Below are 72,089 nucleotides of genomic sequence, written 5' to 3' on the forward strand. Positions count from 1 at the left end.
GGGGCGGCCAAATTTTTTGACCCCAGGGCTTTTATTTGAACAAACTTGGTAGAACACTTATTACAACATGCTTTATGCTAAAAAATCTTAGCTCTAGCTCTTTTGGTTCTTTATAAAAAGAAGATTTTTTTTTAAGTTTTTACTATATTGCATATAGGGAAAAACAATGACCCCCCTGGGGGCGGGGCCAATTTTTACCCCCAGGGCTTTTATTTGAAAACAAACTTGGGTAGACACCTATTAGAACATGTTGATGCTAAATTATCTTAGCCATTGCTCTTTGAGTTCTTTAAAAGAAGATTTTTTAAGTTTTTACTATATGCATATAAGGAAAATCAATGACCCCCCGGGGCGGGGCCAATTTTGACCCCAGGGCTTTTATTTGAACAAACTTGGTAGACAACCATTAGAACATGTTTCATGCTAAATATCTTAGCTGTAGCTTTTTTGGTTCTTTAAAAGAAGATTTTTTAAGTTTTTACTATATGTATATAGGGAAAATCAATGACCCCCCTGGGGCGGGGCCAATTTTCACCCCAGGGCTTTTATTTGAACAAACTTGGTAGACACTCACTAGAAGATTTTTCATGCCAAATATCTAAGCTCTAGCTCTTATGGTTTTTTAAAAGAAGATTTTTTAAGTTTTTTTCTATATGTATATAGGGAAAATCAATGACCCCCCGGGGCGGGGCCAATTTTGACCCAAGGGCTTTTATTTGAACAAACTTGGTAGACACTTATAAGAACATGTTTCATGCTAAATATCTTAGCTTTAACTCTTTTGGTTCTTTAAAAGAAGATTTTTTAAGTTTTTACTATATGCATATAGGGAAAATCAATGACCCCCCTGGAGCGGGGCCAATTTTGACCCCAGGGCTTTTATTTGAACAAACTTGGTAGACACCTATTAGAACATGTTTGATGCTAAATATCTTAGCCATAGCTCTTTGAGTTCTTTAAAAGAAGATTTTTTTAAGTTTTTACTATATGCATATAGGGAAAATCAGTGACCCCCCAGGGCAGGCCAATTTTGACCCCAGGGCTTTTATTTGAACAAACTTGGTAGACACCTATTAGAACATGTTTGATGCTAAATATCTTAGCCATAGTTCTTTGAGTTCTTTAAAAAAGATTTTTTTAAGTTTTTACCTATATGCATATAAGGAAAAATCAATGACCCCCGGGCAGGGCCAATTTTTGACCCCCAGGGCTTTTATTTTGAACAAACTTGGTAGACACCCATTAGAACATGTTTCATGCTAAATATCTTAGCTGTTAGCTCTTTTGGTTTCTTTAAAAGAAGATTTTTTCAGTTTTTACTATATGTATATAGGGAAAATCAATGACCCCCGGGGCGGGGCCAATTTTGACCCCAGGGCTTTTATTTTGAACAAACTTGGTAGAGACACTCACTAGAAGATGTTTCATGCCCAATATCTAAGCTCTAGCTCTTACGGTTTTTTAAAAGAAGATATTTAAAGTTTTTTCTTTCGGTTGCCATGGCAACCAGAGTTCTGCATGGAATTAAATTCTTTGAACAATTTTTAAAGGTGACCACCAAAGGAACATTCCTGTGAAGTTTGGATGAAATTGGCTTAGTGGTTTATGAGGAGATGTCATTTAAAGTAAAAGTTTACGGACGGACGACGGACGGACGGACGCCGGACGGACGCCGGACGAAAAGCGATCACAAAAGCTCACCCTGTCACTTTGTGACAGGTGAGCTAAAAACCAATGTGTTTTCCGAAATAATAGACTACATTTTTACTATAGAATCAACTAAATTTCCAACTATTCTTAATAATGTTTTAACATTTAAACTTATATAATTTAGTGTATAATTGTTAATTAAAATTAAATTGGAAAACAAAATAAAATATAACTTAGACCTAAAATACATTGTCCAGTAATTGATTCTCCACTGGCCTGTCCCCTAATTTTTAAGATTTTCGAGCTTCGTAAATTTGAGTTTGTATTTTACTTTCTGAAAAGAAACGATAACAGTAATTAAAAGTACTAAAAGTCTAAATGTTCTGTTCTTGTATGAAGGTGTCGGATGTGTAAATGACATGGTCACATGATAACATTTACTTAGATGTAAGAATAATATGAGATATAACACCCTAATTTCTTTGACACATATTTAACAATCTAAGCATTTTGGAATGCAGTAAAGAACGTCTTTTTACAACATGTACAAGTTAATTTACATCAACTGGCACTTATAAAAATCATGCATTAGCAATATTTCATTGTCTATGCTAACTGTCATATTACAACAGTTAGTGCAAATCTTTAATTTAAAAGTAGTATTAACTATATAAACACATTTTTACCTTTCTCCAAGCCAGTTCCAACATTTTTAAAACCTGACTGTGTATTTGGCGAAGGCATGTTCTCTTCTTCAACATTCATGACATTTCGACTAGAATGATGGTTGATTCCTCCACATTTTCTTGCAACTAAAATTTTTTCTGTATCATTGTTTTCAACTTCATGTGGATGTTTGGGAAGATCTACTGTCTTATCAGTTTTTAGAACATTTGGAATTTGGTGATCACTATAATTCATATCCTTCTTTGCTGTAGTTTCATCAGTAGGCATGTTCTCGGTTTTATCATTTGTGAGCAAATCTTCAACATTTTGAGGGTTTGTAATGTGTAATCCTTTCTCAGAGACGTTTTTTATTTTATCATTTATAACCTTCTCAGAAACGTCTTTTATCATATGATTGATATGTGCATCTTGCTCCTTGTGACGGCCGATTTCGATAGGCTGTTCAGTAGAACAGTCTCCTTTTTCATTAATTTCTTGAACAACTGGAAGGATTTGACGACTACGTACTTTAAGATTGTTAGAATAACTCTCTTTCCTATCGTTTTCTGACGCAACAGGAAATTTGACAGGGCCGGTTGCAGTATATTCTTTAGCCAGCTTGAATTCTTCATCACCATTTTTAGACAAATCTGGAACTTTATTGTGGTCAATTATTGGAATTTTTTCAGTAAACAGTTCTTCTTCACCATTTACGACGCGAATTTTCTCCTGGCCATGCTCATTTTTAGCCAGTTTTTCTACTTCAGTATCAATTTCATACACATCTGTATCTTTGTGAGGGCACGTTCCTGTAAAGTTTCTTGTACACATATCTTTATTTTCGTCTTTTTTGAACACAATGACATGTGGAACAGGGTGAATATCAGCTTGTGTAGTAAATGAGTATTCTCCATCCTTGCTCTCTGGCATATCTTGGGAATGGTTTTCTGTTGACCTTAGGTCAGACATGTCGTCATCCTCTGGTTCTTGTGATACGTCTCCATTACTGAAATAAATTTGAGCTGAGAAGTACTGTTGTTTTCTTAGTCAGTTGACTATTTTCAAAATTGAAATCAGATAACATATATCCATTTGGACAATCATACTTTTACTTTTTCATTGACATGGTATACATTGCTACGATGGTAAAACATGCGATGGTCATACCATATTTCTGGTATGATTGTGATGCCTCGGTGGCATAATTATCAAGCAATGGTTTGTTTGTTTTGTTTGATTGGGTTTTATGTCGCACCAACACAGTATAGGTTATATGGCGACGTTCCAGCTTTACTGGTGGAGAAAGACCTCTGATGCCCTTCCGTACATTATTTCAGGTACAAACGGGCACATGAGTAGAACTACCAACATTCCATAAGCTAGCTTCCTAACATGAAAGAATCCATTCCATAAGCTAGCTTCCTAATATGAAAGAATCCAAAGTCCCTGTCGGGATTCGAGCCCACAACGGTGAGGGGCAAGTGGTTTGATGTCAATCACACAATGATAGGGCGGTTAAACAACGGCTGCAGTCAAATACAAGCGTATGTCGGAGAAGTTATAGCTATATCTCATCGCGATTCACCTTTCAAACGCAGCGATTCAACCAATGAGTATTCATGCTTTAGCGGTATCATGTCATCGCTTTATCTTATCCTGTGATTATTGTTTACTGTACAAGTCGTAATTAACAAACATGTTTTTAAACATGGACAATTCCACATCAAGAATTTACATGGGCGATTCAAGAGTAAAACGGGTCATAACCAGTATTATTTGCAAATTACTGACAAACGAGATCTCCACATGAATGATATGTGGGAATTATCTAATACAACATGTTTTATTGTTAAAGTGTCACAACAAATCTGCACCTCGTGCAAGATTCAAACACACATGCTGGTTACCTCAAGACCTAATTTACCAGGCTCTTACTTCTTATTAGAAATGCAAAGGTTAATGAAAATGCATTTACAATGAATACAAGAGCGATCAATGATCACATGTGTCGCCTCATGATGGCCAATTTCATGTTGGGACAAGTTTTGTGACAGACGGACAGCAACAGACAGTGCACAACTAGATTTGGTACTGATCATTCCTGTACAGTTTGGATAAAATTGCACCAGTAGTTTATGAGGAGTAGTCCGGACAAGCTTTTGTGTATCTGGCAACATACAGGAAAAAACACCTTTTTATCAAAGGGCCATAACTCGGCCAAAAATCATTCAACCAGAAAACCTGTGCAATATGCGCAAGGACTTGAGCTACAGATCAATCCTGTAAAGTTTCATTGAAATTGCATTAGTGGTATAAGAGAAGTAGTCCGGACAAACTTTAAAAATAAAAATTATTAAAGGGCCATAACTCTGACAAAAATCATTGAACCGAAAAATGCTGACAATATGCACAACTAGCCTTGGTACTGATCATTCCTGTAAAGTTTGGATGAAAGTAATCCAGACAAGCTTTTGTGTATCTGGCAACACACAGAAAAAAACAACTTTTTATCAAAGGGCCATTACTCGGCCAAAAATCATTCAACCGTAAAACCAGTGCAATATGCGCAAGGACTTGAGCTACTGATCAATCCTGTAAAGTTTAAATGAAATTGCATTAGTGGTATAAGAGAAGTAGTCCGGACAAACTTTAAAAATAACAAGATTGCATTTGAGAAAAATGCTATGCCACCACATGGTTCAAATTTCATAGCTGTACATCAAAGGACAAGAAAGTAGGTCACATCATCAAAATCTAGGTCAAAGTTCAATTTTACAACTAAAACTGTGCACATGGTCAAAATGTCATTGCTGTACATCAAAGGACAAGAAAGAAGGTCACTGTCCCCTTGGGCAAGGCATAATTTTCACCCAAGGGTTTAATAACAATCTTGATACAGGTCCACCAAACAACATTTCAAGTCAAATATCTAAGCTTTCTCCCATTCAGAAAACATTTGTTTTATTTTCTGTTTTTACTACGTGTACATAATGAGAATCACTGCCCCCGGGCAGGGCCAATTTTTGACATTTGAACAACTTTGGTAGAGTACCTATAGATGATATTATATATGAAACATCAAAGCTCTATGCCTTGAACCTTCACACAAAAATTTTTTTTCACTATATGTACATAATGAAAATCAATGGCCCCCGGGGGGGAACCAATTTTGACCCCAGGGCTATAATTTGAACAATCTTGCTAGAGGTTCACTACACAATGTTTCATGCAAAATATCTTAACTCTATCTTTTGTAAATTTAGAGAAGATGATTTTCAAGTTTTAACTATATACATATCAGATAAACCTATGGCTCCCTGAGGGGCGGGGCTAATTTTGACACAAGAGGCAAAATTTGAACAACTTTGGTAGAGTACCTATAGATGATATTTTTTAACAAATATTAAAGCTCTAAGCCTTGTACCTTCAGACAATAAGATTTTTTTATTTTTTACTATATGTATATATTGAAATCAATGACCCCCAGGGCGGGGGCAATTTTGACCCCAGGGCTATAATTTGAACAATCTTGCTAGAGGTTTACAACACAATGTTTCATGCAAAATATCTAACCTCTAGCATTTGTCAATTGCGAGAAGAATTTTTTTAAGTTTTTACTATATACATATAAGGAAAACCAATGACCCCTGGGGCGGGGCCGATTTTGACCCCAGGGCTATAATTTGAACAATCTGGGTAGAGGTCTACCAGACAATGCCTTATGCAAAATATCTAAGCTCTAGGCCTTTTGGGTCTTTACAAGAAGGTGTTTTAAGTTTTTACTATATGTACATATAGCGAAAATCAATGACCCCGGGGCGGGGCCGATTTTGACCCAAGGGCTTTAATTTGAACAATCGTGGTAAGGGTCTACCAGATGATGCCTTATGCAAAATATCTAAGCTCTAGGCCTTTTTGGTTTTTACAAGAAGGTATTTTAAGTTTTTACTATATGTACATAGTGAAAATCAATGACCCCCGGGGCGGGGCCAATTTTGACCCCAGGGCTATAATTTGAACAATCTTGTTAGAGGTCTACCAGACAATGCCTTATGCAAAACATCTAAGCTCAAGGCCTTTTTGGTCTTTACAAGAAGATTGTTTTAATTTATTCTTATAATTCCTTTTGGTTGCCATTGCAACCAGATTTCTGCATGGACTGAAAGCCCTTCACCCAAGGAACAATCCTGCCAAGTTTGGTTGAAATTGGACTGGTGGTTTTTCACAAGAAGATTTTTTAAGTTCACTATATAATCTATATAACACACAGACACACACACACAAACACACAGGTGAATCCCTATATGCCACCGCATCGCAGATGCTGCGGTGGCATAAAAATTATAAAAGGGCCATAACTCTGTCAAAAATCATTGAACCGGAAAATGCTGACAATATGCACAACTAGACTTGGTACTGATAATTCCTGTAAAGTTTGGATGAAATTGCACCAATAGTTTATGAGGAGTAGTCCGGACAAGTTTTGTGACGGACGGATAGACGGACGGACAGACAGACGGACAGACGACGGAGAAGTGATCCCTATATGTCGCCACTACTCCGTAGAGGCGACAAAAAAATACCATCAAATTATGTGTTATATTTGAAACAATACAAATTTAAATTAACAAGAGCCACCGCCGGGCGGGGGCAACGCTCGACTTTTGACTTTTTCTAAAAGCAAACAAAGAAATATTTGAACAAATCTTAACCTTTCCTTTTTATAAATTTAATTGCGTTAGTTTCGTCAAAATATGAATCCTTTCCATATATATCCGCATGTATATTACAGCAGAAAAAAAAAGATATATATGTATATTTATATACACATGCATTTATATATCATATATATATTATATATATATAATATATACACATGCATGCATATATATATAAATGCGTGTATTCAAAGTCAAGGTCATAAAACAGCCAAAGTCATTTTCAGTTTGATAAGCATGTCTTGTCCTTAAGAATGTTCTGTTATAATATGAAGTCAATCCATTCAATAATAGCAAAGTTACAGCCAGTTACAGCAAAAAAAAACGAAAATTTCAATAACTTGACCTTCAGTCAAGGTCACATATGAGTGAAGGTCACAGTCTGTCTGGCTATTTTTAAGGGTTATCCTTTAAGATTATTATGTTCAAGTTTGAAGACAATCCATTCAAAAATAACAAAGTTACAGCCAAAAATAGCCAAAAGCAAGCAAAATTTGGACTTTTGACCAGGAAGGTCAAGGTCATTTATGCATGAAGGTCAAGGTTAGTGTAGTCTACTGAATGGTCTTGTCCCAAGGGTTGTTGTGGCCAAGTATGAAGACAATACACCAAGAACTAAAAAAAGTTACAGTCCAGGTACAAGTTTGCGGACGGCAACAGCAACGCCACCAGGACTATAACAATACCTCTACTTTTTTTTTGAAAAAAAAACAGAAAAAAAAGTCGAGCTAAAAAAGGTAATTCCACTAGTGTGTCTCAAACTTACACCTGGCACCCAGAAATATGGACCGATTCAGTAAATAACATCAACGAAGAAAGCACAAAAAAGTGACTGCGATTGACTCTTTAACATTAAATTTCGACTCTGCTCTCACTAAAAGTCGGACTTACCCATTTTATTTACATTAACATTCTTAATGGAATGGCAGTTACTTTATTTACCCGTCATAAATAAACAACATAATTTACCCGTTAACGTAAGTGAACTATATTTCGGTGAAGATTTCAAGTAAAGATATCGTCATATAAACATTGCTTTTCATTTCAAATTATAGTACATTCCGGTACATTATAATGTAGGTCATAATCCGATTGAATCATTGTGTAAGAAAATTAACTTTGAGTAAGGATAACACATTTAAGCTATCATTTTTGAATATCCTATAGAAGAAATAGAAGAAAAATATTAAAAATAAAACATAATTATGTTTAATATACCTTTTTCTTGTCTGGGTTAATAATGGTTCCATTTCCATGTCTTTTGAGTTGGTCCCCCAAATTTGATTCATGCCCCTTTTCCCAAAAAATTATTGTAAATTTTTAAAATTTTTAATCAAATAATAATTAAAAAGAAAATGCTTTTGACATATTTTATGCATTTTTTAAAAAAACATGCTTGTCTAACAATTACCCCCACCACAACTTAACTAAAAATTTTGGGTCAATCCTTTTGAATCAACCTTTTTTCATGGGTTCACCATGTACAAAAATATACTTTTCTTGCCTTTTAAAAAGGTCATATTGAACCTTATCCCCAAATTTTTTTTTCTTAAAAAAGAAAAGAAATTAAATAAAAACAAATTAAATTTATTTAAATTTTCCCTTTTGAATTACCCTTTGGGGTTGCCCTTTGACCTTTCGCTTTAGACGGGATGTTACAAATTTGATCATTAAAAAATTTCTCAATCAAAATGATAAAAAAAAGTGGATAAAAATCAGAGGGGGAAAAAGGAAAGGGGATAGACGACAGAGTAAAAACACTTTAAAAACCCCCCTTTTCAGGGGCTCAAAAAAAATAACCGGGCCTTGTTTAAAAGTCTTGAGATTTTAAGTTAATGTGTTCATAAACCTGTTTTTCTATCCAAAGATTTTTTCCCTGTTAACGAATTCTTTCATAAATAAAAAAAGCTGTAGCCATTTTGTTTAAAAAAAAAAGGAAAAATGAGAAACAAGAGAAAGCAAAACTTTTTTTTTCTAAAAGAAAAAAACAAAAAAAGGGTTTTAAAAAAAAATCAATAAAAAATAATATTTTTTTCTTTTCTTAGTATAAAATCATTCAAAAAAAAAATGAAAAAGTTTAAAAAAATAGAAATTAACTCTCCGTCAAGGGTTCAATTATCAAAATTTTTAAACTAAGGGTTTTTACTTTGTCCATATAAAAAAAATAAAACAATATGAAAAAAATTTAACAATTTGACGATCAAGGTCATCTTAAGCTTGAGGTCAGGTCAACATTTAGAAAGGTTTTTTTTTTTTAAATATTTTGATAATCCATTGATTAATTAACAAGTTCCCGGCAATTATAGCAATAATCAGTGAAAATTTAATTATTTGACCTTCAAGGTCAAAGCCATGCATGAGTGAAGGTCAATTTGTGTTTGAATGCATGAAGGTCCTGACCAAAAAGATATTGTGTCTAAATAAGAAATTAATCAATCTTTACAATAAAATTTATTATATTTTTTAGTCAGTTTGGTATGAAGTCCATACATAAACAAAATTATGAAAATTCAACCAAATCTTTTAATTGGATATTGATGGTCATGGTCATTAAAAGGTTAAGGTCAGTGTAACCCTTTATAAGGTCTTGTCTTTGTCTAAAAGGTTAATTGTCTAAGTAAAGAGATAATCCATTTATCAATTACCAAGTTGCAATCAATTATTGCAAAAATCAGGGGAAAAATTTTATTTTATTTAATTTGGTCAATTCATTATGAGTTTGTATACAAGAAAATCCAAAATAAAGAATGCTGTTCCCCATATGAAACAAACCTTATCAAAAATAAAGTAATAGCCAATTACAAAAATAAATCAATTTTGGAAACCCAAGGGCTTAAGAATGGCAAAATTTGTTATTTTTGAAAAAATTCCCTTTAAATTTTAACAAAAACAGTGACCACAAACCCTGTTTTTTTAATTGATATATAATTGGCTATTTTTTTATAGAAAATTTCCATAAATTGGGGGAATGTTCGTTAAGGAAAAAAAAGGCTGTGGGCCTTTAAGTCGCTCACCTGAATAGGCCCCCTCGGGGCCCGTTTAAAAACCCCGTGCTTTTTTTTGAACCCTGGTAGACAACATAAGAAGAGTTAATGTAAAAATTAGGTCTGTTTGGTAAAGGTTTTTTTTACACAATAGTAAAAAAAAAAGACAACCTGGGGCAGGGCAGGTTTGAACTCCAAGGGCTTTTATTTGAACAATCTTTGTAGACACTTACTAGAAAATGTTTCATGCTTAATATCTGAACTCTAGTTATTCAGATTTTTTTAAGAAGATTTTAAAGTTTTGCTATACACATATAAGGAAAATCAATGACCCCTAGGGTGGGGCCAATTTTGACTTACTAGAAGATGTTTTATGCGTAATATCTAAACTCTAGCTATTTGGGTTTTTTCAAAGAAGATTTTTAAGTTTTTGCTATACACATATAAGGAAAATCAATGTCCCCTAGGGCGGGGCAAATTTTGACCCCAGGGCTTTTATTAGAACAAACTTTGTAGACACTCACTAGAAGATGCTTCGTGCTTAATATCTAAACTCTAGCTATTTGAGTTTTTTCAAAAAAGATTTTTTAAGTTTTTGTTATACACATATAAGGAAAATGAATGCCCCCCGGGCGGGGCAAATTTTGACCCCAAGGCTTTTATTTGAACAAACTTGGTAGACACTCACTAGAAGATGTTTCATGCTTAGTATCTAAACTCTAGCTATTTGGGTTTTTTCAAAGAAGATTTTTTTTAAGTTTTTGCTATACACACATATAAGGAAAATGAATGACCCCCAGGGCGGGGCCAATTTTGACCCCAAGGCTCTTATTTGAACAAACTTGGTAGACATCCATTAGAACATGTTTCATGCTAAATATCTTAGCTCTAGCTCTATGGGTTCTTTAAAAGAAGATTTTTTAAGTTATTACTATATGCATATAGGGAAAATCAATGACCCTCGGGCAGGGCCAATTTTGACCCCAGGGCTTTTATTTGAACAAACTTGATAGACACCCATTAGAAGATGTTTCATGCTAAATTTCTTGGGTTCTTTAAAAGAAGATTTTTTAAGTTTTTACTATATGCATACAAAATGTATAGGGAAAATCAATGACCCCACTGAGGCGGGGCCAATTTTGACCCCAGAGCTTTTATTTGAACAAACTTGGTAGACACTCACTAGAAGATGTTTCATGCCTAATATCTAAGCTCTAGCTAATTGGGTTTTTTAGAAGAAGATATTTAAAAATTTTCTTTTGGTTGCAACCAGAGTTCTGCATGGAATTTAATTCTTTGAACAATTTTTAAAGGTGACCACCAAAGGAACATTACTGTGAAGTTTGGATGAAATTGGCTTAGTGGTTTATGAGGAGATGTCATTTAAAGTAAAAGTTTACGGACTCCGGACGGACGCCGGACGGACTCCGGACGAAAAGCGATCACAAAAGCTCACCCTGTCACTTTGTGACAGGTGAGCTAAAAAGAAAAATAATGACCTACTAGTTATGTGAAATTGAAAGAGCTTGACATTTAAACTAAACAGCAGTGAACCCAAAATAAGGGACATTTACAACTTATGACCAATCAATATGTAAAATATGAAGACTCTGTGATACACATTTTTAAGATAATGAGTAAAATCTATTCTGACTTTTAAGGCACCTGTGACCTTGACCTTTGACCTCGTTACCCAAAAGTCAATAGGGGTCATCTACTAGTTATGACCAATTGACAAGTGAAATATGAAGACTTTGCGATAAACAGTTTTTCAAAATAATAAGCGGAAACCATTCTGACATTTAAGGCCCCTGTGACCTTGAACTTTGAACTATGACACCAAAATCAATAGGGTTCATCTACTATAAATGTCCAATCAGTTAAGAAAAACTGAAGACTTTGTGATAAATTTCTGTCAAGATAATGAGCGGAAACCATTATACCATTTGAGGCCCCTATAACCTTGACCTTTGACCTAGTAACCCAAAAATCAATCGAGTCTATCTACAGTTACATATCAATATATCATACCAATCAATATATGATATATAAAGACACTGTGATAAATATATTTCAAGATAATAAGCAAAAACATTCTGACATTTAAGGCCCCTGTGACCTTTACCTTTGAAGTAGTAATCCCAAAATCAATAGGGGTCATTCACTACTTATGACCAATCACAATGTGAACAAGAGGGCCATGATGGCCCTGAGGTCGCTCACCTGTATATAGGCCCCCCAACCCCCACCCCCCAACGTTGCAGGGCAAATTTTAACCCAAGGGCTTTTATTTGCACAAACTTGGTAGACACCCATAAGAAGATGTTTCATGCTACACATCTAAGCTCTAGCTCATTGGGCTTTTTAAAAGAAGATTTTTTTTTAGTTTTTACTATACACATATAGTTAAAAACAATGCCACCCCTGGGGCCTGGCCAGTTTTGACCCCAGGGCTTTTATTTGAACAAACTTTGTAGACACTAACTTGAAGATGTTTCATGCTTAATATCTAAACTCTAGCTATTTGGGTTTTTTCAAAGAAGATTTCAAGTTTTTGCTATACACATATAAGGAAAAGCAATGATCCCCTGGGCGGGGCCAATTTTGACCCCAGGTCTTTTATTTGAACAAACTTTGTAGACACTCACTAAAAGATGTTTCATGCTTAATATCTAAACTCTAGCTATTTGGGTTTTTTCAAAGAAGATTTTTTTAGGTTTTTGCTATACACATATAAGGAAAAGCAATGATCCCCGGGGCGGGCCAATTTTGATCCCAGGGCTTTCATTTGAACAAACTTTGTAGACACTCACTAAAAGATGTTTCATGCTTGATATCTTAGCTCTAGCTATTTGGGATTTTTCAAAGATGATTTTTTAAGTGTTTGCTATACACATATAAGGAAAATCAATGACCCCCGGGGCGGTGCCAATTTTGACCCCAAGGCTTTTATTTGAACAAACTTGGTAGACACCTATTAGAACATGTTTGATGCTAAATATCTTAGCTCTAGCTCTTTGAGTTCTTTAAAAGAAGATTTTTTAAGTTTTTGCTATACACATATAAGGAAAATCAATGACCCACAGGGCGGTGCCAATTTTGACCCCAGGGCTTTTATTTGAACAAACTTGGTAGACACTTATAAGAGCATGTTTCATGCTAAATATCTTAGCTCTAACTCTTTGGGTTCTTTAAAAAAAGATTTTTTAAGTTTTTACTATATGCATATAGGGAAAATCAATGACCCCCAGGGCGGGGCCAATTTTGACCCCAGGGCTTTTATTTGAACAAACTTGGTAGACATTCACTAGAAGATGTTTCATGCCAAATATCTAAGCTCTAGCTCTTATGGTTCTTTAAAAGAAGATTTTTTAAGTTTTTACTATATGCATATAGGGAAAATCAATGACCCCCTGGGGCGGGGCCAATTTTGATCCCAGGGCTTTTATTTGAACAAACTTGGTAGACACTCACTAGAAGATGTTTCATGCCAAATGTCTATGATCTAGCTCTTATGGTTTTTTAAAAGAAGATATTTAAAGTTTTTTCTTTCGGTTGCCATGGCAACCAGAGTTCTGCATTGAATTAAATTCTTTGAACAATTTTTAAAGGTGACCACCAAAAGAACATTCCTGTGAAGTTTGGATGAAATTGGCTTAGTGGTTTATGAAGAGATGTCAATTAAAGTAAAAGTTTACGGACGGACAGATGGACGGACGCCGGACGAAAAGCGATCACAAAAGCTCACCCTGTCACTTTGTGACAGGTAAGCTAAAAATGAAGACTTTGTGATAAAAGCTTTCAAGATATTGAGCAGAAACCATAACACCATTTAAGGCTCCTGTGAACTTTACCTTTGAACTAGTAATCCAAAAATCAATAGGGATCATTTACTAGTTTTGACCAGTCGCTATGTAAAATATGAAGATTTGTGATAAATAGCTTTTAAGATAATGAGTGAAAACCATATTACCATTAATGGCCCCTGTAAACTTGATCTTTAACCTAGTGATCCCAAGATAGATAGGGGTGATCTTCTACTTATGACCAATCAGTATGTGAAATATGAAGACTTAATGATAAACAGTTTTCAAAATAATAAGCGGAAACCATTCTGGCATTTAAGGCCCCTGTGATCTTGACCTTTGAACTAGTGACCCAAATATCAATAGGGACCATCTTCTAATTATGACCAATCAGTATGTGAAATATGAAAACTTTGTGATAAATAGTTCTGATATAATCAGCGGACACCATGTGGAAGAGGGGGGGGGGTCCTTGTCTCAAGGGTTCTTATGCCGCCAAGTTTGAAAAAAGTACACCACAAACCATTTTTCATTTTAAGTTCAAGGCCATCAAATTATTCAAAATTAACACAAACTATTTCTATACACAGTTCAATGCCCTAAAACTATTCAGCGTCAAACCTTTGCAAAGTGCATATTTGTAGCCGGGATAATGATTAGAAATTGTGAATTTTCAAATCTTTTGCAAGTTCAAAGAGTGTAACTGTAAACAAAAGAACATCTGACCATGACAAAATTAGATCTTGACTTGTCATTTCTGGTAAAATTCCAGCACATGCAATGTTCACTTCAAATATACATTCATAAAAAAGTTAGAGAGGAAACTGAAATTTTTTTATTAAGTTCAAGAAGAATTATCTGTCAAAAATCAACAGACCAAAACCAAGTTTTAACTTGACTTGTATACCTGCACATGCAATTTCAAAAGTCATCGGACCAAAACCAAGTTTGAACTTGACTTGTATACCTGCACATGCAATTTCAACCTTAAACATACATTTCTACAAAAGTAAGGAAACTTTTTTTCCAAATTTGTCCAAAATCTTTTAACCATGACTATATTAAAACTTAGCCTGCGTATTCCTATGATGTATCCATATATTAAATTTGAGTTGAATGTGTACAATTGTTGGGGAGATAATAAACGAAAACTGAATATTTCTTATATTTTGAAGTTAAAAGAGACATAACTCTGCCAAATATCATCAAACCAGGACTAAATTCATACTTGAACTGCGCTTTCATTTGACCTTATCATATGTCAAATTTGTGTTGAATGTGTACAATTGTTGGAAAGGTAATGACCTGAAACTTAAAATTTCATCAAAGGGCATAACTCTGTCAAAAATCATCTGACAATGACCAAATTTGAACTTGACCTTCATTTTTTATTATAATTATATCCGTCAAACTTGAGTTGAATGTGAAATATAATGAAAGGTACAAATTATAAACAACTTTTGCAAAATATGAATAATAGCATTTCTGTGGCATTTTAAGCATTTACCTTGCACATCAGAAGATATTGAAGAGCTAGTATCCGTTTTCTTATATTGTTTTCCTCGCAGTTTCCTAATGCATTCCGGCAGTTTCCTAATGCATTCCGGCAGTTTCCTAATGCATTCCGGCAGTTTCCTAATGCATTTTAAGAAGAATAAAGTTATTAAAAATCCATTTTAAAATACATGTTAAAATTGTTATACTTGCATGAAAGCTGTCAAAAATTATCTCCATTTGAATTTTTGATTCAAACTAATTTGAAATACATAACAAAGTTACATTTCTCCTGGTAAGTTAAAAGATTAAATTATCGTTCAATTATAGGCATTTCAAACCCGCAAAAATCTTTTTCATTTTTCCATAAAATGCCGAATTTTTTTGGCCGAATTCGTACAAAATGTCACGGGGAGCATTTAAACCTCTATTTTTCAATCAGTTATTGGATACATCAAGGAATAGTTTGACTCCAGAAGCCAATAGCGTCCATCAGGTTTGACTCTACATTTTGTCCCTCGTTTGTTTATAAAAAGGCGTAATCACCCCTGACTATTTGACATCAATCTATGTTACATTTAGAATATCAAAAGGAAAGGCATTATGTCCTTATGCGGCCGTTGTTATGTAACATATAAAGCTATGCAAACTGGCATTTAATGGGCATCTGACCTTATCCGTCTCATCGGCAGCTTACATACACGTTTAACAAAATATATATAAAACACTACTTTAATTTAAAGAACAATGAAGACACTATGTCCAACATACAATTAGTAAGTAAGTAAGTAAGTAAGTAAGTAAGTAAAGTCTTTATTTACTGAGGCTACACATTTGGTTTCCCAATCTTCCATGTGGGCCTCAAAACATAAATATACATAAAATATACATAATTTACATAATGGTTATACAGCAAAATTTTCAAATAACATACATGAAGACAAAAATGCATAATATATACATGAAAACACAACAAAAACAATGTACATTCAAACAAAATACATATTCAAAACACAATGCATGTACATATATTACTTAATACTTAATCTATGCAAGACCAAGGTACTTATGTGAAATTCCAACTGATATAGGAAGCTTGGAATTTTCTAATAGTTTCAGATTTACGAATAGAATGAGGGATATTGTTCCATAGTTTAGGGCCTGAATATGTCAGAGATTTTTCTAAAAATTTCTTTTTTAGGTTGTGGCACAAATAAATCTGAGTTTTTTTGCTGACCTAAGGTTATGCTCATGTCTTTGATGAATAAATTGAAATTTGTTTTTCATGTACTGTGGAAATGAGGCATTGTTTTAAAGATTTATACATAATGACAGCTTTTTTGTATCTAATTCTTTCATCAAATTTTATCCAATTTAATTCATTAAATAACTCAGCAGATGGAGCATCGTAGCTTTTGTCAAGAATGATTCTTGCAGCTCTTTTTCTGAAATTTTATGATATCCAAAATCTGTTCATTGTTACAATTCCCCCAGACTGTACAACAATAATCTAAATGTGGTAAGATATAAGCATTAAAGAACAGTTTTCTTGCATTTACATCAAGGTATTGTTTAATTCGGAGAAGAAGGTACAACTGTGTATTGCATTTCTTTAATGTCTTGTCTACTTGGGTTTTCCACTTAAGATTATTGTCAACATGAATACCTAGTAACTTTTCTGTCTCAGAAAATTCAATTTCATGTTCTTGCAGATGTAATGGTTGTAATTGTTGTTTATTTCTATTGGATGACAGGTTCATTGCTTTTGTTTTCTGGGCATTTAGCATCATTGCCATTTTGTTTGCACCATAGATTAATATTGTCAAGGTCAGTTTGAAGTTTATTATGTAAATCTTGTGTAGAGAGACCTGATGCTGTGAGAGTAGTGTCATCAGCAAAAAGATCTGCCTCTGAGGTTTTCAAATGGAGTGGTAGATCATTTATGTATATGATGAAAAGCAGAGGTCCAAGGACAGATCCTTGAGGTACCCCTGATATGACTGTTGCTGATTTTGATAGGTTGCCAGATACAGTGACCTTCTGTGTTCTATTTTTCAAGATATGATGTAAACCAGGTAATTGCACCAGAAGAAATATGATAGTAATAAAGTTTTTGGATGAGTAACTTATGATTTACAAGGTCAAATGCCTTTGACAAGTCAAGAAAGATTGTGCCAATTAGCTTTCCATCATTTATTGCCTTAATCCAGTTGTCAACAATATTTGTCAATGCAGTTTCACATGAATGTTTTGTTCTAAATCCTGATTGGGTGTTGAAAATGAAATTAAACAATTCTAGGAATTGTTTTAAATGATCAGACACATGTTTTTCAAATATTTTAGAAAGTATTGGAAGAACAGATATAGGTCTATAATTATTCTTATCTGATTTGTGTCCTTTTTTGAAGAATGGTGTGACCTTAGACTGTAGTGCAACGATAATTACCAAAAAGCGTACACTGGACTTGAAACATTGGTTTGTTCAGTCCCAATAGTAACATTCTTTTCATAAAAATTTTGTGTTAAATAACCTTAAAGCATCAGGAAACATAACCTCTGTTAGAATAGACTAGCCTTAGCCTGAGATTCAGGCGTTGATATTGTTTGCTTAGTCATAACATACTTGACCCTGTATTGATAAATGTGGATTTGCAGAGCAGAAGCACATAAACAATCGACAGACTGGAACCCAGGCTAAGAGTAGACGGGACGACATTAAATTTATATTAAATGAGTACATAATTTCTATAAATAATCTCATTATATATTTTCATCTTTACAATGCGTTTTAGAGTTTACTATCCTAAGTGTACCTGTTTCCAGGAAATGTTTCAGTAATTTATCCTCTTAAGACTCATAATATTCACAACTCAATAAATAATTAATATGTTATATGCAATAAATGACTGACTTTGCAAAAATTATACAATGTAACCATATGTCTACAATTTTTAACATCCAGGAAATGTACACATCTATAACTTTGTATTAGTGTATTGAAATTATTTTTTAGAAAGTTTTTTGTTAAATAAATAGTTCTTTCTAATTTTTTATTTCTTTTTATCGTAACACTTACTTTTGCCAACGCTTGTATCTACAAAACACAATTGCAACGATAATTACCAAACACACAATAGTTACAGAGACTGCAATCACGATAACAGGAACATTGGTAGGTCCAGTCCGAACATTAACATTGTTTTCATCTTTGTAGTCTGTAAAAAAAAAACAATATTTCTTCAATGTGTCTCATAAATGTTTAATTTTAAGGTATTCACTGTAAAATTGTTGATATTTTGCTTATTCTGCGGCAAAAGTCCAAGTGTGTTAGAGTGAGCGATCGTTTAAATACGATGGGACATCAGGTTAATAAACAGGATAACTTTTGAGATTTCTAGTTTTAGCTTTAAATACTTGTGCAAATGAGATTCATCTAAATAGAGGTATATGGATCAGCTTAATATTTTATATAATGACAGACTCGTGTAATTACATGATAACATAAATAAAGTATGCTATCTTAAACCCAAATTAAATCACAAATTCATAACTGCAGAAATAACTACCTCAGTTGTAACATCAACAGTTACTCTTTTTCAGTTCCTAATTGTTGCATGTAAATTATTCTAGATATATATTCGTACTATCCCTAAGAATATATAATCAATTTAACAAGATCTGCTGCTTTAAAACATGGCAAAACAAGAATGACAAGTAGTGTCATCCGCCTTTGCCAAGCGTTCTACATTAGTGTTTACTGTTCGGCTATGCTTGATAATTTCAGAATTTGATGTTCCCGTATTCAAGTTATATCAGTCAATGCGCCGATACAACTGTCAATGTATATTGTTTGCACAATGTATAGGCGGCATTATAAACGGGGATATTTGTGTTTTGATGAAAAAACAGACATTATCCAAATGATTTTATCTAGATGAAAATAAAGATATGCAAACATGGACTGTCACAGATATATGAGATACACAGGCTACTCACCTGATATTCACTGCTAGGAAATGTCAAAGTTTTTCCGTGAGTGACATAAAGGCTTATACATTTTTACTCAAAGGCTATGATTCAAACGTTGCGGTAAATGGCGGTTTTCACTCCTTTTCTTTATTCCATATACCTTGAATTTGATCCATTTTTTAAACCAGTAGATTATATTAAAAAATATATATTTTTTAAAAAGAGCCCACTCTGATAATAAGATCAAGAAGGCCAATATGGCCCTAGATCAATCACCTGACCCATCGAACTCATCAGAACAATTACCTCGACAAGCATTCTGACAAAGTTTCATGACATGTGACTAATTGAGTGTTAACACGGATTATCCATATTTGAGCAGTGTGACCTAGTTTTTGACCCCAGGTGACCCATATTCAAAATTGACCTAAAAATCATCAAAAACTTTCAGACCAATTTCCAGGATACTTGGATCAAAACAGTAGCCACTAGAGTTCTAACAAGATTATTCTATTTTTAGCTCCTGTGACCTAGTTTTTCATCCGAGATGACCCATTTTCATACTCATTGAGCTATTACCTAGATAAGCATCCTGACAAAATTTGATGATGATTGAGGCAAAAATGTGACTGCTAGAGTGTTAATGAATAAGTGTGGATGGACGATGGCCATTCAACGATCCTAAAAGCTCACCCCGAGCTAGCTCAGGTGAGCTAAAACAAACAATATGAAAAGCCAGTACAGATTCGGATTTATGCGCTGCAATATGCGGTCCTGATCCCTAGTTCCTATGATTTTAATATTCCCTCTTAGTTTTTGTCCGCGTGCGAGGACAATTATCATCATCATGCATATTACCTGGTTCTTCAATGATCGTGCAATTTGTCAGAGAAACTCTTGACTCTATTCCTTCATTGTCGTACATCACTAATACTGTTAGAGAGCAATTCCCCTCATTAGTAAGTTTAGTAGGAACTGTCTCTGTGTACAGTAGTTCGTGGTCATTTCCAAACGTAGACAGATTGGAACAAGTTGTTGTATTTTTGTTTAGGAATTTAGGGTTGATTTCTTTCTCAATTCCATTGTTAGCCTGTAAAAGAACTATCAAACATTACATTCTGCAATACCATGTTTCATGAATGAAATTTATGTTAAACAAAGTACAAAATTATATAAATTTTACACTTTGGGGTTCATTTCTTGATTTTGACCCAAAAGATCAGACCCCATAGTACGGTATGACTGTGCCTTCCCTAAACTGATGTAAATCTGCACCATCATAAAATATTTATTATCATAATGATTAGATATTTAGATGTATAGAGAATTTATCTAAACTATGAGAAGCTTTGAATTAAAAAAAGCGGTCAATTTAGACAGAAAAGTCCGGGTTGCATTTGTATACCAAATACAGTAAACTCCGCTTATAACGAACTCAGTGGGACATTCAAAACATGTTCCTTATATCCGGAGTTCCTTGTAAGCATATAGCGAATTAGTTCGTTGTATCAGGAGTTTTTATAGCGAACAGATTTACATATAACGAACTGATTGTTTACCATTGTCCGCCAGTTTTGAAGAGAATTTGATTAAGAAATAAAAATATTAGTCATTTATTTATATTTTAGACACACTACCCGAGAGCGTACTTTTTGGAATTTGAAAATCATTGCTATTTCAGTTTTAGTTTTACTCCTTATCTCAATTTCACATTAAATATAATATTTTGTTTCTAAACTATTTTCGTTTTCTTTCCATGATTGAGAATAAACAAGATTTTTGATTTTTCCTTCCTTTTATACTGAGTATCTTCTATTATAATTTAAGGGTGACTTTTACATTTAAATCAAGCGTACTTTGCAGTTTGCAATGGATCATGTTTGCAAGCATGCATGATTATGTTGAAAACCGATTATAAATTATTATAATTATTTTACTCGAGCAAAACTATTGAAGAAAATAAATAAATAACCGTTTTATCTTGGTGAAAAGAGCTCATGCTAAAAATATCCAAAATAAAAAACTATGCAAATTCATTTGAATAGATGTATTGAAGTACATACAACGATAAACGGTACATTCGCCCGAGGAATGAAAACGAAAGTTGAAAATGCGGGATCTATTAACGGATAGCCAATATTTTTTTTTTGAGTTCGTTATAAAAGTGTAATTTTCAGTACTATTTACTAAATTGGGACTAAGAAATGAGTTCCTTATAAGCGATAATTCCTTATAACCGTGTTCGCTATAACCATATATTTTTATATTAAATAAAGAAGGCCAAAATTCGGGCCAAAATAAATTGTTCCCTATAACCGGAAGTTCGCTATAACCGTGTTCGCTATAAGTGAAGTTTACTGTATCATGATGCTGTGATGTTATGAACAAAAATTGCAACTGATCATCCATGTCGAAAATTTTGCTAAGTCGGTAAATAGGATGTGGATCAGCAATAAACCTGAAATCGTATCCTACGATATGGGACTATGCTGTATGCCAAATATCAAGAGCCTGTGATAAGTAGTTACTGAGAAAACTGTTAAGAAAATTTCCTACCATTGACCATTAATGTCAAAATTTTAACTAAGTCGGTAAACAGAATGTGGATGAGCAACAGACCTAAAATCGAATCCCACAGTATGGGATCACATGTCAATGCTGTATGCCAAATATCAAGAGGCTGTGATACAGTAGTTGCTGAGTAAACTGTTACGAAAATTTCTTACCATTGGCCATTAATGTCGAAAATTTAAATTACGTCAGTGAACAGGAAGTGGATAAGCAACAGACCTGAAATCAAATCCCACGGTATGGGACCACGTAACAATGCTGTATGCCAAATATCAAGAGGCTGTGATAAGCAATTGCTGAGAAAACTGTTACGAAAAGTTTTTCCCAGCCCACTTGAGATCTTATTGATGTTTACATTTGTTAGATATCAGACATGCTATTTTGTGAAAGTAACTTCCGCTATTAGCAAATCTGAAGTATTGTATTCTTAAATATGTACTCATATTGTCCTCAAGAACTTATTTTCTATTTGTGGCCATTTAGACCCAATTTTCAGGCTCAAAATCAAATGTCACAAGTTAAATTTGAAAGAAACGTTGATCTACAGCTTAAGCATTTCATTGATGTTACAGATTATTTAAGGTAACAAAATGTATTTATTTTATGTATTACAAAAATCCAGCCCTTTTGATTTTACATGTAGTTTTTTCTCTGTTGAAAGTTGTTGAAATGACTTGCATTGAAACTAATAAATGAATGAGTGGCAAGCGTTGTTCAACCACTCGATCACGGACGCTTCTTAAAATGCACTGTGTTCAATTATAAATCTTATTTGTAAATTAATAACAAAGTAATGAAAATATATGCTTAATTAAATAATTTTGATCTTTGTGACCAATGTTATGTAAAGTAAAGGTCAATGTCATATTTGAATAATTCTTTCTTGAAGGTCAATGCCATTTATCAGTTAATGCAAGTACTGACACATTTAATATCTAAATATATTCTAAAATAAACTTACACATATCTTTATCCATTTGAAAGACACGTTCATTTCCTTAGAAACACAGGCAGATGTGGCTGTTAAGGTATTTGGACCTGTATAAAATCTTGGCCTGTAGTCTGTAAAAAAAAAACATTTTAATCATTGAACAAAATAAGAAATTGTGCCTTTACAAAAATGAAATTTGTAGGTAAAAATAAGTTAGATCAATAACCAAAATTGTTTAAATTATAAACATGCTGCCAACATTTACCCAGCCCAATGGTGTCATGGTTTTTCCCTGCATAGTATACTTCAAAGATCTTCTCCTAGAAAACTGCAGAGGCTATATCTTAGATATAAAGCATGAAATATTGTTAGTGGACCTCTACAGAAGAAGCTCATATTATAGCTCTTGTGTCAAAATTGGCCCTCACCTAGGGTCATGCGTTTCCTTATATGATATAGTGTTTTGTCCCTTGCAATGTTCAATTTGAAAAAAAATAAGCTGGAAAAAAGCAATAACTCTGAAATAAGTCAAGAAGGAGTCACGGTTTTCATAAAGACTAAACTTCAATATTCATAAACTGCAAATCTACTCAATGAGATCTATCTACCTACAATGTCACTATTTGTTATGTTCCGGACATCGTTCACAGCTTAAAAGTGAAAAACAACAGCACCGCTAGGCGGAGCATTATATGCCCGAAAGTGATTTTTTTTTTTTAAGTCAAGATGAAGCATTTGTAAGAGATGGGAATTAAATAAAGTATTACCTCCTTCTCAAAACAATCCTCCTTTAAAGTTTCAGTATTGAGGTCCAAATGGAACTTAAGTTATGCCTCGGAAACTGTTTTCAGTTCTAAGGTAATACTGACCTTGACCTTTGACCTAGTGACCCAAAATCAATAGGGGTCTTCTACCAAATATGGACAATCATACTATGAAGTTTAAACACAGTGGGCCCAATGAAACTTAAGTTATGTTCCGACAACTGTTTTCAGTTTTAAGGTAATAGTGACCTTGACCTTTGACTTTGTGACACCAAAATCAATAGAAGTCTTCTACCTAATATGGACAATCATCCTATGAAGTTTGAATATTGTGGGCCAAATGGAACTTAAGTTATGCTCAATAAACTGTTTTCAATTTCTAAGTAATAGTGACATTGACCTTTGACCTTTTGACCCCAAAATCAATAGAGGTCTTCAACCCAATATGGACAATCATCCTATGAAGTTTGAATAGTGTGCGCCAAATAGAACTTAAGTTATGCTCCAGAAACTGTTTTTAGTTTTAAGGTAATAGTGGCCTTGACCTTTGACCTTGTGACCCCAAAATCAATAGGGGTCTTCTACCCAATATGGACAATCATCCTATGAAGTTTGAACACTGTGGGCCAAATGGAACTTAAGTTATGCTCCGGAAAATGTTTTCAGTATTAAGGTAATAGTGACCTTAACCTTTGACCTTGTGACCCCAAAATCAATAGGTGTCTTCTACCCAATATTGACAATCATCCAATCAAATTTGAACACTCTGGGCCAAATGGAACTCAAGTTAAGCTCCGGAAACTGTTATCAGTTTTAAGGTAACAGTGACCTTGACCTTTGACCTTGTGACACCAAAATCAATAGGAGACTTCTACCTAATATGGACAATCATCCTATGAAGTTTGAATATTGTGGGCGAAAAGGAACTTTAGTTATGCTCAAGAAACTGTTTTCAATTTCTAAGCAATAGTGAACTTGACCTTTGACCTTGTGACCCCAAAATCAATAGGGGTCTTCAACCCAATATGGACAATCATCCTATGAAGTTTGAACACTGTGGGCCAGATGGAACTTAAGTTATGCTCCAGAAACTGTTTTCAATTTTAAGTACATAGTGACCTTGACCTTTGACCTTGTGACCTCAAAATCATTAGGGGTCTTCTACCCAATATGGACAATTATCCTATTAAGTTTGAATAATGTGGGCCAAATGGAAATTAAGTTATGCTCTGGAAACCAAATTGCTAACCGATGGACTCCAGGGGGAATAACATAATATCAGTCTTCGAAATTAACGCCAGTCCGAGGCCCGAGGCCACTAAATTTAGCATCGGTCTGGTGATTATTGCAAGGTTGGTGGTCCGATGGTCCAGTAGATTTTTTGTCATGAAAAAATATTATAAGAAAAATTCATCAAAAAAATGAAGCAGGGTTCTCTAAAAGATTGATCTTTTTGCCTTTTTAACAAATAAAACCCATCAATTCTGTCCTAAATGTTCAAAACACTGCGAGAGATGTCTAAATTGTAGGGCCGGGAATTATGTTCGAATATTCGAATATTCGAAACACTACCGAATATTCGAACATTGAAAAACGAATACGAATATTCGAAAAAAAAAGTGTTTTTTTTGTAATTACTTTCAAATTTCAATTAAGATAGCAAATTAAACCATTGACCTTTACTTGACCAGTTGTTCACACATTTGTATGCCACGTGTCAACGATTATCGCCAATTAACTGTGAAAACTTTGGGGTCTATAGTTGATCAAAAGGGCACCCGTTTCACAGTTTGCAATTTACCTGTTGAACAGAATATAATGTAATTTTCCGATTTTAATTATCTTATTTATTGTTTTCTGTGCAATAATCTGTCCGATTAATCAGTCATTGTCTTAAATTTTGTGAAGACAAAAAATCGACACGTATTAATCGGTGCTTTATGTAAGCATGGTCAGTGTCTATATTCCGTCAAAATATATTTATTCCGTAGCAACTAAGACTCCGTGTGATATTTACTGCGTTATAGTTAAATGTATCTGAAGAATATTTTAAACCTTATCTAAAATTATAAATAAATAATATATTTAATTCAAGTTAAGTTTCAATGTAAATTATGTGTATTGGGGGCTAAGAAGCTACGGTGATTCATATTACTGTCAATCAAGTCACGTGAGTTACCTACCGTTAATAAGACCATGAAGACAAATGACCAGCAGTTGGATTAACTGAACAAAAGGCAATCAAATTATGAATTTATTTCAAAAGTAAACATTTATGTCGATTTACAATATATAAAATAAAAAACTTTTATGTAGTTATATAGGTAGTTTTAATCGTCAATTATTCCAAACATATTAAAATTGTACAGTATTCGACACAATCAATTTCGGATACGTATACGTCAAAGAGAAATATTGGTACAAATTTTGTAAAAACGAATATTCGAATATATTCGAATATGGAAAACGAATATTCGAACATCAAATTCCTTATTCGTTCCCAGCCCTACTAAATTGTATTGAGTAATGGAGGCCGCCACTTATTTTTCTTGGATATTTTCCGTACCGCACCGTACAGTTACGGAAATTAAACCATTGTTTATTAAGGTCATTATTTAGCTATGATTTTGTGATTATTGAGTTAACGTAAATATTTTGTGTGAAAGTGATTTGTTTGAAGAAAATTGCGTTGTTCATGTTCAATTCTAGTCAATTTTTGCCTAAACATTTGGTCCTTAATGATTTTTCAAAGCCCAGAATACAAGATATATTATGCTTCTTTCAAAATTCAAGAAAAACAATAAAAAGTGGAACAAACAATCAACACAGGATAAGTTTTAAGGTTTATTTAATGATGATAACCGACGTTTCGACTCTCATGAGTCTTCATCAGGGTTATAAAATCAGTCTTTCAAAATTATCAAGGGAAGCATGATAAGAGTTTTCCTGTACCCATCAATTTATTACCTATCTATGTATTTGGTCCGGCTAAAAATCACCAGGTCCAGTAAGATTTGATATTTTACTGGCTCGAATGTCCTGTGCTTTTTTGAGTTTTTCGTGAAGACTGTAATATGCCCGAAATTCTTTCGGGCATATAAAAAGGACTCCAAAATTAGGCAAGGCAGAGTTACTGTTCTTATAGACTGCATTTCTACTGAATGAACTCAATTTACCTACAAAGTTTCTTGAAACTACCTTTTGTTGTTTCAGTGTTATGTTCTGGAAAAGAAGATGAGGACACACAGACATACGGAAGGACAGACAAAGCGGTCGGCAACCATATTCCCTACCTTATGGGGAACATAAAAAGATTTTCTAGTGTACGAAAAAGCATAAAAAGCTAATGCCACTTGACAAGCAACAAATAATTAATACAATTACAGTAATGAACTAACCCAATTTTTGTCGTGCGCCAGTATTACGTTACTAAGGTAACTTAAATGACCATTCTTTTACACGACACGCCAGTTAGCCGGCTTTTTCTTTTGTTTTCTTATTTGAGACAGATTTCCCCTTCAAATGATATATAATTCATATGGTTTTATTAAAAACTCTCGCAACAATAACTGCATTGCATGAATTTTTTGGACAACCCTCGTATCTCTAACAACTTTGTTCAACTTATAACCATGGAGCTTAAATTGACACCACATAAGTGGATCAAGGATTTCCCTTATTTGTATTTAGTTTCAACCTAAACACTGTGATCCTTTTTTTCTAGATGCAAAATTAAACATTGACATTTTGTTGACCTAGATTTTGACCCAGTGATCTAATCAGGGCTAGATCTATGCACTTTCAACTTTAAACAGAAATTAGATACAGAACGCTGACCTTGGATTTTAATTTCGTCCCTGCTACCTACCTTTATGAAACAGAGCTAAAATATGTAATTTAACTATAGTTTCAGTTGCGAATTAAAATTTGAACTAGAGTTTCTCACAGTGACCTACTCGTTGTATTTAGAGCAACATAATTGAAAATCGAACTTTTAACTGCCACAGATATAATGTTCATATTTGAACTTTCATATAAGCCGATCTAGATTTCGCAAGAATGCCAGTATTTCAGTCATAGTTATCAATATCAACAGTTGTTTCTTTTTTGTGTCTTTATTCAGATATGCGAAGAAGGGCCATTTTGTCCTTCATGGTTATTCTTGTTTTGTTATTGTGTATTTTAGGGTAGTTTGTTTTTTGTTGTTTTTATTACTTTCTTTTTCAAACTCTACAAACGAACAAAGATACGACTTATGAATTATTTAATACCTTATGCCTTACCTCTGACTGTTACGATGTAGGAATCTCTATGAGGTCCATCTGAGCACACTAATTTTCGTCCGTTGTCTTTCTCAGTCACATTTAGTATTGTCAGATTGAAAATGCACCGTTCCAAATCAGCAGAAATGTTGTACTTTTCAGCATAAGGAGTATCTAAGCTGCATTCTTGGCGTTCACATATCGCAATTTTCTCAATATTGTTAGCATTCTTCCATACCACAAATGAGTATGAGCTCCTCTTCATAAACAGACAAGTTAATGTTAGGCTTTTGCCATACGCATCTAGATTTTGATTATTTGTTCTACTAGCTTGCTGTATAGAAATATCTGCGCCTAAAATGAAATAAAAAGAACTGATAACTTGTACATTCAAAGTCTCAATGCCTAAAGAAACATTATATATAATGAATGTCATACATTAATCAGCTGTATCAATTCAAATAGAAAGATATGCAAAAGATAATTAAAAAATAAAGTGAACGCAGAAAATAATTAACATTTGTGTTGTGTGATCTGCTGTGCCAATGCATACTTTTAGAATAACCCAAAAATTGCTACGTAGACAAATGTCCGTTTTATTACCCTGTCGAGATTTAATTCATGAACTGATGAATTTTGATGAACATTCATAAACTGTTCGTTAACTTCATGAATTGTTCTTCAAAAGTTCATTAATGGAGTTCATCAATAAGTTCATGAACCTAACAATTCATCAACATAGTGTAAAACCAGAGAGTTCATGAACTCACTGATCATCAACAAGAGTTGGCTGACCTTGGTTAAACACCCATAATGCAAAAGTCAACATGGCCGCCAGAAACAAAGCTCTACATGTGTTTTAACAAACTTTCGGTGCAAACTTACTTAAAAATGGAATAAATAACAATGACTTAGCAAAATGAAGAAAAAGTGATGTATTTACATAATGGACTATATAAAATCTTATGGAAAATTGTGTCAAAGAAATAAATTGAAGAGGAAACTGGCAAGTCGTGAATTCTAATGACAATTCAATTTGTACATATAGGGAATCAATGAACACAGTGTTTAACAAGTTTCATTACCTGTGTAATGGGCTTTTGTGTTTTGTATTTGTACTAAAACACTGTCTATTGTGCATTTTATGGCTGGTACAAATCAGCAGTCTTAGAATTAAATAAAAATTGATTGTGATGTCACATTATTATGACCCCTGGGAGAAGTTTTTGAATTGTTCGTGAACATATTCATGAACAATTTCATGAATGTGCATTTGAACAAGTTCATCAATGTGCATGAACAACAAATGAGACTTTTTTTCTTTCATATATATATTCATGAATGTTAACGAACATATATTCATGAACATGTTCATGAATATCTTGATTCATGAATTGTCCATGAACGAAAACAAGATTGCATTTGAGAAAAATGCTATGCCACCGCATCAATACAACACTAAATAGTAGTGTAGGAACAGATTTTTTTTGTTTCTATACAATTGAAGATTGTCATAATGCATATCTAATTCTTATTATCAGATTAGTGGTTAAATCTACTGTTAACTCAATAAAAGATCAGAGAAGGAATATTTCAATGCACTTGAGTCTAGTGAATTTGGTGGTGAAGGTCATATTTCACACAGCCTAAAATTTCATGACTGCATCAAAGGACAACATGTAATACACTTTGTCAAAATCTAGGTCAGCTGATATCAAAGTTCACTTTTAATTTTGACACTAGAGGCAAAATTTGAACAACTTTGGTTGAGTACCTATAAATGATATCATTTAACAAATATTAAAGCTCTAAGCCTTGTGCCTTCAGACAATAAGATTTTTTTGATTTTTTTCTATATGTATATATTGAAAATCAATGACCCCAGGGCTATTATTTGAACATTCTTGCCAGATGTTCAGTTCACAATGTTTCATGCAAAGCATCTAACCTCTAGCATTTGTCAATTGCTAGAAGAAATGTTTTTAAAGTTTTTACTATAAGTTTTTACTATGTAAATATGAGGAAAATCAATGACCCCCGGGCCGGGCCGATTTTGACCCAAGGGCTATAATTTGAACAATCTGTAAGAGGTCTATCAGACAATGCCTTATGCAAAATATCTAAGCTCTAGGCCTTTTGGGTCTTTACAAGAAGGTATTTTAAATTTTTACTATATGTACATATAGTGAAAATCCATGACCCCCGGGGCAGGGCCGATTTTGACCCCAGGGCTATAATTTGAACAATCTTGGTAGAGGTCTACCATACAATGCCTTATGCAAAATATCTAAGCTCTAGGCCTTTTGGGTTTTTACAAAAAGGTATTTTAAGTTTTTACTATATGTACATATAGTGAAAATCAATGACCCTCGGGGCGGGGCCGATTTTGACCCCAGGGCTATAATTTGAACAATCTTGGTAGAGGTCTACCATACAATGCCTTATGCAAAATATCTAAGCTCTAGGCCTTTTGGGTCTTTACAAGAAGATTTTCTAAATTTATTCTTATAATTCCTTTTGGTTGCCATGGCAACCAGATTTCTGCATGGAATTAAATTCTTTGAACAACTTTGGAAGCTCTTCACCCAAGGATCAATCCTGCCAAGTTTGGTTGAAATTGGACAAGTGGTTTTTCACAAGAAGATTTTTTAAGTTCACTATATAATCTATATAACACACACACACACAAACAAACAAACAAACACACACACACGCACACACAGGTGAATCGCTATATGCCACCGCATCGCAGATGCTGCGGTGGCATAAAAAGTCTCATTTGTTGTTCATGCACATTCATGAACTTGTCCATGAATATGTTCATGAACAGTTCATGAATTATTCATGGAATTCTCGCATAGATTTACAACAGAAAAACTCATTATGTCATACTTGTAGTACTTGTTTCATACTGTGACATAACCTGTACTCTTTAGTCAATGTTGTATTGTGCCAGGAGTCCGACACTATGAGTCTTAATTATATATAGACAGAGCTGATATGCTCGTAATGGTTTATCCTAATGCCTTGGACAATATTAATTTTATCCCAATTGAACGTTATCTAAACTATAAATACACAAATGACAAAAAATAAAATATAAAATTTGAGCATAAACATAGTATACATGTATAAGTCATTAAAGGCATCAGACCAGTTACCAAATTAACAAAAAAAAACAAACAACAACAAAAACCACACATACACACACCCATAAATACAGTCGGGCACACACAAGAGCGCGTGCGTAGCATCGCTTTACTATGTAAAACGCGGCTATTAAAGTTTTTGAAGCAGTGCAGCACTATCCAAATCATCTCAAAAGAAAACTAGAAATGTGTCCATAGGACACTGGTGCCCCCACCGCGCCACTGTTCTGTCAATCTTATGACTCTAGGTCAAATATTTTTTGAAAACTAAAAATCTTTTACTAAGTAAAGGGCAAGAACTTTACAAATACTGAATAAATCCACAAGCAAACCCCAAGGTGCATAAGCACACATGCTGACCAACATTCTTGTGAACTTTCAGGCCTACAAGTGAAATACTTTTTGAACTATGCATGAACAAGTTGAAAATTGCAAATTTATACTACTGTAAGTCAAGGGCAATAACTGTAACAAAACTGAAAAAAATCCACATGCAAATCATAGCTTCACAGTGACGTGAATCATTATTCCTGTCATTTAGTGATGTTGATCATTATTCCTGTAAAGTTCGTTGATTCTAACTCAAGCACTGAAGGAACAAATAACAACATAATGAAACTGTTTTCACTAAGTCAAGGCTAATAACTCTACAAATACTGAGTAAATCCACAAGCGAAATCCCAGGTGAAAAACTAAATATGCTGAGCAACCTTCCCGTAAGGTTTAATAACTCTAGGTCAAATCCTTTCTGAATTACATGCAACACAAGTTGACAATTGCAAAAATTTTATAAGTCAAGGGCAATAACTCTAAAAATACTAAATAAACCCAGACGAAAATACCCAGTGCACAACTACACATGCTGATCAATATTCCTGTGAAGTTCATGACTCTATGTCAAATACTTTTTGAGTTACATGTGACACAAGTTGAAAATTGCAAAATTTTACTAAGTCAAGGGCAATAACTCTAAAAATACTAAATGAATCCAGACGAAAGTACCCAGGTGCATAAGTACACATGCTGATCAACATTCCTGTAAAGTTTCAAGACTCTGGGTCAAATACTTTTTGAGTTACATGCAACACAAGTTGAAAATTGCAAAATTTTACTAAGTCAAGAGCAATTACTCTAAAAATACTAAATAAATCCAGACAAAAATACCCAGTGCACAATTACATATGCTGATCAATATTCCTGTAAAGTTTCATGACTCTATATCAAATACTTTTTGAGTTACCTGCGACACAAGTTGAAAATTGCAAAATTTTACTAAGTCAAGGGCAATAACTCTAAACTACTAAATAAATCCATACGAGAATACCCAGGTGCATAACTACACATGCTGATTAACATTCCTGTAAAGTTTCATGACTGTAGGTCAAATACTTTTTGAGTTACATGCGACACAAGTTGAAAATTGCAAAATTTTACTAAGTCAAAGGCAATAACTCTTAAAGTACTAAAAATACACAAAAATACCAAGGTGCACAACTACACATGCTGATCAACATTCCTGTAAAGTTTTATGATTCTAGGTCAAACACTTTTTGAGTTATGTGCAACACAAGATGAAAATTGCAAAATTTTATTAAGTCAAGGGCAATAACTCTGAAAATACTAAAAATATGCAGACAAAATACCGAGGTGCACAGCTACATATGCTGATCAACATTCCTGTAAAGTTTCATGACTCTAGGTCAGATACTTTTTGAGTTACTTGCGACACAAATTAGAGAACGAACGGACATTCCAACATTTTGGGTTTAGGGGCTATTTTCTTTTTTATTTTCTTTGTTTTCTTAAGGGCTACTAGCCCATAAACCCTTTGATCACGGAATGAACTTATTATTCTCTTTTGTTTTCTTTACTGTTGAACTACAGACAGTTGCACTGCAACAGTATAATGTATACAGAGATAAGAAAACATTGTTTTTCCATTTGAGGAAAATGTAAATAAAAAATGTTTTGCCACAAAGCAATAAATCTTAAAATGGCCCTTATGGTAAAGCTTGTTAATATTAATGTTTTTAAATTCTTTTGTTTTTATTGACGACTTGCAAAGTTAATCGACACTATCGTTCCGTAGTAAATCATGTGTCTTATTCAAAGTTCTAAAACACTCAGCCGAATAATTACCCTTATTTCGATCCCCCAAAAATAAATGTCAGACGTACCTATGTAATTTTGTCATAGTCGACCAATGTCTAAATTAGGGATTATATTTCTTAAGTAGCTAGTAGATTAAACAAAAAGTATCCTAATGTTTTGTTACATATCATGTTACATATATGTTTGTAATGTTTGCAGTGCTTGCTTAACAATTATATCATAAATTTGTGTAGCTGAAAATTTTTTTTGCAAACATAGAAATTAAATTATAAGCATAGTGATATTGATGTCTCTTCAAAGTAGGACATCTCCTCATTTAATTAGTATTTATTTAGATGCCCCTATTACTTGTGTTTACGTTTGACTTTATATCAACATAGATATGCAGATATATTGCGATATAGAATACATACACTTTGAAATTTAGAACAACAGGCATGGTACAAATATTTAACAAATATGAAAAAAGAGTATCATCATAAGCTATAACATGCACAAAAAGATAGTACATGTACTCCTATTTCCATTTTCTTATGACATATCCATATGTCAAGTTTGAGTTGAATGTGTTGTACCGTTGGGGAGATAATGAACGGAAACTGAAATTTCATATTATTTTCAAAGTAAAAGGGGCATAACTCTGCCAAAAATCATTGAACCATGACCAAATTCGAACTTGACCTGTATTTTCTCATGACATATCCATATGTCAAATTTGAGTTAAATGTGTGCAACCGTTCTTAAGATAATGAACGAAAACTGATGATGACGGAATGACAGAAGGACGGAAGGACGGAATGACGGAACAGGGTAACACTATATGCCCCGGCCATTACATGGCGGGGGCATAAAAAGACATACATCTGAGGAATTAGAGAGTGCAGCCTTCCACTGTCAGAAGCATAAGCACTGATTTGGAGTTTAAACCGGTTAATGATGGACCAAATCTCACTCATAGCCCCACAACGGTCCTTTTCAACAAGGCAATGTAAATGAAAGGAATCCCCGCCGAGTGAAATTTCTAACAGTTGTAATAAGTAAAAAAGGTGATATAAGAAAAACACCAAAAATTTAATGGTCATGTAGTTACATATAAAAGATAACCCAATGACCATAACATAAGTACTCAATGTCTTAAAGAAAGACAGGGCAACAAGAAAATAACCTACAAGGGCCGGACGAAATTGAGTGTTTTATGAATTCTATTTTTAACGAAACAATGTGGTAAATAAAGTAAACTGTTTACCTGTAACTTTTATGACGTGCGAATCAGAGCTAGATCCATCTGAACACACCAGTTTTCTTCTGTTGTACTGCATAGTCATATGTATAATTGTCAAATTAAAAATCCCTCCTGTCAAATCAGCTGAATAATCGTACTGCCCAATATAATCATCATTTAAACTGCATTTGTGTTGTAACAGTGAACATTCCGCAATTTTTCGTCTATCATTTGACATCCTCCATACGACAACAGTTCTGTTTGTTTTAAACTTACAAGTTACTGTAAGATTTCTGTTACATTCATATGGTTTTTCATTCATAAAACTTTTTGTTATCTGTACACCAACACCTGTGTCTGAAATTAAACAGAATATATTATGTTATGTTAAGTCATTATACTATACTATACTATACTATACTATACTAAACTATACTATGCCATGCCATACCATACCATACCATACTATACTATATCATATTTTAAATTCATATTATGAAAAGTTACCTAACATATTAAGCATATTATTAGGTTATTTATAATACAAGAGGGCCATGATGGCCCTGAGGTCGCTCACCTGTATATAGGCCCCCCAACCCCCACCACCCCCCCAACGTTGCAGAGCCAATTTAACCCAAGGGCTTTTATTTGCACAAACTTGGTAGACACCCATAAGAAGATGTTTCATGCTAAACATTTAAGCTCTAGCTCATTGGGCTTTTTAAAAGAAGATTTTTTTAAAGTTTTTAGTATACACATATAGTTAAAAACAATGACACCCCTGGGGCCGGGCCAGTTTTGACCCCAGGGCTTTTATTTGAACAAACTTTGTAGACACTTACTAGAAAATGTTTCATGCTTAATATCTAAACTCTAGCTATTTGGGTTTTTTCAAAGAAGATTTAAAGTTTTTGCTAAACACATATAAAGAAAATCAATGACCCCCGGGGCGGGGCCAATTTTGACCCCTGGGCTTGTATTTGAACAAACTTGGTAGACACCTATTAGAACATGTTTCATGCTAAATATCTTAGCCATAGCTCTTTGAGTTCTTTAAAAGAAGATTTTTTAAGTTTTTACTATATGCATATAGGGAAAATCAATGACCCCCCGGGGCGGGGCCAATTTTGACCCCAGGGCTTTTATTTGAACAAACTTGGTAGACACCCATTAGAACATGATTCATGCTAAATATCTTAGCTCTAGCTCTTTGGGTTCTTTAAAAGAAGTTTTTTAAGTTTTTACTATATGCATATAGGGAAAATCAATGACCCCCTGGGGCGGAGCCAATATTGACCCCAGGGCTTTTATTTGAACAAACTTGGTAGACACACACTAGAAGATGTTTCATGCCAAATATCTAAGCTCTAGCTCTTTGAGTTCTTTAAAAGAAGATTTTTAAGTTTTTACTATATGCATATAGGGAAAATCAATGACCCCCGGGGCGGGGCCAATTTTCACCCTAAGGCTTTTATTTGAACAAACTTGGTAGACACCCATTAGAACATGTTTCATGCTAAATATCTTAGCTCTAGCTCTTTGGGTTCTTTAAAAGAAGATTTTTTAAGTTTTTACTATATGCATATAGGGAAAATCAATGACCCCCCGGGGTGGGGCCAATTTTGACCCCAGGGCTTTTATTTGAACAAACTTGGTAGACACTCACTAGAAGATGTTTCATGCCAAATATCTAAGCTCTAGCTCTTTGAGTTCTTTAAAAGAAGATTTTTTAAGTTTTTACTATATGCATATAGGGAAAATCAATGACCCCCGGGGCGGGGCCAATTTTCACCCCAGGGCTTTTATTTGAACAAACTTGGTAGACACCCATTAGAACATGTTTCATGCTAAATATCTTAGCTCTAGCTCTTTGGGTTCTTTAAAAGAAGATTTTTTAAGTTTTTACTATATGCATATAGGGAAAATCAATGACCCCCCGGGGCGGGGCCAATTTTGACCCCAGGGCTTTTATTTGAACAAACTTGGTAGACACTCACTAGAAGATGTTTCATGCCAAATATCTAAGCTCTAGCTCTTTGAGTTCTTTAATAGAAGATTTTTTAAGTTTTTACTATATGCATATAGGGAAAATCAATGACCCCCGGGGCGGGGCCAATTTTCACCCCAGGGCTTTTATTTGAACAAACTTGGTAGACACCCATTAGAACATGTTTCATGCTAAATATCTTAGCTCTAGCTCTTTGGGTTCTTTAAAAGAAGATTTTTTAAGTTTTTACTATATGCATATAGGGAAAATCAATGCCCCCCCGGGGCGGGGCCAATTTTGACCCCAGGGCTTTTATTTGAACAAACTTGGTAGACACTCACTAGAAGATGTTTCATGCCAAATATCTAAGCTCTAGCTCTTATGGTTTTTTAAAAGAAGATATTTAAAGTTTTTTCTTTCGGTTGCCATGGCAACCAGAGTTTTGCATGGAATTAAATTCTTTGAACAATTTTTAAAGGTGACCACCAAAGGAACATTCCTGTGAAGTTTGGATGAAATTGGCTTAGTGGTTTATGAGGAGATGTCATTTAAAGTAAAAGTTTACGGACGGACGGACGGACGGACGACGGACGGACGACGGACGGACGCCGGACGGACGGACGCCGGACGAAAAGCGATCACAAAAGCTCACCCTGTCACTTTGTGACAGGTGAGCTAATAAGTCACACTTAAAAACTTTTAGTTCAATAATCTAATTATTATAAATCAAAGGCAAACATTACGTCTCCTTTTGTACAATCATGTAAAAATATGAAGTTAAACATAAATGACACATACGAGAAATGTTCAAATATAGATGCATTAAATACGTTTTATTAAGAGGATATTTTTTCGTATGAGCGAAATTAGAATATATTTTCACGAAACATGATAAAATGCCACATATTTTCATGAGCCGGGACGACTAGTGAAAATATGTGGCAAATTTTTATCATGTTTCCTGAAAATATACACCATTTTTCATGAAAAAAGAAAAAAATAACCTTTTAATTTAATTTCATTATCAAAGATCCCCCTTGATTGCTAGGCAGTTGCAATTGCACAGCGTGCAGTAATATTATTATTACTTTTTTTGCGCGCGATATTTGGCGCTAACATTGTGATGTCACGTAAACAACTCATTGTACATCTGTACAGCATTTATAACTGAATAAAAGATATTGGTGTTCGGATTTATTTTCTTAGTTACACCATTTTCTATCATTCTAGATAGACTAGTTTTCAAAACAAAATTCAACAAAAGTGGTTTTGTATTTATCAGATTTTTTAAAACAATATGGCGAAAGAAGTCACTTAAATAAATATTAGAGTTTTTGCTCCGCCCACTTTCATATTTATATTTCATATTTATTTTAGTTCATATATTACAAAATATGAAATATATTTGACTTATATAGCACCATATTTCATGGGTAAAATTAAATAATGTTCAATATTGCATAAAACACAAGTGGGTAGATATACATGTTAGCTTTACATTTATACCACATTCATTAAAATCCATTCACTTTAGGCTAGCTGTGTTTATACATGTAGCTCGCTATATATTGCCTACTCGCATACTGTTATACAAAAATGATTGGTAGAGTACACCACTGAAATATGGTCTTATATGAATATTGTTGCTTCCTTAACATTGGGTGTAAAGACATCTTTAACCCTTTACCTCATATATATGCGAAACAATGCACTTTCGACCCCCCCCCCCTTTTTTTAGGCCTCAAATAGTGAAAAAATGTCCTATCTGGGCCCCCAAACACATGTTTTCGTTTGAGAAATGTTGCTAAAAAAATTGAGCACTTTTTTGGCGCCGCATCCATCCAAAAGATACATCAGGGGGTTGCCAGAAGGGGGATGTGCCCCTTCTGTTAGGGGGGTTTGAAGGGGGGGGGCGGAGTTCCCCTCATTGCCAAGAAAATTTTGGACTTGTGAGAGGCTAAAAATGATCCCAGGTCGATCATAATGTAACGTGTAACCAACGCTGAAAAGCCTTTGACTCTATCTCAATCCCTTGAAAAGTTGCAGCACTATGAAATAAATTTTGATGGAAAAAATCGAGGCAAAATAGTGATTTTTGGCAATTTTGAGATGTCCCCTCTTTGCCATGGTAACAGGAAATTTAAGACTGAGCATGTCGTTACAAAGGCAATGATCCAGTCAACATCTGTGCCAAGTTTGATTAGTATTGAAGCATTTTTCATAGTTTCATAGCAGTTTGAACTTGTAATAGGAGGCTTTTCAGTGAAAACGGACATTTTTCACAATATGCTCATGGGGGAAAGGGTTAATGAAATCTGTTCTGTTTATGGACAAAATGTTGTTTTTTCACAAGTTATTCTTTGGTTTAATAAATTCAAATATGGGCTAGTTTCGACAGGAGATGCACTCCATGCCCGTCGGCTTAACACGGCAACGACCAAAAGTAAAATAAACAGTTAATTCAGATAAAGGATACACCACCATACAGGCACATAGCTATTCTCGTTGGTGCCTCACAAGGAGCAATTCATGCCATTCTAAAACGTGATTTGACAAGAGCCGGCGGGGGCAACACTCTACTTTTTACTTTCTCTAAAAGCAAAAAATTAATTATTCTGTTTTGTCACACAAGTTTTGTCTATATATTTAATATATATAAATATACTAATTTATATATATATAAATAGAGACACCCAATTCGAAGTCACATGGTGGTGTCACGTGGTGAAGTCTGGTGGTGGTGTCATGTTGTGGAGTCACTTGTTAGAGTCACGTTGTGGAGTCACATAGTGGAGTCCCATGGTGGAGTCACGTTGTGAAGTCACGTGGTGGAGTCACAACTGGTGGAGTCACATGGTGGTGTCACGTGGAAGTCACGTGGTAGTCACGTGGTGGTGTCACATGGTGGAGTCACGCGGTGGAGTCCAGTGGTGGAGTCACGTGGAGGAGTCATGTGATGGAGTCACATGATGGAGTCACGTGGAAATCACATGGTAGTCATGTGGTGGAGTAACATGGTGGAGTCACGTGGTGTAGTCACGTAGTGAAGTCATGTGGTGAAATCACGTGGTAGAGTCACGTGGTGGAGTCACATGGTGAAGTCACATGGTGGAGTCACGTGGAAATCACGTGGTAGTCATGTGGTTGAGTCACGTGGTTGTGTCACGTGGTGGAGTCACGTGGTGGAGTCACGTGGTGGAGTCACATGGTGGAGTCACATGGTGTATTTGTGGTGTAGTCACATGGTGGAGTCACGTTGTGAAGTCATGTGGTGGAGTCACGTAGTTGTGCCACGTGGAAGTCACGTGGTGGTGTCATGTGGTGGAGTCATGTGGTGGTGTCACATGGTGGAGTCACATGGTGGAGTCGCGTGCTGGAGTCATATGGTGGAGTCATGTGGTGGAGTCACGTGTAGGAGTCACGTGGTGTAGTCATATAGTGAAGTCATGATAAACAACCAGGTCTTGTCATTAAGTATGTTCTGTTATAATATGAAGTTGATCCAGGTGCAATAATAGCAAAGTAACAGCCAGTTACAGCCAAAACAAAGTCAAGGTCATTCATGAGTGAAGGTCAAGGTCTGTCGGGTTATTTTTAAGGGTTATCCTTGAAGATTATTATGTTCAAGTTTGAATTCAAAAATAACAAAGTTACAGCCAATAATAGCCAAAAACATGAAAATTTCAATAATTTGACCTTCAAAGTCAAGGTCATTTATGAGTGAAGGTCAAGGCCTGTCAGGTTATTTTTAAGGGATATCCTTGAAGATTATTATGTTCAAGTTTGAAGACAATCCATTCAAAAATAACAAAGTTACAGCCAATAACAGCATGAACAAGCAAAATTTGGACTTTTAACCTTGAAGGTCAAGGTCATTTATAGATGAAGGTCAAGGTTAGTGTGGTCTACTGAAAGGTCTTGTCCCAAGGGTAGTTGTGGCCAAGTATGAAAACAATACACCTAGAAATAAAAAAGTTATGATCCAGGTACAAATTTGCGGACGGCAACGGCAAGGGATACGGCAACGCAGCAGTGACTAACAATACCTCTACTTTTTTTTTCAAAAGAAAAAAGTCGAGCTAAAAATGAGAAAGATCTGTGCTAGATTAATTCCCAATTTGCTCATTTGCTGACAGATGAGCAGACAATGTATTGCGTGCAATGCGCTAAGCTGCATAATCAGTATCCATATTACAATGCAGGGTCTTTTGCAAAATGTTTTCTGGTCACGAAACATGGCGCCAAACCAAAAGATTTCGAAACAAGATTTGAGCTACAAACTCTAGAAACAAACTAAGCATTGTAAAATAAAGAAAATCATATATTCTATTATCTTTACAACTCAGAGTCCCGTCATTTGGGTTGTTTTAATCCTTTTGGTGACTTTGCTAATGCCAAAATTTACAGGACAGAGGTTCTTCGAAAACCGAACAAATACTTTCAAAAAAAAATGCCTGCAACAGGTTTGGCATTTGTCAGATTGCTATACGACAATGTTTCATCGCACAAGAGCCTGAGTTTATAGTGCAAGACATTTGGAAAAAAGTTGTTGTGCTCCCCCTTTCTCCATATTTACTTAATACTTCCATTGTGACTTCTTATTGTTTCCAAAGCTAAAAAAATACTTTCAGGCAAACATTTATTCACCTCAAGGCTCTGCTATATAACAGTTTTCATTGTATACCTAGAAAGGCTTTGAAAATGCCTTCAATTGGATCTTTGCATGTCTGTTGAAGGTGAAATTCCTTTTAAGGAACAAAATAACAAATTCAGTGAAACCTATAAAGAATCATGTTTTACATGATTAGGTGCATTCATATTTGACCACTCCTCATATTCTGAGTAATATGATAATATAACTTGAAAACAATGAATATTATACCTGTGGACATGGTTACACTTGTTGCTGCCAGTATCAACAAAGAGATGAGAAGATTATTCTGAAAAAAGTAAAACAAGTACATAAATTACGAGTAAAAAATCATTTCAAAACTAGATCCTCATAGACTGTGAATTTTCTGTCGTTATATAAGCCGTGCCCCGATTATATAAGTTGTTTAAACAAAAATAAAATTGTAGTATATAGTTTCAAGTGTATTGAAACAGCATATTTGCAATAGTGATTTAAATTTTTTTTTTTTAATGCGTTTATTTAAGGTCGCCGCCGGAAAGCCCATATGGGCGACCGTACACTCAAATCGGGCCATCTTTGAGCATCCCTCCGAGATTTTTTTGTTGACTTTTTTCCAGCTTTATCGGTGGAGGAAAACCCTAGGTGCCCCTCTGGGCATTATTTCAGGCACAAGTAGGCACCTGGGTAGAACCACAGACCTTCCATAAGCCAGCTGGATCATGCTTCCTCACATGAAAGATTTCGACCCGAGTGAGGAATCTACAGCGATGAGGGACCTGTGATCTCAAGTCAAACAAATGGAGCTCAATATGTAATGATTTGACAGTAATGGTATATAGATTCTGAATTTATCAAAGAACTTAGAAGTCAACATGAACCCTTAAGCGGTGATGAAAGTAAAAGTATACTTACGTTTATTGTTAGGTCTAACAAACTTTCAAACTGGGAAACTACAGACTTAACATTTGATAACATCTCTACTTGTTCTTTAAATTCTGAAATAGAAAAATAAAAGTGTTTGCTATTATTGATTGTAAACAAGATCGTTGTTGTATTTTATTTTAATTTAATTTGACCATTCAGCTGACCTTTTATTGGATACTTGGCTAGAATTATTAAGGAGCAACTTAATATCAAATATCTGACTTGTATATGATGATTTATAATACAGCTCATTTGTAAAGGCGCTATACATTGGATGATTATGACGTTCATATGAATTATATTCACTGTTTCTGTCAAATAATAAAGTAATACAATGTCATGTTTCTCAAATAAAGTGAGTTTGCTATATTGCATGTATACATTCTTTATAAAGATTATTAACAGGTTATTATATCACTAATTGTCAACGATGGTTTAATGCAACGTAAAGCTCGCCTAGCAGCTCGATTTAGAAATTGAACCAACCGCCATATATCCTGACAAAAATCGTTATAACTAATACTGCACTGAAACAAGAGGGCCATGATGGCCCTGAGGTCGCTCACCTGTATATAGGTCCCTGGAGCGGGGCTAGTTTAAACCCCAGGGCTTTTATTTGAACAAACTTGGAAGACACCCATTAGAAGATGTTTCATGATGTTAAGTTTTTACTACACACATATAATGAAAAACAATAACCTTCCCACCCCCCACCCCCTGGCAGGGCCAATTTTAATCCAAAGGCTTTTATTTGAACAAACTTGGTAGACACCCATAAGATGTTTCATGCTGAACATCTAAGCCCTAGCTCATTGGGTTTTTTAAAAGAACATTTTTTTAAGTTTTTACTATACACATATAGTTAAATACAATGACACCCTGGGGCGGGACCAATTTTGACCCCAGGGCTTTTATTTGAACAATCTTGGTAGACACTCATTAGAAGATGTTTCATGCTTAATATCTTAGCTCTAGCTCTTTGGGTTCTTTAAAAGAAGATTTTTTTAAGTTTTTACTATATGCATATAGGGAAAATCAATGACCCCCTGGGGCGGGGCTAATTTTGACCCCAGGGCTTTTATTTGAACAAACTTGGTAGACACCCATTAGAAGATGTTTCATGCTAAATATCTTAGCTCTAGCTCTTTGGGTTCTTTAAAAGAAATTTTTTTAAGTTTTTACTATATGCATATAGGGAAAATCAATGACCCCCTGGGGTGGGGCCAATTTTGACCCCAGGGCTTTTATTTGAACAAACTTGGTAGACACCCATTAGAAGATGTTTCATGCTAAATATCTTAGCTCTAGCTCTTTGGGTTCTTTAAAAGAAATTTTTTTAAGTTTTTACTATATGCATATAGGGAAAATCAATGACCCCCTGGGGCGGGGCTAATTTTGACCCCAGGGCTTTTATTTGAACAAACTTAGTAGACACCCATTAGAAGATGTTTCATGCTAAATATCTTAGCTCTAGCTGTTTGGGTTCTTTAAAAGAATTTTTTTTTAAGTTTTTACTATATGCATATAGGGAAAATCAATGACCCCCCAGGGGAGGGGCCAATTTTGACCCCAGGGCTTTTATTTGAACAATCTTGGTAGACACTCATTAGAAGATGTTTCATGCAAAATATCTAAGCTCTAGCTCTTTGGGTTTTTTAGAAGAAGATTTTTTAAGTTTTTACTATATGCATATAGGGAAAATCAATGACCCCCTGGGGCGGGGCCAATTTTGACCCCAGGGCTTTTATTTGAACAATCTTGGTAGACACTATTTAGAAGATGTTTTATGCTTAATATCTTAGCTCTAGCTCTTTGGGTACTTTAAAAGAACATTTTTTTAAGTTTTTACTATATGCATATAGGGAAAATCAATGACCCCCTGGGGCGGGGCCAATTTTGACCCCAGGGATTTTATTTGAACAATCTTGGTAGACACTCACTAGAAGATGTTTCATGCCAAATATCTTAGCTCTAGCTCTTTGGGTTTTCTAGAAGAAGATGTTTAAAGTTTTTTATTTTGGTTGCCATGGCAACCAGAGTTCTGCATGGAATGGAATTCTTTGAACAACTTTGTTAAGACTTCACACAAGGAACATCCCTGTGAAGTTTCATTATGATCTGCCTTATGGTTTCAGAGGAGATGTCGTTTGAAAAGTGTGAACGGACAACGTACGACGGACGACAGACGACGTACGACGGACGAAGAGTGATCCTAATAGCTCACCCTGAGCATATGCTCAGGTGAGCTAATTAAAAAAGATAAAGCAGTCGAATCAAAACTGGCCTTATGAAAACATGAACACTATTTTGAATACCACGGTATCGTGTTCTTCATATACTTGTAGATATCGTTTTAGTTTACTAATTAATAGTACTATTACTAATAATTAAGTTAACTGTATACAATATGTTCAGTATTTAGTTTCAGGTTTAAACTGTTGACCTATATTAACTACAAGGGTGGTTCAATTTGTAATGCAGTATGATGAGCAAAATGTATTACAAAGAGCAAATATTTTATAATTTTCTATTTCAGCCCTTCAGATGTTTATTCAAATCTACATTTGTAGCAATGACCTTCAAGTTTGTTTCAAGTTTTTGCTTTTACAATATATTTTGATAAATAAACCTCTCTGTACATGGATTCAACCTGGGTAAAAATGCGTCTTATTTTGACATCAAAAAAAATTTAACAGTACTTACATTTTCATTCAACATAAATAATCATTAGTATCAACATAAAAATATCTTTAAAAAAATAGATAACAGGCAGATTCTATGAATGTGCCTGACTACTGTGTAATAGAACGACTTGTTTACAGAATAAGTTGGAGTCTCTTATTGGAGTTGCTCTCTTTTTTTATCCCAATAGAAAACTTTAAATATTTGTAAAATAAACAAAAACGTGTTTATTAAACACAAATGCGCCCGGCTCAGATTCTTGTCAGTAGCAATATTTCAAAAATGTTTACCCATTCACTCAGTTATGGACAGAAAAATTGCCAAAAAATTGTAAACACAAGTTATATAGCTTGACAAAGTCACCGACATGGCATTTTGTAATTGTGAAAAATATAAGTTGCTAAGTCATTGCTCTGACTTAATGTGAAGTTGAAAAATATTCAACTTCATGCATTAAAGTTATCTTCCTACCAAATATGAAATACATCTGTCATTAAATAAAGGCTGTATGGGCAAAAGTGTAAAAATATATTTTGAGCACTGGTGACCTTGACCAAACTGACCCCTAACTCTATCCAAAAGAAGAATACCATGTCAGTTATCTTCCTACCAAATATGAAATACATCTGTCATTAAATAAAGGCTGTATGGGCAAAAGTGTAAAAATTTATTTTTAGCACTGGTGACCTTGACTAAACTGACCCCTTACTCCATCCAAAGGAAGAATACCATGCAAGTTATCTTCCTACCAAATATGAAATACATCTGTCAATAAATAAAAGCTGTATGGGCAAAAGTGTAAAAATCTATTTTTAGCACAAGTGACCTTGACCCACTGATCCCTACCCCAATCAAAAGGATGAATACCATGCAAGTTATCTTCCTACCAAATATAAAATATATCTGTCAATTAATAAAGGCTGTATGAGCAAATGTGTAAAAAGCTATTTTTAGCTCTGGTGACCTTGACCCAACTGACCACTAACTCCATCAAAGTTTATGTTTCTATCAATGATAAATAACATTTGTCTATAGAATTAGGTCAATACACCTGTAAAAATTTAAAAATCTATTTTTAACATTGGTATTTAAAAATCTATTTTTAACATTGGTGACCTTGACATTGGTAATATTGACCTTGACCCAAAGGACTACACCCAAAGAAGGAGGATCTCCTTTGGCATGTTTGTATTAAACTAAAACATCAACTAAAAAATAAAGGCTTTATGAGCAAAAATGTTTATATTTATTTTTTAAACCAGTGACTTTGACCTTGACTCTAGAGACCGCTTACCGGTACTCCACAAAAAATTAGAGGACCATCAAAGGTATCCACCTACTAAGTATGAAAGATATCATTAAAGAAATTAAGCAATTGGGAGAAATTTAAGATAAATCCAACTTGCCGAAATAGGTAAACCAGACAAGGCCCTTAATTTTCAAAGTGAAAAAAGGGAAATAACTGGGAAATATGGATGACACAGTTATATAACTTGGCAATATCATGTACTTTGTATTGATAAGTAAGTGTGGAAATTATAAAGCCATTAGTATAGATAGAACTTCAGATATTTCCAACTTGCTGTTTTAGGTTAACCATTATTCATTTTCTAAGTGCTGAAAAGGGCAATAACTTGGTAAATATGAAAGCCAGAGTTAAATAACTTGTCCAGATCATGTACTTTATATTGATTAGTAAGTGTGTAACTTAGAAGCCATTGGTACAGGTAGAACTTATGAAAAATCCTACTTGCCGTTCTAGGTTAACCTCGTATGGACAGACAGACGTCCGGCCGAAATGGAATAAAGGGCCATTTCTTTTGTTATTTTCTATTGTTTAATAGAGGGCCAATGGCCCTCTACTCTATTGTTACAGAATGAACTCTATTGTCATCTTTTGTTCTGTTTACGGTTAGATGGCCCCTTATCCCTATTCGGTAGTGCGGACAGACAGACAGACGGACAGACTGATGGACGGACGGTTCAATTACTATATGCCCGGGGGCATAAAAAAACAAACAAACAAACATGGTCCAAAGTAATCTTGAGTGATCTAATTTAATAAAATATTAATTAAAACAAGCGTCATCAAAGTGCGCTTTTTTTCCCCATACTAGAATTGGAGAAGCGAATAGTTTAATGAAAGAAAGTCATGCAGATCCTTTCATCCACAGTGGTCAAATTTGTTTTACAACCAGAACAGAACAGGGAAATAATTATTTCACGTGGAGAAAGACATAGTTACAGAAATGAATGACCACTTGCTTTGTATTTGAATAGTTTTTAAGTTAAATCAATTCTAACGCAACGCATCATAAGTTGATTATAGTCCATTATGTGATAAAAGTTATAAATTCAAATCTTGGATACATGAAATGAAAGAGAAATCTATAAAGAATAATTTACTAGTTGTTTTTGTAAATAAAACACATGTATACAACATGACTTACAATCGAGCATCCGGGGGGGGAAAAGACAGATAGTATATAAATAACATATGGTTTGTGGGTAACATGTAGTAAAAATATCATCCCAAGGAAAATACTGTTACCTGTTTTTAGAGTATTTTTACTGGGGATGGTATTTTTACTGTTACTCACAAACGCATGTGTTATTTCTTTTATTACCCCGAACAAATACTATGATGATCCGAAATTGTCAACTAAATTTAACTTTAACAAAAATAAACCAAGAGTAACAATAACTGTCCTTAGTTACCTGATAGGTGTTCGGTGCGTTGATTGGTCACTACCCCCGCCGCCCCCCACCCACTCTACAACCTCTCAAAACCATGTAAACTGCAGTATTTTTTATTTGAAACATGTTTTTATATTTGGTATATGTTTTAATTTAATTACCTTCATTTCCCACCAAAATAAAAAATTGATATATACATGTATATATTAAGTATCGGAAAAACGGTTTGTTATAGTTCTATATGATGTTTTCATTGAACAGTTATTACAAATAATAATATAATTTTATCATATTTATATGCGCAATACAAAAAAGTATTCATTCATTTCGAATAAACTGCCGTTTAGTCAGGTAATTTTGTCAAAAAACCCAGCGGTCAGGTCTTTGTCGAGTTACACGTGCGGTGACTTTGAGATTACACATCTTCTGATAACTTGAAATGATTGTAATGACAGCTTTATTTCCTTTAAGAGTGATTAATTAATTCCCTATCATTTGGTACCAAGATATTGAAAATTGGTGAAAAAATATTGGAGTTATGGAGTTTATATTAAGATGAAAGCTGAAAAATGAGCGGCGAGTTGCATACCTTTACTAAATATATATATATACATGTATATCAATTTTTTACTTTTTGTGGGAAATGAAGGTAACCAATACCATACGGTACTACATTCCTCCCCGTCCTATCTGTGGCTCCAAGAAGTGAACCAAGCACTGATGCCTCTCTAGTCCAAGAGCAGACTAAAGCTTTCCGGTTCATACCGGCACTGGGCACAAAGATCCTTGCTGGCCGCAGGGAATATCCTCTAAAATCTGTGCCAGCAACGGAACATCTACATTATCAGGAATTGCCCTGATATCAGATGTTCGGTCTCTTATGCAACCTTCACCTACCTTCTCTTCCTCTCCACTGAAGATTTGGCCTTCAGAGAGAGAATGTTGACAATGCTCAACGACCTCACTGGCAAGGACCGGCTGGCCATCAGCATCTGATTGGTTTTCATAAAAATCAATCCTGTAGATGACAGAAAACCTGGTTACCCTGATGGCCACCTAAACTGGCATCGGAAGACTCCACTGGTTTGGTTACCAACGGTACCACCTCATCTACATCTGTGAAGAACTTGACCCAATTCTTATGGGCCTAAATTTTTACAATCTTCACATCCATCACAAGGCAATTGATCCAGCGGCGCTCCAGCAATTCTACCTCGACATCATCCATCAAATGCTAACAGCACAATGTTAATGTTCATTAACTATAAAAAATATGTTGAAATGTCCACACAGGTTTTACTGTATCACAAATCCAGTTGTATATATCAATTAAAGCACACTATAATTAATATATGTGTAAAAGTTCACATAATATCACAAACAGCCTGTTAAATATATCTAAAAAATACCCTTATAGATTCATTATGTTTCCTGTAAATTAAATCAAAGTCAATGTCACCTCACTATTTCGAGGGGTGAAAGCGAAAAGGTTCTAACTCACTTTTTTTACAAAATTCACTTTTTTACATATTTGTAACATAAACACCCATATACATCTTATGTCAAAATATATAAGCTTTAGTTTATTTATAAAAGGTTGAAATGAAAAATTGTCCAAAGGTTCTAAGTGAAATTAACTTTTTTTTTAAAAAGCGAAAGGGTTCTAACTGCAAATGGCAGTTAGAACCTTTTCGCTTTCATCGAGTATAAAATGTACAAGATTAAATAAAAACAACTCAAACTGCATTAAAATAAGTGAAATCATAGCAAGTTTGAAAGCTAAACCTTTTATTGGTATATTATTAAATAATATCACATAAGAAATTCATTAGTTTCAGAGTAGATGTCTTGATTTTGGAAGAAAACTTAAGTACTTAGAACTGTTTCGCAGTTAACTCCACTCATGAAATTATCGATTTTTTAAAAGGGAAACAGTTCTAAGTGTACATGGCCAGTAATGATCATGCACCATCTTAAAGGGTTTTAAGTGCCTGTGAGAAATTGTGTGATGATATTAATGGTAGGGCTATAGATGAAAGTAAGAAATCTGATAATGTTACTGAAAATGATGCTTTAGCTGGTTGTAATTAATCTAGGGACATAATTGAAGAAAATTTTAGCTTTAAGCTGTGGTCTCACATCCTGGCAGAGCCCTGGTAGACGTCCGGGGATGATCCAGGAACAACCGGGATACATTCATAACTCTGCCTGCATTTACGTCCGGGATGATCTGGAACATTCGGCATTCGACCCCGGATAGAATAAAATATTTAATATCACCGGGGTAATCCGGGAAGGTATAGCTTTACCGGCTTCATCCTTAGCCCTGCCGGGAACGACAGGGTTACGCCAGGGAAGCACTGTAGCTCTGCTGACACAAACTAGGGATGATCTTGGGTATGATATAGCCGGTAGAGCTACAGAAGAGCCCCGGTGAATGCCAGCAGAGGCCCGGGGAATGCCAGCAGAGCCCCCGGTGAATGCCGGCAGAGCCCCTGTGAAAGCCTGCAGAGCCCCGCAGGATGACGATGGAGCTACTGTTGATCCCTGTAGTGTCCCGGCAAAGCCCAGTTCATTTCAAAAGAATTACGGCAATTTGCAATGATTGCACTTGTTTGCAATAAAACCCTTCCCATTTCCCTTCTGTCCAGTCTTGCATAAGGATTATTCAGAAAATCATCATGAATTACTTATTAAATAGGAGAAAATATCATTTAGAATTATATTAATGAAAATTATGAATCAACATCATCATTTTTGCATGTTTTCAATCCACTGGGTTCTTATAACCGTGGCTCTGCCAAATCGTCCTGGGTTCTGCCTGGATCAACTGGGGCTCTGCCTTGTTCAACTGGGGCTCTGCAGGCGTCATCCAGGAATGACCAGGTAAGCATCGGCATGAACCAGAGCTTCACCTGGGCTCTGCCTGGATGGTCCGGGGGCATCATGGGTGTTAGTTGGGAATTACCGTAGTGCTGCCGGGGTAAGTGTGACCGCAACATAAAATTTCACCCCGGATCATCCCAGTTACTTACCTGGGTGGTCCTGGGCTCTGCCAGGAGTAAATGAGACCACAACTTTAGATGACAATACAATATCAGGTGATGTTCTTGAAAGTGAGACTACAGGTGATAGTGAGATATTTAGAATGGTTAAAAGCGATTTTTTGATGATAATCAGAAATCTGGGTATGATAAGGTAGGAAAGGTTTTAGACAAAATTACAAGATATTGTGACTTTGATATATTGGGCATTGCAAATGAACTTGGAGCTATGTGTGAGTCCAAGAAACTGAGTTGTGTAAATATAGCTGGTGCTATGTGTGACACTGAAATATTAAGTAACGTGAATGAAAGTGGAGCTATGTGTGCCTCTGAGATATTGAAAAATGTTAATGTAGGTGGAGCTATGTGTGCCTCTGAGATATATACAATGAAAAAGAAAGTATAGTTATGGGTCACACTTATGCTAATGAAGGTGGCCTTCAGGACTTGGCCTTGAGACATATCATCTCTTCTATGTATTGTTGCTACATTGGGTTGTGTCTAAAGTGTGTTACCCATATAATAAAAAAAAATGTGCAAGTTATATGTAATGCACAATTTGTAAAATATATTTTCAGTTCAAATATATTCTGGGACTGTTTGTGAAACTGTTTATTGCAAAGATATTCTTGCACTTTGAATGAAGTTTCAGACAAGTCCAAAAAGTTTTTCAGAGAATATTGTTATTATATGATTTAAAAATAGCTGTAATCTCATTGGTTCAAACAGTGGTAATCAGAACAAAATTATAAAATCATATTCACTGGCTGAATCAGATTTTCCCTATCTAAATTAGAATCAGACTCATATCCTAAATAACCCTACAGCATGGGGATGCCAGATAAGTTGCGTCATTTGAGCGCATTTTATTTATGAACAGCATTAAAGTGTCATTTTGGCGCATTTTAAAATGGAACTAAGGATGACCTCATTTAATGCCGCTTATAATATTTAAGTTGTTTAAAAATAAACAGCATAAACTATTGTTAGAAAATAGTTGTGGATGAAATGACATTAATTTCCATGAATAAATATCTTATTGAAGGTAACCATTTTAAATATGTAAGAATATGAATGTAACTGTCTTATTTTGAATATTAAAGAATATGATAGGAAATGCAAGAAAACAAGAGCTGTCACAGAAGACAGCGAAGCTCGACTCATCAAATACTGGATGCAGTAAGGAAACCGAAACTATGAAAGAAAAATCAATAATGATAAAAATATATTTTTGTATCAGTATCAAGAAAGCAGTCAAATGTTCTATATTTTGCACAACATAATGATCTTGTCAATAAAATTAATGTTACTTTAATGGAAAGACAGCAATTTGAAATCTGAAGTCAATCCCTTCAAAAACAAAAATGATAAAAGCAAAGAGAATTTAAAGTAAATTATAAGTTCAAAGTGGAAACATTTATACTCTTGAAAAAAGAAACTAGAGTTATGAACCTTGTCATGCATGATGTGACTAATGACAAATAACAATTATTTATCTTAAGTCTAGAGCAGATACCATTTATAACAACAAAGATAATACAAAAAAAATTAATTTACAAATGAATTTCAAAAATTAAATGTGGATAATTCTGGGAATACAAGGGCTTGCATTTTATAACTCTTATCCATATGACAAGAAGTCATAGTAAAACTAGAAATGTGTCATCATGCCACGGATGCCCCCGCATGCAGCCAAAATTTCAGATGTTATAATATTTAGTTCCAAATTTGTTTGCACAAATTATTTTTTTCATTTTAAGTTCAAAGCCCTTAAAACTTTTTAATGTTAACACAAACCATTTCCATACGTTCAAAGCCCTTAAAACTTTTTAATGTCAACACAAACCTGGCCATTTCCATACAATGTTCAAGGCACTGAAATTATTCAGTCTTAACCTTTTGAAAATAGCATATTTCATATTTGTAGCCAAAATAATGGCTACATACATTTCCACGAAAGTATGAGTGCTAAAACTGAAAGTTCAAAATTTTTCCAACATTCAAGAAAGATAAGTTTGTCCAAAATCATTGAACCACGACCAAATTCAAACTTAAACTGCTTATTCCTAAGATGTATCTATATTATTTTCAAAGTGAAAGGGACATAACTCTGCCAAAAAATCATCGAACCATGAATAAATTCCAACTTGACCTGCCCATTCCTTTGACATATCCATATGTCAAATTTGAGTTGAATATGTAACACTGTTGGTAGATAATGAACAGAAACTGTAAATTTCATATTATTTTCAAAGTGAAAGGGCTTTACTCTGCCAAAAATCATTGAACCATGACCAAATTCGAACTGGCCTGCGCATTCCTTTGACATATCCATATGTCAAATTTGAGTTGAATGTGTTGTACCAGTGGGGAGATAATAAACAGAAACTGAAAATTTCATATTATTTTCAAAGTGAAAGGTGCATAACTCTGCCAAAAATCATTGAACCATGACCAAATTTGAACTTGACCTGCGCATTCCTTTGACATATCCATATGTCAAGTTTGAGTTGAATGTGTTGTACTGTTGGTGAGATAATGAACGGAAACTGAAAATTTCATATTATTTTCAAAGTGAAAGGGGCATAACTCTGCCAAAAATCATCGAACCATGACCAAATTCGAACTTGACCTGTATTTTATCATGACATATCCATATGTTAAATTTGATTTGAATGTGTTATACCGTTGGGGAGATAATGAACGGAAACTGAAAATTTCATATTATTTTCAAAGTAAAAGGGGCATTACTCTGCCAAAAATCATCGAACCATGACCAAATTCGAACTTGACCTGTATTTTCTCATGACATATCCATATACTAAATTTGAGTTGAATATGTGCAACCGTTACTAAGATAATGAACGGAAACTGATGATGACGGAATGACAGAATGACGGAATGACGGAAGGACGGAATGAGGGAAGGACGGAAGGACGGAACAGGGTAACACTATATGCCCCGGCCATTACATGGCGGGGGCATAAAAAATAACATTTGTTAACATAAATTCAAAGTTCAAGGGGAATAATTCTCGAAGAAGTAACGCTAGAGAAATGATATCGATCTTAGGGGTTTTTATTAGCTATTTAGCACCGGTTTGGAGTTTTGATGCATAGGAATTGACCACGAAGGCCAAAGAACATATATTTGAAGTTTGAAGCTGATACTTTAAGTATTTTACTGCACCAAAACTTTAATCTGAAATCTGGACGCGGATGCCGAGGCAAGGAGGACAGCTCTCCATATACTTTGTATAGTTCACCTGAAAATGATTATCAAATTAATTGGCATTTGTTTTTTGTTTTTCAGGTGTAATTAATGTCCATCATGTTCTTTAAAAGTTTTGTACACTATCAATAATGACCTTTATTTATGTTTACACAGTCAAACTTAAAATTTCATGAACTTGAAAGTGCAGTAAGAGAATGTCTCATACCTAAAATATGAAATCAAAATAAAAAGTAAAATGCGAAACAGTCCTATCTGGCAATTTATACTCCATCTCTTACTGAATAATTAGAAATGCCAAAATATTAATCTATCTTAAATTAAATAAGAAAGAAAACTTGCTTTTGTTCTATCAAAATGTCACTTGGAACCTTTTTGCTTTGAACATAAAAATCAAAATATGGGAAATTTTAAGTGCGAAACAGTTCTAAGTTACATTTGATTAAATATCTTGTTTGCCAAGTCTTTCCTAGAATTTTTATGTGTAAAATTAAAGTGTTGTGGAATTTTGCTATTTTACAAACATTTGAGACAGTTTTTTGCTTCTCCTGTAAAATTTTGGAAAATGCACTTAGAACCTTTTCGCTTTCACCCCTCGATTTGTCAATACACAAAGGCACGAAAGCAATATATCACACTAAGTCAATAATAAACTGCTATATAATGACCAATGTTTATATCAATAATAGCAATAAAAACAACAAACAACATCAAGTGTCGAAATTTTATTTAAATTCAAGTACCAAAATCAAGATGTAATTTCAGCTGTATACTTACTATCTGTATAATTCCAGCAAAACCACAAAATTCACTAAAAGATTCTAATTCGAAATAATTAAATATTTACTAAATTCAAAAGTTAAATTCTAATAAATTCAACAAGTTTAATCATGTAATTTTTAAATTATATGTAAAGACTTATTGCTGATAAGCCAATGGCTTGGCAGAAGTATGTCACCACATCAACAATGTCAACAATTAAACAATCAACAATGTCAACAATTAAACAAATAAAAATTATTTAAAAAAAAATAAATATTAAAGTTTAAATATCCTAAATCAAAAAAATAATTCACTAATTAAATTACTAATCATTTTATAAAGGACACAGCTAAAACCTCAATAAAATTTAAATTATAATTGTCAACTTAAAATTTATTTAACTTTGTTAAATTTATTAATTTACTACAGTGTATATCTATTATAAAATTAACTTAATATCCGTTTTATTTATTTAATTCTGAGTAATAATTAAAAGTATTATATCACGATGCAAAAGTATTATGTTCCGCTACAGTAAACTTGATGAAATACTAATACACAATACTAGTAGTTTACTTAACCCTTTACCACATATATACGCGAAACAACGCACTTTCGACCCCCCCCCCTTTTTTGGGCCTCAAATAGTTGCAGCACTTTGAAATAAATTTTGATGGAAAAATCGAGGCAAAATAGTGATTTTTGGCAATTTTGAGATGTCCCCTCGTTGCCATGGTAACAGGAAATTTAAGACTGAGCATGTCGTTACAAAGGCAATGGTCCAGTCAACATTTGTGCCAAGTTTGATTAGTATTGAAGCATTTTTCATATTTTCATAGCAGTTTGAACTTGTAACAGGAGGCTTTTCAGTGAAAACCGCCATTTTTCACAATATGCTCATGGGGGAAAGGGTTAACTAAAAAAAAAAAAAATATAAATGTTACAAAACAACAATTTTTCACCAAAATTAGGTGAAAGACCACATGTTAACATGGAAAAACTAGTTTTTAGGTGATTCCAAAGTTTTTCATCATTTTTTGTTAACCCTTTACCACATATATACGCGAAACAACGCACTTTCGACCCCCCCCCTTTTTTGGGCCTCAAATAGTAAAAATATGTCCTATTTGGGCCCCAAACATAAGTTTTCGTTTGAGAAATGTTGCTAAAAAAAATTGAGCACTTTTTTGGCGCTGCCCCCCATCCAAAAGATACATCAGGGGGTTGCCAGAAGGGGGATGTGCCCCCTTCTGTTAGGGGGGTTTAAAGGGGGGCGGAGTCCCCCTCATCGCCAAGAAAATTTTGGACTTGTGAGAGGCTAAAAATGACGCCAGGTCGATCATAATGTAACGTTTAACCAACGCTGAAAAGCCATTGACTCTATCTCAATCCCTTGAGAAGTTGCAGCACTTTGAAATAAATTTTGATGGAAAAATCGAGGCAAAATAGTGATTTTTGGCAATTTTGAGATGTCCCCTCGTTGCCATGGTAACAGGAAATTTAAGACTGAGCATGTCGTTACAAAGGCAATGGTCCAGTCAACATTTGTGCCAAGTTTGATTAGTATTGAAGCATTTTTCATAGTTTCATAGCAGTTTGAACTTGTAACAGGAGGCTTTTCAGTGAAAACCGCCATTTTTCACAATATGCTCATGGGGGAAAGGGTTAAATCGCTGTGATATACCGAATATCAAATATCTAAAAGAACAGAAAATGTCTATTAAGTCACTTTCATTTCTCACAGATTTTAAAATTTATATTTCAGAATTTTTATGTTAATTTAAATAAAATTACTTTAAATGTTACAATTAAATGTATCAAGTTAACTGATGTTTATTATCTGTCAGAACAGAAAATGTCATTAAAGTGTGACATTTTCATTTCTATCTGACACAAAAATTTGCACTATAGATTTGAAAGATTTGTATATTTGACACAAAATTGCATTTAATGCACAAATGTGTACTATCACCCTTTACAATTAGTCCAACTTAAATTGTACTCCGCGACGAGATATTGTGCTATTTTCGTGTCTGGGCAATATCTCGCCTCTAAAGCGAGATTCTGCCCCAGAACGAAAATATCTCAGAATCAAGCTTTGGCACGTCAATATATTTTGACTATATCATAAGGCAGCCATCTTGATTACAATGTACATGTCAAATATACATGTTAACTCAAATAATGACTTAATTCAAATAAAGCATTGCTCATTTCTGACTCAAAAGATACAAATCTGAAGCAAAACAAAACGGGAATTAAAATGGAGATAAATGTAAATAATGAAATACTGCAGTATATAATTCACCAACTTCTCACTATGAAATTTGACATAAGAGTGATCACAATGTCACATGACAGCAATTATATTAACTAGAACTCCATGAGTCGGATGTGTCGCCTTGTGAACAATATAGTTTAGGAGAAATGGCCAGGACAAAAATGAAATTTGAAAATCAACAAAGGGCAATAACTCAAAAAATAAGAAATGCAGAACAGCAGTTTCTGTGCACTGCACTTCTTATCAATAAGACCTATCATCCTATTAAGTTTCAAGTCTCAAGCTTTTATAATTTATGAAAAATGGCCTTGACAAAAATAAAGTTTGAAAATTAACAAGGGCAATAACTAAAAAAATAAGAAATGCAGAATACCAGTTCTTGTGCACTGCACTTCTTCTTAATGAGATCTATCATCCTATGAAGTTTCAAGTCCATAGCTTTTATACTTTAGGAGAAATGGCCTGGACAAAAATAAAGTATGAAAATTAACAAAGGGCAATAACTCAAAAAATAAGAAATGCAGAGTACCAGTTCATGTGCACTGCACTTCTTCTTAATGAGATCTATCATCCTATGAAGTTTCAAGTCCATAGATTTTATACTTTATGAGAAATGACCCAGACAAAAATAAAGTATGAAAATTAACAAAGGGCAATAACTCAAAAAATAAGAAGTGCAGAGTACAGGTTCTTGTGCACTGCACTTCGGGTCATTATAAGAAGCATGCAGTCAATCCAACTTATAATGACTGACTTATGCTCCGGACAAGCTTAAGGGGACACCGACAACGACGCCAACGACGCCAACGACGACACCGCCAACAAAAGTAACTCTGATATGTCAATTTTTTCAAGGCGACACAAAAACAGCGGGAAACTCAATGCTTGAATAATCCTTCAAGTTTACAATCAAAGGGAAGTAATATATGTCAAAATAAAATGCGAAAAATTTAAAATAAACGAAAAGACCAAAAACACAAACTAAACCAGGTTACACTAGGTTACATGAAGAAACAACATAGCGATAGTTTTATGGTAAAATTGTTCAAAAAGAATAAAATTATTTCTATAAATTTTCAAGATACAAGTCTTTGTCTATTGATAAACATTTACTGGGATCCTACATATTACTGGACAAAATATGATGTTTTTTCCCTGTAACTTTTATTTAAAACAATAAAAAAAATGGAATTTTACCCAAATAATTTTGGGTTCTTAATATAGGGTTAACGCACGTTTTTCGGTGTTATAACGTCTGCAGAGTCCCGAGGAACGGTTGGTGCCCGAGCCCGGTAGGGCGAGGGCTCCAACAGTTCTGAGGGACTCTGCAGACTTTATTACACGAAATAAACGTGCATTGAAGCTATTATAGCATAAAGATTTCAAACAGATTCGTGATGTATAGTTTATACAAAACACAATTACATTAAATTCTTGTGCTTGGACAGTATTTATCCAATTCTACATGTTTTACGTATGCGTTTTATTTTTCCGGGGCCAACAACTTCGAAAATTCTCGGAACCGAACGAAATTTTGAATTTTAATTGATTTAACAAAGCTTGGCCTTTGGAGATTTATTATCTCAAGAAAAAAAACAACGTTACATTACTCTACCCTCTACCCAAGACAAAACATGACCCTCAGAAATTCTTAGAATGATTTCAGATTGACGGTAGAAAAAAGATCAGTGACATCATTTCAAGCAAACAAGTTTATAAAACAAGAGCTGTCGGTAGGACAGCAACGCTCGACTATTCTTAGTGCTTGATAGTGAAAAAAATGCTTGATAGAGTTACCTCCTCCTGTTTACAGGTTAAGGTCATGATGGTGAACAAGTGTGCAAAGTTTCAAAGCCATATGTCAATGGACTTTGAAAATATTTGAACTATTACAAAAACTTTAACGTAAATTCTAAGTCGAAAAAGGGGCATAATTCTGTCAAAATGCTTGATAGAGTTACCTCCTCCTGTTTACAGGTTCGGGTCATGATGGTGAACAAGTGTGCAAAGTTTCAAAGCCATATGTCAATGGACTTTGAAAATATTTGAACTATTACAAAAACTTTAACGTAAATTCTAAGTCGAAAAAGGGGCATAATTCTGTCAAAATGCTTGATAATGTTACCTCCTCCTGTTTCCAGGTTGGGGTCATGATGGTGAACAAGTGTGCAAAGTTTCAAAGCCATATGTCCATGGACTTTGAAAATATTTGAACTATTACAAAAACTTTAACGTAAATTCTAAGTCGAAAAAGGGGCATAATTCTGTCAAAATGCTTGATAGAGTTACCTCCTCCTGTTTACAGGTTGGGGTCATGATGGTGAACAAGTGTGCAAAGTTTCAAAGCCATATGTCAATGGACTTTGAAAATATTTGAACTATTACAAAAACTTTAACGTAAATTCTAAGTCGAAAAAGGGGCATAATTCTGTCAAAATGCTTGATAGAGTTACCTCCTCCTGTTTCCAGGTTGGGGTCATGATGGTGAACAAGTGTGTAAAGTTTCAAAGCCATATGTCAATGGACTTTGAAAATATTTGAACTATTACAAAACTTTAACGTAAATTCTTAGTCGAAAAAGGGGCATAATTCTGTCAAAATGCTTGATAGAGTTACCTCCTCCTGTCTACAGGTTGAGGTCATGATGGTGAACAAGTGTGCAAAGTTTCAAAGCCATATGTCTATGGACTTTGAAAATATTTTAACTATTACAAAAACTTTAACATAAGTGGTTACGCCGACGCCGACGCTCGGGTGACTGCAATAGCTCTACTTATTCTTATCGAATAGTCGAGCTAAAAATCAGGCACTAAGCATAATTCCCTCAGAGAAATATAAAGAGCATTTATCAACATTAACATAAATAAAAAACATTATTTCATATTAATTTTGTGTTATCTAGTTTTGTAAGTTAATCGGAGTGTTAAACTGAATGACAGGTAGATTCTAAGTTGTATTTGTTTACATTGACAACTGTCCGTTTCTTAGAAAGGGCGACAACCAAGATTAGCACCGATGTCTATACGCCGTATTTCCGGCATAGTTACTTGAATATGCCACTGAAGCCCTCGAATCAATAAATTTCAATATAACAAGAACGCATGACTCTTTGGCAAACAGGCCAAATCGTCATTTTTTGTTTGTTTGTTTACTGGGCCCTGTATGTATTGCGCATAGGTGAAACAGGGCTATAACAAGAGCGCATGACTATGTTAACACATGGTTTTGGTCCCGTTATAACATGGGCAAAAGAGGGGAAAATAGGTGATTTTATGCTATAATACAAGTAAACATTACTTTAACAAACATGAAATTAAACATTTGACCGTAGAAATGTCTCTTTAAAGTAGGGCATTTAATAAGAGAGAAAAAAAAGTGTAGACAGCTCAATTTACCGGACATTGCGTTTCAAATTTTTCAAAATCACAGCCCATATATTGGCCTCCTCGTAACAAGCATGGTTGCAGTGTCTTGTTTTAGTGACATCTTCATTATTTTTCCAATATCTTAACCTTGCCTTTCCACAGTATATAAACGATTTGAACCCCAACCGGATCTTGTGAGATTTTTAGATCTCAGCATCTAAACGTACAATCAGGCGTAATGACACATTAAACTATTAAAAATTGGCTTGAATTTAATATGTTATGGTATGTTAACATTTGAATCGTATTAAGAAATAATTTATCTTTGCTTAAATATACATCCATAACCATCTTCGTAAAATATATGCGCATAAAACGCTGAGCTCTTCGCCTCATGTTTTGGTTATGTCAACACACGCAGATTACACAAGCAAATGTATGCCTAAAATTGTTTTATTTCACTATAACTCATATCTGAATCTTAACTTTATTGTCTTAACCTCAATTGTTACCAGACAGACACTTGTGAAAATATCTTTGAATATTGATAAAACATAGTAAATAATAGAGGCAACATTTCTGATAACTGTACCCGTCTTGCTAAAACAATTTTAATGATCTGTACCAGTACTTGTGTTTTCACTGAACCATTACTTGCGAGTCACTTTTGATGATTTTTATTGTGTTTTTGTTGTATGTTCCAAATTTTAATGTGGAGAGTATGAAGTTATTGTGTCACAAGAGAAGGGTAGATGTTTTAGTTCTATGTAAGTAACTAAAACTGCATATGAATGGAGGAGCTTCGTCATGTTTTCACTGTCTACGAAAATACTGGCATGAAGTGGCTGTTTATACGAATCAGAAAGTCAATTATTTCTTGATAGGAATAATTAACTAACAAACCTCATCTTCACTTACCATTCATTTTTCTTTGGAAAGATATAAAGCTAAAATATTACATATATACTATAAATTTTTTATATTTAGTTCAACAGCATTGTTGTTAGTTTTGACGTGACCGTTTTATAACGTCACATATCAACAAACCCCAAAATATCATTACATGATTTTTTTGCAGATTACTTATTTCAGCGTGTTTCATTCTGCTTTTTTAAACACTGTTTTATATTCTCAGAAATTCATTGACTTTCTTTTTCTGACATGTACGACTTTTATTCTTGTATATCTTTCATAGACTTCGACAATTTTGGCATCTTTTTAAACAGAGAATATTCGGGAAATTTTGAAATTTTAATTGTCAGTGTTTTAGCCATTGGTGTTATAAACTTTTTTTTTTTCGTTTACGTTATTGGTTGTGACGCTGAAATTTTTTTAATATTTATTTATTCTTATTTTGGGCCTAAATTAAAAATAGCTTTGTTTGCTGTCTCCCGACCGGCCCTAAAAAAACGCTGCGCTCCGAAAAATTTTATTTGCTCTCGCCGACTATTTTTTTTTTTTTTGGTGCCGCATATTTTTACCGATATCCGTTCAATAACGGCGTGTAGTATTCTGGTTCCTGCGTATTATTCGTCACGTGTATCTACTATCAAGTACCGCCGGGTAAAAGTCGATTGTGTACACATCCGTTACAATTTAGCAAAACGAAAGTAAGAAGATGAGTATTTTATCATCTCGTTAACATTTATTACTACGTTTATTCAACTTTGTTGAAAAATAACCTCCACGAGAATGAATTTGTCTGGGCATGGGTCGATCTGTTGAATGACGTCGAGGATTTTTACCCGAAAAAAATCGTTCTTACGGTATGCTTAAATACTGGTTTGGGTTAAAAATTTACTGAGTGCTCATGTAATCGACTTAAAATAAAGTTTTTGTAAATGAATAAAGTTTCTTGAATGTACTCACTCATTTATAAGTACCAGTATTTATTTAATAATCATTTTCTTCAACCAGCAAATGCACTTATCTTATTGTTTTCAGTACCACCTGTCTTAGTATTTGAACCATTTCATCACTCGTTTATCACATTTTCTCATTATTGCAGGGCTTTAAGAATAGTCTTCTAGTGGCTCAAAATGCAAGGCACTGAATGCAGATAAAAAAAGGTGTATTTACTCCAAGAATAAATTGACAGGGAAACATGATCTCTAAAACACAACCTTGAGAAATTTGATTACAACTGTGTTTCAGTCATTACAGTTGATGGTTAGTATTGGTATTGCACATTGTTGTGCTTATTTTCTTGAAATAGTGATGTCAAAATGTTTTTACATAAACAACTGAAAGTAGAAACCTGATTTTATTCTTTCTTACATATTTCCCATGGTGTTTGTATAATTAAAAAAAATTGAAATAATTGCATTTTTGGCAAAATCTGTATTGCATAAAGTCTAGCCTTCTGTCTTCTTTTTTTATATGAGATGCTCTGCAAGGGGGAGTGTTTGTATGACTGCAGATGTCATGCTAATCTCACGTGGAGTTCCCTTACTGTGCCTCCAACATTGGACGACCAGATATTTGTGCCCATTGTGATGAGCCAGAAGCAAAGAGAAATCCAGAACTGTTAACAAAGTTTAGGATTGTACTTCCAGTTTATGAGCAATGCAGCAATGTCCACAAGAAAGACATTCCCCATAGATGTCCTATAAAAATGAATACTGTGAACCTAAATTTTGTTGGTATACTGTGGCTTAACTGTTTACTTGTCTGAAGTTGCTTAGTGTTTGAAGTTGTTTTTCTGGTTGTGTTACTAACTATTCATTTCAGTGAAAATAAGATGTAAGCAGACTTTAAACTGTTGATGTATTATGATGCCTTTTGTTGTTAAGTAGTTATTTTGCATAATATATTTGAGTATATTTGTGTGTTTTAGTCATCCTCTCACATGTTGGGTGAATGTTGAAAATTTGCTTTTGTTACATGTATTTTTATTAAAAAGAACTATACTTCTTGTATTGACTAATTGAAAGATTTACAAACTGAAATAAAAAGTAAGAATCAATTTTAAAAATTTTTATTTGCATTTTTATTAAATGTTTTTTCCAACAAACAGAATCAAACCAAAAACATGTATGTATTTCCAAAACAAACAAAAAAATCCCTACCTACCTACCCAACTCTAAAAAGTAGGGTCGGGAGACAGCAAACAAAGACTTTTTTAAATGTGGCCTTAAGTTGCATTCTGGATGGCAAATAATTATGTGGCTAATGATGGCATTGAAATTCGTAGTCTTTACTCAACAGTATATGCAGTTGTATTCTTTCATGGTGATCCGATAGCATTATATATTTTATTAAACAAATGATTAACAATATTATCAGTTAAACCAATTCTCGGTAAATACCGTAGATCCCACCTTATATACTCTGGCAATAATTGATATAAAATCGCAATGAACATAAACTTTTTCTCCAATAAATCTTAAAAATACTCACAAGTCAGGGTACGTACAGATAAAATTCGTCAACTCACAAGTAGGGTTCACAATCACCAGCAAGTAACGTTCAGTTTACGGAAATGACCTCCTTGGTAATGTACTCTTAAATTTATGTTCAAGATATAGCAATATGTTATGCATATGACTAAATTATCCTTTGTTATTGATTACTTTAGTACGTAGTATGAGATCACAATTCAATGTTTAACTAAATCAACATTGGAATAAGACGGATTTTTGTTCGTGTTCAGTGTTGATCACCTGAAAGCTGTTCGTGAGTTTCGATTATTTTATAACCTTCGTGCTTACGTTTATGTTTTGCATAACTTAGACGTTTAATAAAGTTTCTCTCTTATAATATAAATATAGATTTACTAACCTAACGTCTATCAGTATCAATATAAATACCAATATCGTAAACAAGTGAAGTGGCAGAATATGGCCGACGCTAAAATCTTCTCACAAGATCCGGTTGGGGTTCAAATCGTTTATATACTGTGCTTTTAATAGTTGTAGTTTCCTTGCTCATTATTTGAGGATTAATTTCAATTCAGGACTTTGAAATGTGCTTGAACAAGATATTTTTGTGTATTAATTGAACGTTATCTTCAGACTTGCAAACTGAACCATTTGTACAGCACTGACAGAAAAATATTTTGTTATTGTTAAATGCAGTTCAAAACTTACAATTTCGAATAAATTAGGAGAAAAGCCGACCAGAACAGTCACATGTCAAATTTGAAAATATCTACATGATCAGTTTATATCTTCAATAACTCCCGTCAAAACAGAATCTACGATACTGAAACCTTTAACCGAGTGTGGCATATAGATTGCATTATGGAATAGACATACTAATGAAGTTCAAAATAACAAAGAAACCCACTTGCCTGGCAAAAATCACAGACACTTGGGGTTTGGAGCTCAAAACGCCTTTAAAATCCAAATAAAATGCATATTTGTCAATCCCAGCACATGTACTGATCATATATAACAAAAAAACTTAATATAAGCCGTTTTGAAACCCCAAGTGTCTGTGGCAAAAATTCGTTCACCCGTTTCAAAAAAGTTTTCAACCACTTCACGTGCCGCCCCTTGCACACGTGCACACACATACAATTAAACGATGTTAAATTAAACAGTTAAGATTTATAGAACTGATGAAACACAATTTCAAGAATTTCTAGATATAAATAAACATTTTAAAGAAAAAAGAAACGGCGAGCTATCTAAAATACATCAGTCGTATAAAATGTGGAACTGCCAAAAGTACTTACTTACCAGTCTTAGTAAAGTACATGTACTTCAGTAACTTTGTAAAAATGTCCAGTGCCTTGTTTCAAGCATAAATCATGAATGTACTTGAATTAGATGTGATAAATGAAAATCAAAACACCAATCCAAAAATAAGCACTCTACCTTTAATTCCAAATATACTAACGATGAACTACACGGTGTTCAAGGTGACTCAAGGTGAAAAGGAGATGATTTTTTTATGAAGAGTTACTTCCCGATAACCTGGCGTGTAGCGGGTACATGCCTGACTGAGACGTAAATCACTTCTTTCCAGGTTTTACATTCATCCCAATATTTTTAAACTTGACACATTAATGAATAGTTGTGATAAAAAGATTCTACTAAAATTATCTTTATTTTGTAAAAACATTATGTTAAAATTTAGATCATAAATACATGTTGTATTGAATTCAGTACTTGAAATGATCTCCTTTTTTGTTTATTTAGCTAGTCATAATTGTATTCTTATATTGTGATATTAGTGATTTCAGGGGCGGATACAGAACATGGTTTCATGAGGGGGCTGACATATGGGTGGAAGATTTTAAAATAAATAACAAAACAGGCATAAATTATGCATGTTTGAAGATTAGGGCAGCATCGTGTTCATGTGACAACAGTTGTAATTGATGTGTTTTATAGCTCATCTTATGAGTGGCAACGTACTTTGCTTATAAATGGTGTATACTGTGCTTTTTTGAAATATATATTTTAATCATTTATGTATTTTGGGGTGGGCCTGGGGGGTGACCCCTCCCATAGACTGAGAAAATTTTGAAATATGAGGTTAAAAATGGTGTTATTTCCTTGACTTTCTAGTGCTGTTTATGGTACCTTTTGGATGGTTTTACATCACACTGTATTTTGTAGAGGTTATAGTGTTTGCAAGGTCTTTCACTACGACACGTTGATAAAACGGCCCCCTGGTGTTTAGTAGTATGGATGACAGCAATAAATGTTTTGACAAGTGAGTACGCTACAGCCAATAAAGTTTGAAACTGACAAAAATAGTTTCCAGCCCAGCTGATAAACGTATCTTTGGGCCAACCTGGGGGGCTGCAGTCCTGAAGCCCGGGCCTGAATCCGCCACCCGATTTTTGACTGTTATTTTTCTGTTTGTTTGTTGTTAAAACCAGTTGCATAAGCCTTGGTTTAATAAAAACTGAAACTGAAACTGAGAAGCCCGCTACAGGATCCAGGGAAATGCCCGTTTTGAAATCTTAAAATGCAAATGGTGACATTCTGGTGCCTTTTTTAATGAATGTACTGTAACAAAATAACTCTTAAAGTGTGATTTACTCATTAATGTAAAAGACCCTTTTTTACCTTAAACGATGTCCATTGTTCTGCTTTTATCCATCCACATCCCAATCAATTCTGTTAATAAATATTCAAGGGTTAAATAATAGAAACAGGCAAATTATTAACACAAAAGTCATCATGTTTGACCAACTGCATTCGTTTTCAAATTAGCATTTTGATAATTATGATTTTTAACAGCACGACTACGCCAAAATGAAGTGCATAGACAAATTATTCCAGTAGAAGCAAACAAAGTACAGATATATAGGACAACAGTTGTTCGGGAATGTGCCTGAATCAAAATGCTTATTTAGGAACTAGAAAAATACTAAGAAAAACAACACAAAAATTCACTTAAGAAAATTTAAAAAAATTAAAAAAAAACAAAAATTCAACGTCTACAACCAAATTTTGGGGGAAAATTTTAATGTCGTACCCCGGCCCTTTTTTACCCTTTTAGCCCATTTTTTGCGGGCAGAACAAAACTTCCCCAAAAAAAACGTTTTTTGAACTTTAAAAAAAAACAATAAAGCGGCCCAAAAAAAAGCAAAAAAAAGAAAAGGTTTAAACCCCAAAATTAAAAAAACAGTAACTAGTACCAATTTAAAAAAATTAAACCCTTTTTTTGGGGAAAAAACAAATTTAAAAATCTAGGAAAAACTATAAAAATTTAAATTTAAAATTTTGGGGGTTACCCCTTTTTCTCTTTGGGGGGAAAAAAAAGGGGATGGAAAAAAAATTAAAATTAAAGGGTAATCAAAATATCAATTTAAAAACCCTAACAAAACTCCCCGAAAAGTTTTTTTAAAAAAAAATTTTGTAACTTTAAAAACGGGGTTTTCCCACCAAAAAAAACTTAAAAAAGTCCCATTCCCAGGGAAACAATATTTTTCCCCGCAAAAGGTTTCCCCAAACCCTTTTCCCCATTGAAATTTTAGGGAAAAATTAACTTTTTAAAAAAAAAATGTTTTATTAATCCCTAAATGGTTTATGGGAAGGAAAATTTAAAATTTTAAGCATTTAAAAAATATTTTTTTGGTTGGGAAATTTTTATTGCGGTTTTTGGCCCCAAACAAAAATTAAAACCCTTTCTAAACAGGTTTCCTTTGGGGTTTTTTTTAAAGTACCGGTTTCCCCGAAATCAAAAAACCCAGGGGAAACATTCCAACATTTTCCCCTTTTAAAGGCCAAATTTTCCAAAACAAATTTTTTGCCCCCCTTATTTGTCATCAAAACAAATCAAATAAATTCCTTCCCCCTAATTTAAAATTTTTTGGAAAAACTGAAAATTTTTTTATCCCCTGATTTTCAAAACAAATTTTAAAAAAACCCTTTAAAAATTTCCCACTGGATTTTAAAAAGGGCCCCCTTTAAAAAATTTCCCCAAACCAAAATGAAAAAATTTTAAGGGAAATTTTCCCAAAGGTTTCCCAAAGTTTCCCCTTTTGTAGCAAAAGAGTCCCTTTGGGAAAAAATCGGTAACCCTTTGCCAAAATTTTAAATGCCAAAAGGAAAAAAGATGTTCCCTTTTCATGTTAACCCCCAAGGGTTTTAAATTTGGTTTCCCTTTGGGTGGGGGGGTCAAGCTTTTTTGGGGTTTTAAAACGGTAAAAAAGGACCAGGGTTTAAAAAATGTTTTTTTGCCAAACCCAATTTTTTTTGTTCTTTTGAATTTTTTTACACAGAAAGGGGGTTTCCCCTACTAAAAAAATTTCCCCCCGATATAAAAGGGAAAAGTTTTAAATGAAAACCTTTTTTCGTCCCTTTTCCCTTGGCATTTCCCTTTTTAAAAATCGGGTTTTCCCCCGGTTTCCAAAGGGGGGAAAAAAAAACGTTTAAAAGTCCCAGGTCCGAAAAACTCATTTGGGGTTTCCCCGCAACCCTGAAAATTTTGTAAAAAGGCCCAAATTTTTTTTTAAAATCTTTATAAAATTAAGAAAAGGTAACTGGTTTCCCTTTTTTAAAAGAATAAAAATTTTTCTATTTGGGAAAGGCCCCCTTGGGGGTTTCCAAAGAAATCAATGGTTTTTATGACGTAAAATGGGTTAAAATTAAAAAATTTTTAAATTTTTTTTCTTCATTTTTTAAAATAATAGTTTGGGTAAAAGAAGGGTTAAAATGGTTTTTTCAATAATTTTAAAAAGCCAAATTTTTGGGTAAAAGAAATTCCCCCTGTTCTTTTGGAAAGTCCCAAAAGATTTTTCCCAAAGGAAAAACCCCATGGTTGCTTGGAAATGCATTTGGGGTGCCCCAAATTTAAAATCCAATTTTTAATTTGAAACAAACTTTTTTGAAGGGCCCCAAACTTTTAATTTCCCAAAAATCTTAACTATAGTTCTTTTGGGTTTTAAAGGTATTTTTTTTGGGCCCAAAAACCCCTCCTTAAAATTCCAAATTTTTTTCTTCCTGTAAAAATTCAAAAATGGGGAAAAACTGAAATATGACCCAGGTTTAAAAGATAAAAAGTTTTCCCGGTTTTCCCCAAAATAGTTTTCCCCAAGCCCACTTTCACTGACCCCTTTTTTCACAAAACCCCCTTTTTTATACCGAACTTATTGAAAAAACTTTACCCCGGGGTTTCCCCGTTTTGGTTTTTACACCGTTTTAAGGGACAATTAAAAAACACTTTTTGGGGAACCCAAAAGGGGGAAAGTGTTCCAAATTTAGACCCAAAAAAGGAGCCAAAAAGGAAAAAAAAGAAACCCGTATAAAATACCACGGTAAGAAAAAGGATTTCCCCCCCAAAAAAAACCATTTAAGACTTTTATTGGGTACAACCCTTGGGGAAAAGTCCCCTTTTAAGCCAAAAGTGGAAAAAAGGGGGTTTTTTTGAAATTTTAAAAGGGGGGGGAAAAGCATTGGAAAGAAAAAAGCGGCCTGGGCGGCCCAAAAAAAGGGAAAAATCATGATGAAAATAAAACCCAAGCCCGTTTTTTACGATCGGGAAAGTTTTCGAACAGAAAAACCCAAAACCTCGAAGGGAATTGCTTAAGGAACGGGGGAGGGAACCCGTTTTTTTTTTCAGTTTTTTGGGGAAAATTTTTTTTTGGGAATTTAAACTATGCTGCAAAAGGGGTTTCCCCCCTAGATTTTGGGTTTTTTCCTTCAGAACCCGTTTTAATTGAAAAGGGCCCCAAAAAAAGGAAAACCCGGCCCCTTGGGCATTTTTTTAAAAAATAAACTTTTTTTTCGTTTTAAAAAGGGAAAGAACCCAAAAATTTCCCTCTACCGGGGTGTTAAAAAATCCAGGTGAAACAAAGGGTTTCCCCCAAACACCTTTGATCCGGAAAAAAAAAGAGAAAAAACAAATGAAAAAACCCCCGGCTCAAAAACCCCCCGAAGAAAAATTCCAAAAAGGGTCCCAAAACCCCGCAGGGAAAAAAATGATGGCCCTTTTTTTTTTTGGGGGGATAAAATCGGGATAATCATTTATTTAAACCCATCCTTTGGGGGCAAGGTCGGGACCATAAAAAAGTAAAAAAAGGGGAAATTGCAGACCCCAAAGAAAAAAACGGTTCCCCGGGGGTCCCAAAAAATCGCGGGGTAAAAGGAAAGGGGCAAACTGACCCCAAGGCCCCCCTTCCCCGCCCCCCCTGCACGACAAAAGCCCCCAAGCCCCCACAAAATCCCCGTTTCGATGGCTTTTCCTTTCCAACTAATTTGGGGGGCCCTTTTAAAAACTTCCCCCTCCCCCATATTTTGGAATTGGGCCCCCCCGAACCCCCTACCCTTTCGGGAAACTGAAAAAAAAAGCTTTTTTGGGGAAAACTTTGGGGAAACAAAGAATGTTTTCCCCTGGAAAGGGGGAAAATGGGTTTTTTGATTACCAAAATAGATACTTCTATTTGGAGCACAGGTGGGCAAAGTTCATTGATGTAGAGGGCGATTATATTGAAAAGTAGACCATTAGTTGAGTTCAAACGGAAGTACATCGGGCCAAGAACTTTTTGATTAATCCTCGTAAGTAGAAATAATTCTGTAAAAATGCTTGATACAGTTACCTTCTCCTGTCTACAGGTTTGGGTTATGATGGTGATCAAGTGTGCAAAGTTTCAAAGCCATATGTGAATGGACTTTGAAAATATTTGAAGTATTACAAAAACTTTAACATAAATTCTAAGTCGTAAAAGGGGCATTTGTTTGTTTGTTTTATTTTAACGTCTTTTCCCAACAGTATTTCAGTCATATAGGCAAAAGGGGCATAATTCTGTAAAAATGCTTGATACAGTTACCTCCTCCTGTCTACTGGTTGGGGTCATGGTGGTGAACAAGTATGCAAAGTTTCAAAAGCAGATATCAATGGACTTTGAAAATATTTGAGGTATTACAAAAACTTTAACATAAATTTTAAGTCGAAAAAGGGGCATAATTCTGTCAAAATGCTTGATACAGTTACCTCCTCCGGTCTACAGTTTGGGGTCTACAGTCGAGCTAAAATTCATTCAAGCGAAAAACCTTGTATAATGAGCAAGTACTTTAGCTACAAATCAATCCTGTAAAGTTTCATTGACATTGCATTAGTGGTATAAGAGGAGTAGTCCAGACAAACTTTAAAAATAAAAATTATTAAAGGGCCATAACTCTGACAAAAATCATTGACCCAGAAAATGCAGATGATATGCACATCTAGACTTGGTACTGATCATTCCTGTAAGTGTGGTTGAAATTGCACAAGTAGTTTTTGAGGAGTAGTCTGGACAGGTTTTGTGACCAACAGACAGACAGACTGGCATGTGACTGAATTGGGATAAAGAGCCATTTCCATTATTTTCTTTTGTTTAATAGAGGGCCATTGGCCCCTTCTTCTATTGTTACGGAATTAGCTCGATTGTTCTCTTTTGTTCTGCTTACAGTAAAATGGCCCTCTAACCCTATTCAGTAGTGCGGACAGACAGCTGGACAGACAACGGAGAAGTGATTTTGTACTTTGTAGAGGTGACAGCTGATGATAATATATCATAAATAAAATCTTTATTTCTTATAAATAAACACATTCCTCTGAGTATTACTAAATAAATATTTTCAATGCAGAATTTAATATTCTTTTGGTAATGCCAATATTCTTCTGACTTTAAGTAGTGCAGTTGCCATAGAAGTATTGCCAATATCACCTTTTCTATTGTTCATTTTCAATAAAAATTGCAAATAAAACACAAATTTGTATGTCAATATCCATATTTTACTGCTGCCAATTGTTTTCTAAACCGGTGTTATAATAATCAATTGGATTGGGGACAAATGACTGTTGAACTGGTTGTGTTTCTTTCAATTTCTTTGCTTTTCTTAAATCAATAGCAGTAAGTTTTTGTTTGTGAACATTACTGGTGTGTTTCCGAACATTTCCCATTACACCACTTGTGTAACTACATATTGGGCACTTATATGGCTTTTCTTTAGTATGAATCCGGACATGCTGATTTAAGTTTGCTGCTGAAAAGAATGTTTTGTCACAATAACTGCACTTATATTTCTTGTTGACTGCATCATGCCTTACTCTATGACACTTGAGCGCCCTTTCGTCAATACAAACTTTGCCGCAAATGTCACACACTTTTTCAACTTTACAATGCATCCTTTCTTTGTGGGCTTCTACGTAATGATTCTCTTTAAAAAGTTTACCACACAGATCACACGGATATGTTCTTCTTTCATCATCGTCATCTTTCCCGCAGGTATATCTCTTATGTTTGAGGAGGGAATCATAGCGAGATAAACGTTTACCACAAGCATCACAATAGTAGTCCTTTAACATCCACAGACTGGTATTATGCTGTTTCTCTCGTTTGTGTTTAAACATTTCAGCACCTACAATAAAAAATCTGCCATCATTCAAAAGATTAATGCCAAAAGAGGTTAAAATATTTCTGAAAGAAAAAAAACATATATCAGTAGAATAAATGTTTCATTTTTAAAATTTAAGTTTCAGCATGCTTTGTATTTTTAAAGGGATTCCACTGAGGTTTTATTTTTACTTGAAGGGACCGAAAATATTTTTTCAAGGTTTTTGTATAACTAGATGTATGTCTAGACCAATAACTTGTGTACAAAATTTCAGATCATTTGTTCAATCAGTTTCCAAGAATTAATCAATTTTATTGTGAACATTGGCCGTTGCAAATGATTTTCACTTAAATCTGCCATAAATAGCATAAAAATCGATTATCAATTTAATACTGTGTATATTTA

At 34.2% G+C, this 72,089-nt stretch overlaps 3 protein-coding genes across 3 annotated transcripts in view; all 3 read right to left on the reverse strand.

The window, feature by feature from the left end:
* Positions 1-1,409: 1,409 nt before the first annotated feature.
* On the reverse strand, positions 1,410-8,296 carry LOC132757779 (uncharacterized). Its single transcript, XM_060749167.1, has 3 exons — positions 8,253-8,296; positions 2,337-3,322; positions 1,410-1,984 (listed from the first exon to the last, which is right to left on the reverse strand). The coding sequence occupies exons 1-3, from the start codon at positions 8,288-8,290 to the stop codon at positions 1,941-1,943; spliced, it is 1,068 nt and encodes a 355-aa protein (XP_060605150.1). The 5' UTR covers positions 8,291-8,296; the 3' UTR covers positions 1,410-1,940.
* Positions 8,297-14,480: 6,184 nt separating this feature from the next.
* Positions 14,481-47,984, reverse strand: LOC132757784 (uncharacterized). Its single transcript, XM_060749170.1, has 10 exons — positions 47,882-47,984; positions 41,831-41,913; positions 41,168-41,225; positions 34,323-34,655; positions 27,837-28,169; positions 22,820-22,920; positions 20,146-20,377; positions 18,395-18,533; positions 15,332-15,459; positions 14,481-14,611 (listed from the first exon to the last, which is right to left on the reverse strand). Exons 1-10 carry the CDS (start codon positions 47,982-47,984, stop codon positions 14,481-14,483), a joined length of 1,641 nt encoding a protein of 546 aa, XP_060605153.1.
* Positions 47,985-70,862: 22,878 nt separating this feature from the next.
* Positions 70,863-72,089, reverse strand: part of LOC132757763 (zinc finger protein 845-like) — an 8,013-nt gene continuing 6,786 nt past the window's right edge. The window contains exon 5 of the mRNA XM_060749149.1: positions 70,863-71,708. Coding sequence (XP_060605132.1) covers positions 71,083-71,708 — 626 coding nt within the window. The 3' untranslated portion in view covers positions 70,863-71,082. The remainder of the gene's footprint in view (positions 71,709-72,089) is intronic.

This window comes from Ruditapes philippinarum, unplaced genomic scaffold, assembly GCF_026571515.1.
Source record: "Ruditapes philippinarum isolate M1 unplaced genomic scaffold, ASM2657151v2 ctg6_1_1_1_1, whole genome shotgun sequence".
In the NCBI taxonomy this organism is placed as follows: Eukaryota; Metazoa; Mollusca; class Bivalvia; order Venerida; family Veneridae; genus Ruditapes; species Ruditapes philippinarum.

Coding starts and splice junctions, on each gene's coding strand:
- LOC132757779 (XM_060749167.1), bottom strand. CDS start 8,290: ATGGAAATGGAACCATTATTAACCCAGACAAGAAAAAG. Junction 3,323..8,252: donor TTAACCCAGACAAGAAAAAG/GTATATTAAACA, acceptor AATTTATTTCAG/TAATGGAGACGTATCACAAG. Junction 1,985..2,336: donor TGGAACTGGCTTGGAGAAAG/GTAAAAATGTGT, acceptor GTTTCTTTTCAG/AAAGTAAAATACAAACTCAA.
- LOC132757784 (XM_060749170.1), bottom strand. CDS start 47,984: ATGAACCGGAAAGCTTTAGTCTGCTCTTGGACTAGAGAGGCATCAGTG. Junction 22,921..27,836: donor CTACATCGTAACAGTCAGAG/GTAAGGCATAAG, acceptor TTTTTTTTACAG/ACTACAGGCCAAGATTTTAT. Junction 14,612..15,331: donor AATATCTTCTGATGTGCAAG/GTAAATGCTTAA, acceptor GTATATTTGAAG/TGAACATTGCATGTGCTGGA.